This window comes from Acomys minous, assembly GCF_964271855.1.
Source record: "Acomys minous genome assembly, chromosome: 15".
Taxonomy (NCBI): domain Eukaryota; kingdom Metazoa; phylum Chordata; class Mammalia; order Rodentia; family Muridae; genus Acomys; species Acomys minous.
Genome location: NC_140497.1, coordinates 81,692,632 through 81,748,370, shown reverse-complemented (window position 1 = coordinate 81,748,370; position 55,739 = coordinate 81,692,632). Strand labels below are relative to the sequence as shown.

The 55,739-nt window shown below is 46.5% G+C and overlaps 2 protein-coding genes across 5 annotated transcripts; both read left to right on the top strand.

The window, feature by feature from the left end:
- The first annotated feature begins 227 nt into the window (after positions 1-227).
- On the top strand, positions 228-35,962 carry AKAP8L (A-kinase anchoring protein 8 like). Of its 3 annotated transcripts, XM_084759393.1 has the most exons (15): positions 228-368; positions 11,184-11,258; positions 16,256-16,288; positions 16,536-16,593; positions 16,696-16,779; positions 18,172-18,625; positions 18,707-18,803; positions 18,882-18,952; positions 19,292-19,355; positions 20,221-20,329; positions 21,745-21,886; positions 21,975-22,080; positions 22,268-22,398; positions 35,400-35,495; positions 35,595-35,962. In XM_084759393.1, exons 1-15 carry the CDS (start codon positions 356-358, stop codon positions 35,886-35,888), a joined length of 1,827 nt encoding a protein of 608 aa, XP_084615519.1. In that variant the 5' UTR covers positions 228-355; the 3' UTR covers positions 35,889-35,962. The 3 variants fall into 3 exon arrangements, with proteins under 3 accessions (XP_084615519.1, XP_084615520.1, XP_084615518.1); XM_084759394.1 differs by lacking the exon at positions 16,696-16,779; XM_084759392.1 differs by having other exon boundaries at positions 16,536-16,779.
- Positions 35,963-36,120: 158 nt separating this feature from the next.
- Positions 36,121-55,190, top strand: AKAP8 (A-kinase anchoring protein 8). Of its 2 annotated transcripts, none has more exons than XM_084759384.1 (14): positions 36,121-36,333; positions 38,275-38,313; positions 39,453-39,485; positions 40,282-40,561; positions 40,988-41,489; positions 41,860-41,989; positions 42,192-42,238; positions 43,441-43,474; positions 45,249-45,372; positions 46,950-47,091; positions 47,556-47,649; positions 48,927-49,057; positions 52,126-52,221; positions 53,265-55,190. In XM_084759384.1, the coding sequence occupies exons 1-14, from the start codon at positions 36,315-36,317 to the stop codon at positions 53,709-53,711; spliced, it is 2,118 nt and encodes a 705-aa protein (XP_084615510.1). In that variant the 5' UTR covers positions 36,121-36,314; the 3' UTR covers positions 53,712-55,190. The 2 variants fall into 2 exon arrangements, with proteins under 2 accessions (XP_084615510.1, XP_084615511.1); XM_084759385.1 differs by having other exon boundaries at positions 36,125-36,333; positions 45,285-45,372.
- Positions 55,191-55,739: the final 549 nt, after the last annotated feature.

The window sequence follows — 55,739 nt, the reverse complement described above, 5'->3', positions numbered from 1 at the left end:
CAAACAGACAGCTGGCGTGTGTCACGCGTGGGCTCGGACCTCAGGGTTGCACGCAACTCCTCCCCTTCCAGCGCTACCTCACCATGTCTCGGCGGCCCATAGGCGCAGGCCTTTGTTAACAGGAGGCGGGAGTAAGGCGGGGCCATCAGGTTGGCAGTATCTCCAACCACTGTTGCGAAGCGTTGTAGAAATAGACAGGTAGATAAACCAATGGGCATGAAGGCCGGGACTGGCACGAACCAATGAGGTAAGGAGGCGGGGCCGGGGCGTGTGTGGAAGGGGCTCCAGGGATTGTTGTGGCGTCAGACGCGTAGAGTAGCGGTCTGTGTCCACGGCTCGGGTATTCGCTGCCGCCATGAGCTACACAGGTAGGCCCATCAGGGTAAGGGCGCCTCCGGGCCTGGGTGGGACAAGGACGGGCTGAATCACGCCTGGTTCGCCCACGCCTCCCGTGGTGGCGTGGTCACTGCCCTCTGTGGTCACAAAATGGCGCCTCAGGCTCTTTGCTTCGGGGTCGCATCCCTCAAGCCTCGGCTCCCAGTGAGTGACCTCAGCCGGGCATCGCGGACTCTTGGCTGCTCGAAGCCTTGCTTGAGTCTTCTGTGACCGTGGGCTCCGGGTGTCGACGTTAGGGCCCAGCCTCCACCACCTCCGCCCCTGGCTGGTCCCCCCCACGGACCTCCACGTCCTAAGACATCGCTTTTTTCAGGCCTGAGCTTTTGAGATCAGTCCGTTGTGTCGACTGCTGTCGCCATTGCTTTCCCTGCGCCGTTTCGGTGCAAAACGTCTCAGATCCTTCCTCACGCCACTCCCCTCTTCATCTGGTCCGAAGCTGGGAGAAGCGCCAGCCGCTCCCCCAACCCCCATGGGAGGACGGTATATAAATAGTGAATATATGAAGGCTCTGAGCTGTGCGGGAGCTTTAAGGGCCGAGCTTGAACCTTGGCGAAGAATAACTACTTTCCACATTAATTGACTCAACTCACCGAATCAGGTACTGAATAGCCAGTATGAATTGAGAAAAAAATTTCGTAAGCAGCTTGTAGGCGAGGGCAGACGTTAGTGGGCCAGTAAATTAATGCACATTGTATTCCTGGGCCCTAGGTACCCTGAAGAGATTCAGCCCCTTACATTATAGCTTCGAAGCCTCTAGGAAGAGCTGAGGTTTAAGAGATCTAAGCCGAATAGGAGAAAAGTAAAGATAGCAGTAAGTGCTGCTTTAAAGCATCCAGGGCTGGAACCACCTACCTTCTTAGATCAGTGGTATTTAAGCAAAGAGGGAGGTGGGTGATGAGCGTGGTGATGGGGTGTGGAATATGCTTAAGTGACTAAATCATTCCTGGGTGAGTTGCCAAGGCTTCCTGGGTTTGCCTTGGCATTGACCAATGAAACTTACCAGTCAGCGCCATAGACAGTGCCTCCCACTCCACCGGAGGTATTTCAGGCTTGAACTTAAGTGGTTGCTGGGTAACCCACGTTCTACTTGGAATGCTCAAAGCTTTGAATGGAACCTGAGCCAATACCAGTCGTCCTAAGCCCCTGGGTCAAAAGCTTGCCAAGAACCTTGGCTTTTCTTTTTATTTCTTTCTTTTTCTTTCTTTCTTTTTTTTTTTTCAAGACAGGGTTTCTCTGTATGTAGTTAGTCTTGGCTGTTCTGGAACTCATTCTGTAGACGAGGCTGGCCTCAAACTCCTGCCTCTGCCTCCCAAGTGCTAGGACTAAAGGCCTATGGGTGACATGCCCAGCTGAACCTGGTGGGTTTTCTAACAACCATCCCCTAGGCTACTGTTTCTCGATTAAGGTGATTTTGCCCGCCTCACCTCCCAGGGGTACATTTGGCAATATCTGGAGTCCTGTTGTGTTTTAGAGTGTGGAGGGGTCTGGTATGCAGTGCTACTGACATCTAGTGGATAAAAGGTAGAGACGCTGCTCTGCAGCCTGAAGTGCATAGTATGGCTTCCACCACAAAGAACTTTTCGTTGCCAAACATCTGAGGTTGGGAGGTTTTGCAGCAATATTACTTGGGAAAGAAAGTCATTAAGCTGGGCAGTAGTGGCGTATACCTTTAATTCCAACACCCGGGAGGCAGAAGCAGGCAAATATTTGTGAGTTTGAGGCCAGCGTGGTCTACAAAGTGAGTTACAGGACCAGCTAAGGCTACACAGAGAAACCCTGTCTCAAAAAACAAAAACAAAAAAGAAAATCACTTAAGTATGTCTCTAGAATGACGATGTAATTCTCCTTACCAGGTCTGACCAAGAATTGAATTCTTCTGCATTTAGGAACAGGGCTACTAAAGAATAAGAGGGCAAATGCTTGGATGTTACGGGATAGCTTGATAATGGAGCATTTATTTTTACAGATGAGGAAAGTGAATTAGTTCACTAATAGCCAAGCTTGAATTTCAGCTTCAGGTCTTATAGGCTGTAATTCTGAGTTTTGTGGGCACTGAAGTAGCCAAACTAATGAGATAATGATTAGTTTTCCTTTCATCTTCTTAAAGTAAAAAGCCAGCAGTAACTTTATAATATGGTTCTATCCCTTTAAAGAAGCTGATTAGTGGTGGTGCACGCCTTTAATCCCCATTACTTGGGACACAGAGGCAGGGATTTCTATGAGTTCAAGGCCAGCCTGGTCTACACAGTGAGTTCCAGAACAGCCAGGATACAGAGAAACCTCATTTCAGGGGGGAAAAAAGCCGACTAGAAATCTGGGACTTGTGGTACATTCTTATACTTCAAAACTCACCTGGCATACTTAGACTCTGTCTCAAAAAACAAAACCCATAGAAGATTATTAAATTCAAAGATATTTTAAGATACTTTATTTGTTAAGAATCCCATAGTATAACTCGCGCTGACCTCCCATCTTTTTCTTTCTTTCCTTCTTTCTTTTTTCAAGACAGAGTTTCTCTGTGTAGCCTTGGCCTCAAACTCACAGAGATCCTCCTGCCTCAGCCTCCTTGAGTACAGGGATTAAAGCCGTGCATCACCACATCCAGCTCTGGCCTCCCATCTTAAATGTAGCCCAGGCTGGCCTTGAACTCATGGCAATCCTCCTGCTTCATTTTCTTTGTATTGGATTAAGTCACTTTACACTAACTTAGCAGTTAAGTCTTAGAATCTTTGAAGTATGTGCCACTGTTATGTGTGTATGTGTGTGTCTATATGTGGGTCTGCGCACCTTGTGTGGATGACATAGAAGCCAGAAGAGGATGTTGCATCCTCTAGAGTTTGAGATACAGGTGGTAGTGAGCCAAAATGTTGATGCTGGGAACCAAACTCAGCTTTCTGCAAGAGCAACACATTCAGCTTTGGAGCCTGTCTATAGTATGGAGTTGGGAGGATGGGAACAGGAGAAAAACAGCAGGAAAAAAAAAATCTGGGAAAAGGCCTTCAACCACAGGAATTTTTATAAAACACTTATCTCACACCTTCATTGTATTCTGAAAATCACAAGTGCTGTAGCTGGTGGTGCTAGCCTAGCTTACATTTAAAGTGACAGTTGTCATCTGAAAACATGCCTGGCACTGAAGGCCCTGCCTTCAGCATGACTCAGACACCTGTATCTGGCAAATTGATTCTAGCTGTGGTTGTTTGCCACATGGGTTTCTCTGTGGGGCCACTGGAAGAACCCTAACATCATGGCAGCTGTTTTCCTCCAGACAAGAAAAATCCAAGATAGAACAGTACAGAAGGCTCAAGTCAGTCATTTCTCCATGACTTAGTGGTCACACTGGAAACTTCTGTACTGTGGGGTGGGGCTAGGGGAGCTGTATCATCTCAAGGCAGAATCGTTGCAGGTCAGCTAGAGGTTGGTGTCAGTGTCCTTCTCCAGCTGTCTGTATTTATAACACTGGTTTCTTCTGGATGACAGGCAAACGCTCAATCACTGAGCTACACTCTTCCCCCCCTCTCTCTTCTCTCTTCTCTCATCTCCTCTCTTCTGTCTTTCTCTGTCTGTCTGTCTGTCTGTCTGTCTGTCTCTCTCTCTCTCTCTCTCTTCTCTGTCTGTCTCTCTCTCTGTCTCTCTCTCTCTTCTCTGTCTGTCTCTGTCTGTCTGTCTGTCTGTCTGTCTGTCTCTCTCTCTCTCTCTCTTCTCTGTCTGTCTCTGTCTGTCTGTCTGTCTGTCTCTCTCTCTCTCTCTCTCTCTCTCTCTCTTCTCTGTCTGTCTCTGTCTCTCTCTCTCTGTGTCTGTCTGTCTGTCTGGTAGTAGGGATACAGGTTTGGCCCACCTGTCAATCCCTATCTTTAGTTTTTTCTTCAGGGAGAAACCAAGATCCTCTCATGAGGAAACATAAACCATTTGCTCTTTAGTTTTCTTACTGAACTCAGTCTGTATGTCTGTAAAGATGTAGCATTTCACTACAGTTGCAGCATACTCAGCCTTCTACATCTCTAAGTTCTATGTTTGTGGGTTCAGCTAATAGAGGTTTGGAAATATTTGGGATAAAAGGTGTGACTCTACTAACTTCTTGCCGTTATGCTCTAAATACTTATATATAATTTGCATCGTGTTAAGTCTTACAAGTAATTAAAGATGACTTAAAATATACAATGGGATGAACTTATGCAAATACAGGGCATTTTATAAAAGTGACCTCAGCATCTGTGAATTTCCTTATATTTAAGTGGGAAGGCCTGTTCTGGAATAAGTCCCCAGCAGAAACTGACAAATATACTTAAATTGCACAGTATGTGCCAGACCTGGTAGCACAAGATTGTAATTCCAACATCAAGGAGGCCAAGATAAAAGGGTCACACACTCACAGACTGCTAGGGTTACAGGCTTGAGGCCTGTCTGGGCAGTTAAGTGAGTATATCTCAAAATGCAGAACAAATAAAAAGATATAGCATAAGATGGAGTGCTTGCCTAATGTGTGCTGGGTTCAGTCCCCTGAATATATAAACACACTACGCACCACACCATAGTGCACCCCTATAATCCCAGCATTGGAGAGATAGAGGCAGGAGGAGCAAGAGAGTTTGAGTTATGTAACTAGACCTTACTGAACAAACCAAGTCAGGGCTGGAGCTATGGCTCAGTGGGGCGCTTGGTTAGATCCTCACCATTGCAAAACAGAAAAAACTGAAAAGAAACCACATTATATATCTGGCCATGGTAATCCACACCTGTAGTTCCAGCTACTGCAGCTTAAGCAATGCAGTAAGACCTCAAAATGACCATATTACGGAAAGCCTGGAGCATTTTGGTGGCAGTCCTGTTACAAGTTTACCAAAAAAAAAAAAAAAAATCAGTGGAGGAGTTGGGGCTGGATACGTTATTGTGATTATTCTCTATAGGAGACTCCTCAGTGAATATTTTCCATGCTTAGTATGTGTATGCACGCATAAGTGTACAGGTGTGTGTATGTGTAAACCACAGGTCAACTTTGGTGTCATTTTCCTAGTGCCACGTACCTTGTTTTCTTTTTAAGCAGGGTATCATTAGCCTGGAACTTCCCAGTTACACTAAGCTGACTGGTCGACAAACCCAAGGATTTGGCTGTCTCTTCCATAGCTCTGGGAACTATAGCCCCATCCCTTTACATGGGTCGGGGTCATACTCAGGTCTTCATGCTTCAAGCACTTTACTGGCTGAGCTGTTTCCCCAGCCTTGCTTTCAGTGGGTTTATTGTTTTATAAAATTTTATTTTGAGGCCAAGTGTGGTGGCACATACCTTTAATCTGAGCTCTTGGGAGGCAGAGGCAGGTGGGTCTCTTGAGCTCAAGGCCAGCCTGGTCTACAGAATGAGTTCCAGGACAGCAAAGCTACACAAAGAAACCCTGTCTGGAAAAGCATAAAATAAATAAATAAAATTTTACTTTATTTATATGTATCTCTGTACATCTATGTGTGTGTGTTTGTGTGAGTATATCAGACATGTCTGAAGGGAGCCCTGGAGGCCAGAAAAGGAGGACATCAGAGAGACCCCTGGTGCTGGAGTTAACAGGTGGTTGTGAGCTGCCTGATACAGGTTTGGGATCTGATTCTAGTCCCCATGATTGAGCAGCAGGTTCTCTTTAACTCCTGAGCTATCTGTCTAGCTCCTTGGTGTTTTAATTTTTTAAAAATACATTAGTTTATTTAATTTTGTTTATCTGAATGCTTTGCTTGAATGTGTATCTGTACCACCACATGAGTGGTCATAAAAGTATGTCTGATCCATAAAACTGAAGCTACAGGTAATTGTGAGCCACCCCGTGAGTTCTGGGGTTTAATCTTGGTCCTCTGGAAGAGCAGTACTTTTAACCACTGTTGTGCCCCCCACCTCAGTGTTTCTCATTGACAGTTATTAAATCATCAGTACTTGAAATTTAGGCATCTTGGGAAGGTCCTGGACCCCTGGCGGGGAATCTAATTGAGCACAACAACCTTTTTCAGGAATTTAGCAGAGAGTTAGTCTCTATCTCTCTTTTCTCCTTCCTCAAGGCCTAGGCTCTATTGGGAAGTAAAGCTGAAGCTGAATTAAAGCTGAAGTAAAGACATATTTACTTACTATTATGTGTACAGTGCTCTGTCTGCATATACACTCACAGGCCAGAAGAGGGCATCAGATCACATTATAGGTGGTCAGGAGCCACAATGTGGTTGCTGGGAATTGAACTCAGGACCTCTGGAAGAGCAGTCAGTGCTCTTAACAACTGAGCCATCTCTCCAATCCCCACTTTTGGGGCTCTTGCAGCTGGGTGTATTTGGAATTCTAGCTTGATTTTTGTTGTTGTTGTTGTTGTTTGTGTGTGTGTGTATGTGTGTGTATGTGTGTGTATGTGTATGTGTTTTGTTTTTGAGACAGGGTTTCTCTGTGTAGCCTTGGCTGTCCTGGACTCATTCTGTAGACCAGGCTGGCCTCGAACTCACAGTTATCCACCTGCCTCTGCCTCCCGAGTGCTGGGATTAAAGGCGTGCACCACCATTGCCCGGCTGGAATTCTAGCTTGAAGAAGCTAGTCTCTTCACCTGGGATCAGGTGGTACCTTGTAAATAAATATACTAGGGACTAGAATACAGCTTAGTGAAGTAGTGTTGGCTTAGCTTCCAGGGGCCCTGAGATCATCCCAAGGACCACAGAGCAAAAGCCATATTAATTTTGCATCATATTCATAAATAATATTCATTCCTCCAGGTCCCTTTGGCCCCAGTGTACATTGTCCACATTTGCAGAGGGCACTTGCTCTATTCATGAAGTCTATGGATGGGAGCCTTGACTTATCCAACCTCATCCCCAGTTCTGAAAGGCCTTGATTTGCAGAATTTTCTGGACTTAAAAAGTATTTATTTTTTTCCAGGCAATAATGGCACAGGCCTTTAATCCCAGCATTCAGGAGGCAGAGGCAGGTGAATCTCTGAGTTCTAGGCCAGCCTGGTCTACAGAATGAGTTACAGGACATCCAAGGCTACACAGAGAAACCCTGTCTCAGAAAGAAAAGAAAAAAAAAAGCACTTATTTTTTACCTTTGGACAGAGAACAGGATCTTGCCATCCTGGCCTTGATGAGGATGAGTTGAGATATGTATCTAAAGCATCGAGCAAGGAAGCACTTATCCAGTGTTCATTGTTGACTATTGTTGCTATGGCTTCAGTGCCTTGAACCCATGTCTTTCTGGCTCAGCCTCATGAGTGGTGGTATTTAGGCTGTAAGCATTCCACTGAATTTGTACCCACATGGATGGTATTTGATGTATGTTTGTTTTTGTTGTAAATGTTTTAATTGGAAATGTTGCCATTAATTTTTGAGTCATGAGCTTAGAGGTTCTTAACCATTATTTTAGCACTAAGTGTGAAAAGATGTACAAGATCATATATTAGACAAGGCCTCTCTATGAAACTAGGCATATCTACAACTCACAAGCCTCCTGCTTCTGCCCTTGCAAAGTATAGGATTACAGGTGTACTGTGTTTGGATTCATAGTGACTACTTCAGAGTGGGTGACTGTCCCTTATCTAAATGCTTGGGACTGAAAGTACTTTGAGATATTTTTGGATTTTGCAATATCATTAATGGTGGCTTGGGACCCAAGAATAAGCAGTAAGTCGTTTACATTTCACATGTACCCTGTACATATAACCTGAAGTTTTTTTGTTTTAGTTAGTTTTGTTTTAAAACAGGATCTTACTATGTAGCCCTGGCTGGCCTATAACTCCTTTGTAAACCAAGCTGGCCTTGAACTCACCAAGATCCCCTACCTCTGTCTCCTGAGTGCTGGCATTACATGTGTGTATCACCACACCCAGCTGGTTGAAGGTAATTTATATAAAATATTTTTTGTCTACTCGCATTTGAATTGCAGCCTGTCACATAGGTCAGGTGAGGTGTTGAGTATCCTCCTGTGGCCTCACGTTGGCAGTTAGGAAGGCTTAGATTTGATCCAGCCATGGTTGTTCTCCTGTACTCCCACCATCTGGAGACTAAAGACAGAGTGATGAATTCAGGATCAGCTCAGAGTATGTACAGCAATCTTGTTTTAAAAAACAAAACAGAACTAGGAGGCTAGAAATGGCTTCAGTGGTTAAGAGCTCTGGTTACTCTTGCAGAGAACCTGGGTTTAATTCTTAGCACCCATATGGCTCTTCAATTGTCTGTAGCTCTGGTGCCAAGGGATCCAATGCCTTCAGCCTCCACAGGTACCAGCTTGCTTGTGGTATGCAGGCCAAACAACATACATACATACATACATACATACATACATACAATAAGCTTCAAAAACCAAAAGTTGCCGATCATGGTGGTGCACGCCTTTAATCCCAGTACTCAGGGAGGCAGAGGCAGGTGGCCAGAGGCCAGCCTGGTCTACAAAAGCAAGTACAGGACAGCCAGGGTTACACAGAGAAAACTCCCCCCCCCCAAAAAAAAAATGAAACAAAACAATTTTTGGTTTTTAGGTTTTTCAAGACAAGGTTTCTCTGTGTTAACAACAGCCAAGTCTGTCTTAGACTTCACAGAGATCCACCTGCCTCTGCCTCCCCAGTGCTGGGATTAAAGGCATGTGCCACCACGCTCAGCAAAAGCTTTGTTTTTTAAGGCTTTAAGAATTTAGGTTAGGGGGCTGGAGAGATGGCTCAGTGGTTAGGCGCACTGTCTGCTTTTCTAGAGGTCCTGAGTTCAATTTCCAGCTACCACATGGTGGCTCACAACCATCTATAATGTGATCTGATGCCTTCTTCTGGACTGCAGGCGTATGTGCAGGCAGAGCACTGTATACATAATATTGTTAAAAAGAGGTTAGGTTAGGGGCCTAGAGAGATAGCTCAGGGGTTTAAGAATACCGACTGCCCTTCCAAAGGTCCTGAGTTCAATTCCCAGCAATCACATGGTGGCTCACAACCATCTATAATGAGTTCTGGTGCCCTCTTCTGGCATGCAGGCAGAATTTTTTTTTCTGTGTGTGTGTGTGTGTGTGTGTGTGTGTGTGTGTGTGTGTGTGTGTGTGTGTGTGTGTGTATAAAATTTAGGTTAAGCGGTGGTCCTAGGACTTGCGATCTTGGGATGCAGAGGCGGGTGGATCTCTGAGTTCAAGGCTAGCCTGGCCTACAATTGAGTTCTAAGTCAGCAAGTGCTCACAGAGAAACCTGGTCTCTGAAAATAAAAATAAAAGAAAAAAAGAAAAAAAATTTAGGTTAGAGCTAGGTGTGGTAGTGCATGACTTTTTTGGTTTTTCTAGACACAGTTTCTCTATGTAGCCTTGGCTGTCCTGGACTCACTTTGTAGACCAGGCTGGCCTTGTTCAAATTCACAGAGATCTGCCTCCCTGAGTGATGGGATTAAAGGCATGTGCCACCACACCCAGCCATGGCATATACCTTTAATCTCATCACTTAGAGTGCAGAGTCAGGTAGATCTCTGAGTTCAAGGCCAGCTTGGTCTACATTGCAAGTACCAAGACAACCTGGTATACAGAGCTACACAGAGAAATCTTGTCTTGAAAAACAACAATAAATGATTTTAGGTTAGAGCTAGGTGTAGTGGTACACTCCTTTAATACAAGCACTCATGTGGCAGTGGCAAGTTCCAGGACAGCCAGAGAAGAGAAATTCTTTCTCAAAAAACAAAGCAACAAACACACAAAACAACTGAAAAAACTAAAAACCACATTTTAGGTTAGAGATTCTCACCCAGTGTATAGATACTTATTTCCATATAAACATGCCAAGCATAGGTAACTGTGTTTTAGCAAAGAGGTCTAGGGATAAAACTTGAAGATAGAATGATTGCCCAGCATGCGTGATGTCCTGGGTTTCATCTTGAACAACATCTGAGGCTGATAAACACTTGGTGTTTTAGTGTATGTGCTGCTGAAGTGAGCACCACACTTTGGTTTTTTTGTTCTGTTTTTACACTTTGGTTTTTAAGGCAGAGTCTCATGTAGCTAACCCTGCTCTTGCACTTGATGATCGAAGTTCAACCCTCTTAAGTGCTAGGGTAACAAATGTATGCCACAGGCAATACATACTTCTTCATATGGCGAAACTAAAATTATAGGCCAGGTGGCTTATGCTTATAATATATAACACCAAAACAGAAGTAATATTGTGAATTTGAGACCAGCGTGGGCACAAAATGACCCTTTCTCAAAAAACAGCCAGGCAGGCTGGGCAGTGGTGGCACACGCCTTTAATCCCAGTACTTGGGAGACAGAGACAGATGGATCTCTGTGAGTTCAAGGCCAGCCTGGTCTACAGAGCGAGTTCCAGGACAGCCAGAACTGTTAAACAGAGAAACCCTATTTCAAAAAAACCAAAAGAAAAAAAAACCTCACCAGGCAAGGAGGTTAGAATATTGGCATTAGCATAATTTTAAAACTAACTCTACCTTCCTTTGAAATAGAAGTAGCTTTTTTCTTTTCTTTTTAAGACAGGGTTTCTGTGTAGCCCTGGATGGATTGTGAGCCACCATGTCGTGGCTGGAAATTGAACTCAGGATCTTTGGAAGAGCAGCTAGTGCTCTTAACCACTGAGCCATCTCTCTAGCCCATGTTTACACGTTTTTATGTAGTCCTCACAATAAGTTAAACATGACCTATCTTTCCACTGGTTAATGTGTTCAGAGGTTTAATAAAGTATAGAATCTAGGTCATAGAGGTTTCTCAATTGAAGGGAACCACCTGCTAATCTGTATTGAAATGCCATTTTAGTCACTTTCCAGTGGCTCATTTGGAAATATTAACCATTTGTGCATATGTTTAGGTTTTGTCCAAGGATCTGAAACCACTTTGCAGTCCACATACTCTGACACCAGTGCCCAGCCCACCTGTGATTATGGTAAGTGTGACCCCTGGTGGGAACCAGACTGTTCTGCCTTCTGCCTGGTTGCTTTTAGCTTTGTTGTCACCCTGTCTTGCTTAATTAAACTCAGACCGATAAAAGGTTCTATGGCGCATTTGAATAGCTTACACTTCTTTGAAGCAATCTTTAAAGGATAGCATGTATTACTGAACAAGCTGGGCTGTGAATCATTTACTCCTTTGACTTTTTCACATTTTTTGGAAGTAATATGCTTCTTGACCAAGATACAGCTTCAGTAAAGCTCCCTTGACATCTAGGAAAAGCCAGTGAGATTGTAGCAGCGATGTCCAACCTTTTGACATTGGAATATGTGACTTTGTTGTCTACAAAGTGTTCTCCAAAGAAAACCTGCCTCTGCCTCCCAAGTGCTGGAAGTAAACGTGTGCACTGCCATACCTGGCTTTTTGACTCTTGTTTAAAATTGTCTTTCAGCTGGGTGGTGGTGGCACACTGCCTTTAGTTCCAGCACTCAGGAAGCACAGGCGGGCAGGCAGGCAGATCTCTGTTAGTTCGAGGCCAGCTTGGTCTATACAGTGAGTTCCAGGACAGCCAAGGCTACACAAAGAAATCCTGTCTTGAAAAACAAAACAAAACAAACAAAAAAAAGTTGTCTTGCTTATAATTTGCTTGCTTTTGCACATAAAAATTTAAAATCAGTGTACCATTTTTCATCAAAATAAATCCGGAAGAGATTTTTGTTTTGTTTTGAGACAAGATCTCACTATATAACCCTATCTGGCTTGGAACTTACTATGTAGACCAGTTTGGTCTGTTTGTTTGTTTGTTTGAGACAGGGTTTCTCTGTGTAGCCTTGACTCGCTCTGTAGACCAGGCTGGCCTCTAACTCAACAGCGATCACCTGCCTCTGCCTCCCGAGTGCTGGGATTAAAGGCCTGCGCCACCACACCCGGCCCGACCAGGTTGGCCTTAAACTCACAGATTTGCTGGCTTCTGCCTGATAAGATTAAAGGCACCTTGGGGCACCATGTTTATCCATACATTGACTTTTATAAATAATTTCTTTCATTTTTTAATTTATATGAATGTTTTGCCTGTGCATTGTGTATGTGCCTGGTACCCTCGGAAACTAGGAGAGGGCATTAATTCTTCTAGTATTGGGGTCACATTATTGTTGATATCTACTTGTGTATTAATCGGGGTTCTCTAAAGGAGCTTGACTGACTGTGTGTATATGGTGGGGTGCACACGAATGCACATACATGTTAAAAGCAGGTTTATTAGTGTTGCTTATAGGTTGTGGTCCAGGTAGTCCAGTGACTGTCTCCTGACAGAAAGGCCAAGAATCTGTCCTCTATGCTGGGTGCTTCAGCAGTCCTAATCTGGTGCAGGAGTCCTGGCAGGTTCCTAGAGACTGCTTCAGTCTGTCTTCAGTCTGCATTGGAATCCGACAGAAGAAGGTTCTCATACCAGCGAAGGAGTGCCTCAGCAACAAGATAGATGAACTTGCCAGCAAGAGTGAGGGCAAGCAGACAAAAAGCAAACGCTTCCTTCTTCCATGACCTTTTATGTGGGGTGCCACCACAAGGTGTGGCCCAGATTTAGGATGGGCTCTGACCTCAAATGATCCAGTCAAGAAAATCCCTCCCAGGCTGCCCAGCTGCTTGGATTTTAGTTGATTCCAGCTGTCAAGTCCAGGTGACAACTAACATTAGCCACCACAACCTAGTATCTCATTGAGCATGTGGATTATAATTCTTCATGTTGAACCATTAGAGCGTGTTCACGTGGTCTGTTGGTGTTGCTCACTGTGGTTATCTTTTTTTGAGACAGAATTCTGCAAAGTATCCTTTGAACGTTGCCTTGAACGTTTGCCCTCCAGGGATACTTTGCCTTGAAAGTCCTCTTGACTTTCCTTCCTCAGTGCTGAGATTTTAGATGTAGAGTCCACACTCAACTTTTCTTTCTTTTAAAATTTCCTCTGTTAGCCAGATGTAGTGCCACAAGCCTTAATTCTGGAAGCAGAGCCAGGCAGATCTCTGAGGTTTGAGGTCAGCCTGGTCTACATAACAGACCTGTCAGAGCCACATACTAAGACCCTCTCAAGATAAATAAAATAAAATAAAATTTCCTTTGTCAACCATGAACTCATTCCCTCTGTGGACAGAGTCAGTAGAGGTGCCTTTTCTGAAGAGGCAGGTCTCATGAACACACATTCTAGATTGTAGCTTCCTTCTGAAGTCCCCCAACCCCCACCCCCTGAGAGTCCGACAGAGCGTCTAAGTAATTCCAGGTATTAATGATGAATGTGTGCCCAGAGGGACTCTGTGGCTCAGGAAGGCATTGAACTTGTGATCCTTGCAAGTAAATGGGATTACAGACCTTTGCTTGATAGCTGGTGGCAGTCTAGTCACAGGAGGCCATTTGCCTATCCTTGAAATGTAAAGTTATCCACTAGCTCACTCCCACTGCCTTCCCTTGTTTTTCCTTACTTGATTCTGGTGGCTTCTTGGTACCCAAGCCTGGATGACTCTTAGCGCCTGCCCCACAAGAGAGTCCTAGTGTGCTTGTTCTTGGTTCCCTGTCCAGCCTTCATGAGAGCTGGTGTCCACTGTTTCTGATGCTGGCAACCAGCCTTGTGGACAGGCTCTTGATTCTCCTTGCGGCTCTGCTGACCTTCTTTCTTGCCTGTGGAAATGGCTCCTATATCACTCTTATAAGGCCCTCTGTTTCATATGTTCTGTAAACAGCAAGCAGCATTCCAGCATTGACAGCATCTAGTAGTTCATTTTATCTGAGTTACTGGTTGTATAGACACATGGTTTGGCTTTCCCATCCTGACAAGGGTGGGAAAAAGCTTTGCAAGCTTTTATGCCACAGTTTATTATATATAGCAGTCTTGTCTAATTTCTTACCTGGTTTTCATCATTCTCCCATTTTGTTGTGCACAGCCCAAATGCAGATGGTCTCTGTTTAGTTTGTTTAGTTTCCCTTTCATTCACTGTGCTGTCTTCTCACTGTGGTTTGCTTTCCTGCCCAAGGATGAGTATGGTTTGTCTGTCATGGGAGCAGAGATAGCATGCACTAGGAGGTTTTCACCAGAAGTGCTAGCAAAGTGGGCATCTGTTCTACCGTGTTCCCTCTGGGGGATCCCATTGACCCTCAATTCTCATGTGGTTTTTGCACCTTTGGACTTAGTTCTCCTAAAGGAATGAATTTTTACTACATGTGATAAGACTCAGAGTGTATTTAGTTTATGATCCAGATTGTTCTTTCAAAGACTTTTTTTTCAAGCTAAGAGTTGTGCTGACAAGCATGCTCCCACATACCAAGTGTTTTGTTTTGTTTTTGAGAGTCTGAAAAATCTGAAACAGAGTCTCATAGGCTGGAACTTCCTGCGTAGATCATAATGGCCTTGAATCCTCCTGCTTCTGACCCCTGGGCTGCTACTTTTCTTTTCTTTTTTTTTTTTAATATTTTATTTAATTTTAACTTATGTGCATTGGTGTGAGGGTGTCAGATCTTGGTGTTACAAACAGTTGTGAGCTGCCATGTGGGTGCTGGGAATTGAACCCGGGTCCTTTGGAAGAGCAGGCAGTGCTCTTAACCACTGAGCCATCTCTCCAGCCCTACTTTTCTTTTTTGGTTTTTTGAGATAGGATTTCTCTGTGTGGTCTCCTCATCCTTCCCTTCCCCCTCCCCCTCCTCCTTTCTCCCTTTTCTTTTCTTCTTCTGACAGGGTTTCTCTGTGTTATCTTAGCTGTCCAAGACTCAATTTGTAGACCAAGCTGGCCTTGAACTCACAGCAATCCACCTGCCTCTGCCTCCCAAGCGTTGTGATTATATAGGCGTGCAGTCCAGCTGCCCCAGGCCTTTTTAAAGTAGGGGACTTACTACGTAGCCTAAACTTGCCTTGACCTTGCCCAGACCCTCTGTTTCCAGCTTGGTTCTTGGGGCTGCTTATTGTCCTTCCCTGATGCTCCTACATGGTGCCTCATTCAAGCACTTGTTGGCCCTCCCGGTCAAAGCAGGGTTCTGACAGTCTGTTTCCCTGCTCCACTTGGGTGATAGGGTATGTTGCATAGCTTTTCCTGTGGCACTAGGAACAGATGTGTGGACCCTAGGTGTGGCACCAATAGCTGACTAAAGGAAAAAATTGTAGTCCAGTCTACCATGGTGAAGCTAAATTTACTTGGAGTTACTTACAGGAGCATGGGTAAAGGGTTACTTCTAGAAGCACATGCAACTTACAGGCATCTACATCACAGAAAGAGAATCTTCCTCAAATAATTCCTTAAACTATTCACTGTTCAAATGTCCTTGGGTAGGGAAGGAGCCTTGTGTGCCATTCAGCCCTTTCATATGGGAATTCAGGTAGGCTTGCTCTTGTCAGGGAGGGTATCAGGAGGATCTAATTTTAAGACAGCAGTGGCCATGCAGAGGACAGAGTTCCACAGCAGAAGGATGATTTCAGGGTGAATATGTACTTTATATATAGCAGTGTGTGTATTCAGTCCTTAGGTAAGTCAGTCATCAGTGAGTCAGCATTTCTTATTTTGTAGTGCAAGATAAAACTCTTATCTCTGAGTTTGTTCCCTAGACCTCATTGCTAAACATAATTACCCACATTTGGTATGTTTGTGTACAAGGCAGACACTGTAGCCTGCCTTCTCTGAGACATTCTGAGCTCTTTTCTTCCTCCAATTTTTAGTGCTTAGCCAGGAGTGGGAAAGTCATCTTCTAATATCTGTAGTGAAGGAGTGTAGGAGCCAAGTTTATTACCTGGGAGTGTTAGAAACAGGAGGCTCCTTAAATGCCACGTACTCAGAGCCTCAGAGAGCTGCATACAGGGCAGGGAGTGGGCAGTGTGTTTGTGTGCTGCTGTTCAGTATACAGCCTGCAAAACTGAATCAGGTGCTGAGAGAAACTGTATTTTTAATTAAATTGTAGAAAGCCTAGGTTCATGTTATACTAGAAGCTACTGTAGAAATAACTGCTCTTTTTGCTCTCTGTAGGATATGGCACTTGGAACCCTGGGACAAACAGAGGCAAGTATCTGGCCATGTTCATCTGCTTAGGACTGTTCCTCTTAACTGCCCATGTGGCCAGCAGGGTTTACCTGGGTGTCTCTGGGCCTGGCATAGGACGTCCTCCTTAGAATGAGAAGGGCCTACCTCAAGTGGCTACGAGTTCCCCCAGCTTTAGCAAAACACCTTTTTTATGTTTGTCTCTGTCTGCCGTCTCCTCCTTTCCCCCTGCTCCCTCCATTCTGTCCTTCTGTCTCTTTAACCGCAGGCTACGAGAACTACAGTTACGGCTACGGCTATGGCCAGGATAACACCACCGACTATGGGTACGGTATGGCCGCTTCACGCTCTTGGGACATGGCTAGCTCTGACACAAATGCAAACCCCAGTGCCGCGGGTAGCGCCAGTGCTGGTTCCGTTTTATCCAGAATTAACCAGCGCTTAGATATGATGCCACACTTGGAGACAGACATGATACAAGGAGGTGTGTACGGCTCAGGTGGTGGAGAAAGGTGAGTTGGGGTGCTGCCTAGAGGGTAAGGCTCTTCAGTGTTGACACTCCTGCCTGCTGGAATCTTTCCTGAATGCTCTTTGGTGTCTGCTTCCTCTCTCCTTGCTCTGTGCTTCCCAAATGCTGTGTTCCTAGTGAGGTCCATTGTGCTTCCCTTTTCTGACCTGTCATCCTCCCTCTAAACCCCATGACCAACTCCTCTGTGTACAAGGGGAAGAGCAGGCCCCAGTTGTCCTATCTTGACTACTCACAGAATGGCTCCTCAGAAGTAGAGTGTCTAATGTCTCCTCCCTTCATGACAGATAGATAGTCTGTCTAGATTTTGTATTTTGCATCCTGCCAGGACAGGGCAAAATGGGTTTGGTGAAAAGAGGGAGATAATCCTTTGGAACTAACCAATGGGAACCAAGTCATCTCATCTAAGAGGTTAGGCAGGTAAGAGTACATGGGGCCAGCAAGATGGCTCAGCAGTTAAAAGCACTGACTGCTCTTCCAGAGGACCTAGGTTCAAATCCTAGCACCCACATAGTGGCTCACAACTGTCTGCACTGCAAGATTGGGCACCTTCACACAGGCATATATGCAGGCAAAATACAGTGCACTTACAACATACACAGACACACACACACACACACACACACACACACACACACACACACACACACACAGAGCCACTTGCTGGTACCTTATAAATATGTACTTGTTGAAAGCATCCCTGTGGGGAATTTCTGTCCTGGTTTTGTAGATAGGGCTACTGAAGTACAAGCAGGTCACACCCTTGCCTGAATGTAAGTGTAGTAGGGCTGAGCCTCACCCTCAGTTCTGTCCTACTGCAGAGGATTCCCCATATGTGTTGTCATTGGCTGAACTGGTTTTGGTTTGGTTCAGGAGTTCTTGTGCCATAGTAAGAAGGGTACGGATAGTTCTAGCATAAGATAAGGGGGAGCTGGATAGTTTCAACTGACAGATGAGGAAGACAGTGCGGAGGGAGGGGCTGGGCTGGTCACTAGGAGAATCAAGAAAAGCCCTGGGACTCCTGGAGAAGAGCAAGAAACTTGGCTTACATGGCTCACACTGCTGCAAGGCAGCTTGCTATAGCATGGAGCCTTGGAAGCAGTGCCTGGGATGAGTGGCAGGTGCCACTTCTTTTGCATCTGTTGATACTTCCCTGTGAGGCTTGGAGACCTGTGAGGTGTGTGGAAGTGAGCCTAAGCATGGGCTGTAGCTGTGGGTAAACCATCTCTGTCCTAGGCAGGTGGTCTTGCTTCCTTCCTAGGTGCTGTGTTGAGTTTTTTGTAAGACTGGGAGTGACAGAGCAGCGCAGGGCAAGAGCAGTCGGCTAGACCAGCTGAAGCCGAGGGCCTCCATGGGGCTCTGCCATGTGTCTCCACAGATATGACTCCTATGAGGCCTGTGACTCAAGGGCCATCCTGAGTGAACGCGACCTCTATCGGTCGAGCTATGACTATGGCGAGCTTGACCCTGAAATGGAAATGGCCTATGAGGGCCAATATGATGCCTACCGTGACCAGTTTCGAATGCGCGGAGGAGATGCATTTGGTCCAAGGGCTCAGGGCTGGGCCCGGGATGCCCGGAGTGGACGGCCAGTGGCCTCGGGCTATGGGCGCATGTGGGAAGACCCCATGGGGGCCCGGGGCCAGTGCATGCCTGGTGCCTCCCGGCTGCCCTCCCTCTTCTCCCAGAACATCATCCCCGAGTATGGCATGTTCCAGGGCATGCGTGGTGGGGGTGCCTTCTCTGGTGGCTCCCGCTTTGGCTTCGGATTTGGCAATGGCATGAAGCAGATGAGGCGGACCTGGAAGACCTGGACCACAGCCGATTTCCGGGTGAGTAAGCTGGCCTATCCGTCCTGACCCCTGCTAGGGTATAACTACCATCTCTGACTTGGCTCCTTCTTTGTGGCCCAGACCAAAAAGAAGAAGAGAAAGCAGGGTGGCAGTCCTGACGAGCCAGACAGCAAAGCTACCAGAACAGACTGCTCAGACAACAGTGACTCAGACAATGGTAAATTAGGCACTGTGGGGTCTTGCTCCTTGCCCCCTCAGGGCTCCTGGACTGAGCACGACTGTTTTCCCCTTGCAGATGAAGGCACTGAGGGGGAAGCTGCAGAGGGTACTGAAAGTGCTGAGACTATGGAGAAAGGCTCCCGAGCAGTAAGTAACCCTAGACCCCAGGCTCTTGTCCTCTGCAGGTGGGGCCTAGAAAGACAACTGGCTTGAAGAAGCACAGATTTTGCTACATGGGTCACAGGCAATGTGCTGTCACCTATATGTGTGGGTGGTGAGTGGCCAGCCCAAGGAGGCTGCGTATCTGGGGGAAAGTACAGACCACTTCACTAGCAGTGTGTTTCCTTGTGAGAAATGGGGGGATGCAGGCATCCGTGTCCCAGGTGGTGGGAAGGTCTAACGCTCCCAGTTCTGGCCCTTAACCCTTTAGAGCCAGTATAAGTCACTGTGCCCTTTTTAAAGTTGAGTTTTAAAATTGTATGTTAGGAAGGAGAGGACGAGGAGGGAAAAGAGGATGGGAGAGAAGAAGGCAAAGACGATTCAGAGAAAGGTGAGTCTTTCAGGGGTGCCTAGGTACTGGGGAGACTCTTCCAGGTGCCTGTAGTGGGAGGGCTTCAGCTGAGGGCAGGGTTGTAGCAGAAAATGGCCGGCTGGGGACCTTCCTTATGGGACTGGGTATGTGCAAGCAGGGCTTCTTCCTCTGAGCCCTCCCAGCCTGCCTCTGTTTTTCCTAGGCGGAGGTTGTGGATGGTGTGGCCCCCAGTGTAGCACTTTGGTTTTGCCTTCAGGTGGGGGCAGCAAGCAAAAGTGTGGGGAGCCCCTGGCACACACACCCCTTGGCCCCTCAGTAACACACAGTTCCAAGTGCTCAGTGGCTGGTGTCCGAGCTGGGACCCTTGGTGCAGTTTTTACGGCTCTGGTTTGCGTGTCCTCTCCCTTAGCGCCTCTCCAGCCCTTGTTGGGAGTCCGTGTCCCCCCACCTGAGTGATGAGCGCCAGCAGGTACCTAACAGTACATCCAGCCTCAGCCCACTGTTGCCGCGGTGCCCGGTGGGGGGTGGGCAGGGCCATGTGAACGGCCTCCCTACATCCCGCCGCCCAGTCCCTCCGAACACACTTGTGTTCCCACCAAGACAGCCTGTCTTAGCCTTCCAGCTTCTCTGCATCCACTCTGCAGAGAGTGAGGGTGTTCCAGAAAATAGAGGGGTCAGCACGTGTTCCCCCTCTCCTGGTGCCTAAGCCAAATCTACTTCCTGCTCAGCCCAGGGCACCCAGCCCTGCTCGTGGCCTGAGGCTTTATGTATACAGCTGCTCTCAGATGGACCCTCTGGAGTGGACAGCGGGCGATTCAGCCACAGGCCACAGGGTCTATTCTCTTAGGGTCCTGCTAGTAACCCTGCCTTTCTGTTACCACAGGGGCCCTAACCACCCAGGATGAGAGCAGCCAGGCCAAGCGCAAGTTGCAGGCAAGCAAGAAGAGCCAAGACAAGCAGAAAAAGCGGCAGCGAGACCGTATGGTGGAAAGGTAACTGTCTTCCCTCCATCCCTGTGCCTCGCTCTGGGGCTGCCACCAGGAAAGCAGGGCCATCTCGCCGCCCACTGACCTTCCTTGGGAATCACCACCTGCTCTGCTGTGCATGGACCCTGCTTCCTGCCAGGCCCAGCTCCCAAGTCCTGACTCGTCCCCCCGTCCCTCTGTGGCCACCTGGTGACTGCTGCCATCTGTGGCCTGAGACCTGGCACTGCTCAGCACCATTGCCCAGAAGTTCCAGCACTAGGTCACTCAGCACACAAGCCCTGAGGTGCGCAGGGGGCCTGATGCCCCTGAGGGAGGGGGCCAGCTCATCAGAGACTCAAGGTCCAAGGCGCCTGTGCCACCCCAGCTAGCTGCCAAGAGGCCACCGCGGTGCCCAGGAGAGATGACAGCACCTGTGGGCTATGGCAGCCTCTGGGTCTGCTGTTGGCCCTGCCCACCGGCCCTCTCAGGCCGGGCCTGTCTGTGGCTGAGCCCTTCACGCCCCTTGGTCGGGTCTGTCTGCCCTCAGGGCTCCCGCACTGGCGCTTGCCTCCTCCGCCTCAGACTCTTGCTCTTGCTGGACCTTCCACTCAGCCTCGCCGGCGCCCGGCCCCTGGGCTCTTCAGACAAAGCTGACCCCGTGGCCCAGATAAGGACGTCCGGCAGAGGTAGGGACCCGCCCCGAGGCCTCGGTGGCGGCTGGCCTCCGCCCCTTGCCACGGTGGCCTGTTCCAGCCCAGGCCCTAGACCCCAGGCTTCTGCTGTGGACACGAGGCCTAGACAGAGCACCTCGCCCAGTGATTCCAGGCTGCCCTCTGGCAGGCCAGGCAGGCGCCCTCCTTCCAGCTCAGACTGGTCTCTTCTTGGAAGAGGAAGATGAGGCAGCAGGTGCCCAGGCCTGCTGCCTCCCATCCCTCCTGGCACCACCCCCAGGCATTCTGAGCAGAGGATGGGCAGGGCCTTTGAGTCCCGCAGACCCCAGAAGGAAGATGCAGCACCTTTTCAGGCACTGCCTCGGGACTGCGTACTCTATTCTACACCTCAGGCCCTCCTGGCTCTCGCCAGGGCATCTTTCCTTCTGGTCCCCAGCTGGGCCAAATGCACAAGCTCCTGCCCAGCCTTGGTAGAGAGGCCCTCCGACAACCTTCCAGCGACTCTTTGCGTGTTGTAGCAGCAGCTGCCTTGGGTTTCAGCCTCCTGCCTGTGGGAAGGAAGAGTTCTTCCCCTGTCCCCTACGTTGCTGTAACTGCAGCCGACAGACTGTCCCCTTCTGCTCCTGGCCCTAACAGTCCCAGCCTACCCCTCTGCTGGGACTGTACTGAGAGTGAGGCCTGTTTCAAGGCCTGTACCTGGGTTGGGTGAAGTAGCGGTAACATTTCCTAGGACCCTTGCAGCCTCAGCCTCTTGTTTCCCTCCTGTGGCAGGATCCAGTTTGTGTGTTCTCTCTGTAAATACCGGACTTTCTATGAGGACGAGATGGGTAGCCACCTTGACAGCAAGTTCCACAAGGAGCACTTCAAATATGTAGGCACCAAGCTTCCCAAGCAGACTGCTGACTTCCTGCAGGTAAGTTCCTAAGCAGCACATCTGCTACTAATTTCTCTAGTCTCTGGGACCAGTGGGCAGCTGACACAAACATCTGTGCCTCTGATAGGAATATGTCACCAACAAGACCAAGAAGACAGAAGAGCTCCGAAAAACTGTGGAGGACCTTGATGGTCTGATTCAACAAATCTACAGAGACCAAGATCTGACCCAAGGTGAGGAGGGTCCGTCCCACTAGGATGGCTGCCACCAGGTAGGCCTCTAGTGTGGCCTGCCCTTCTCTGCTTCTCAGTGCTCGCCCAGTCTCAGGCTCATGTAGACGTGGCGGGAAAGTTAAGTTAGCCTGATGTCTTTGGCACCTGAGACCAGTGATTACTGCTTTCTTTCTTCTGCCCCCAACAGAAATTGCTATGGAGCATTTTGTGAAGAAAGTAGAGGCAGCCCACTGTGCAGCCTGTGACCTCTTCATCCCCATGCAGTTTGGAATCATCCAAAAGCATCTCAAGACTGTGGATCACAACCGGAACCGCAGGGTGAGCTAGGGCCCAGTTGTCCTCTTTTGGATTATAGCCTCTGCTCGCCCATGAGGGACTGTGAGGGAGGGAGGGAGAGGCGAGAAGGAAGGCCAGAGAGATACATGCAGACTGTTTGATAGAGGTGACATTGAGCTGGACTTTCAGTGAGTGCCTTGGGATATGGGACCTTCATATACACAAGGATCAACAGCTAAATTGGTTTCAGAAGTCAGAGACCAACAAACCGTACTGGTGTGGCTGGAAGAGAGAAAGGAATTACACTTCAGAGGTTTGCTTCTGTCATCGGCAGTGTTCAAGGAGTCAGATAAAAGTATTAGAGATGCCGGGCGTGGTGGTGCGCGCCTTTAATCTCAGCACTTGGGAGGCAGAGGGAGGTGGATCTCTGTGCATTCAAGACCACTCTGGTCTACAAATAAAGCCAGGATAGCCAGCGCTACACACAGAAACCCTGACTTGAAAAACCATATTAAGAAAAAAAAAGTATTAGAGCTAATGATGAACCAGAGCTAGCTGCCGTGAAGAATGCAGGGAGCTGGTCTCAGGCCGTGTGGGTAAGAATGACCTTGGGAGTGAAGAAGAAGAATACTGGTGAAATGTAGGAACAGGACATTGGCCTGTGGAGGAAGCAGGAGCCTTGGGTGATTCCAGTTCCTGGGAACTGAGTAGACAGTGGTACTGTTAGGATTGTGGATAGACGGTGTGTGTGATATTTGACGCAGGGAAAGAAGCACATTTGGTAAGAACATAAGTACATTGTTCCTTGTCTTCCAGGCCTTTTGTTTTTTGTTTTTAATATACATTGGTGTTTGTTATTGCATGTATGTCTGTGTGGGGATGTCAGATCCCCAGGAACAGGAGTTACAGTTGTGAGCTGCCATGTGGATGCTGGGAATTGAACTCTGGTCATCTGAAGAGCAGCCAGTGCTCTTAACTGCTGAGCCATCCCTGCAGTCCCAGTATGTGTTGGGTTTTTGTTTGTTTGTTTGTATTTTTTGAGCTTATAATTATATAATTTCCCCTTTGCTTTTCTCCCTACAAATCCTCCATGTGCCTCCCTGCCTTGCTCTTTTTCAAATTCATGGCTTCTTTTTCTTTAGTAGTTGTTATAGATGAGAACATATATGTGTATGTTTGTGTATTCCTAAACAGAGAAATGCAATCTGCTCAGTCTGTGTAATGATACTTCACGCTTATGTTTTCAGAGCTGATCTTAAAATGGAATACTCTTCCCTGGGGAAGACTGTTTCTCCCAGTCTCAGCACTCTGAGGTTGCTCTCTGGGTTGCAGCCTCTTGAGTCTCCCCCTTTGCCTTAGCACATCTATTGGTTTCATCCTGTCCTTGTTCAAGTAGTGTTTAGGCAACCATGTTATAAGACTTCATGGGTGTTTCTAGAAGATACAGTCTCGCAGCAAACTCCCTGTTCCTCCGGCTCTTAAATTTTTTTTCAGTCTTTTTTCCTCAATAATTCCTGAGTCTTAGAATCAAGAGTTGTGTTATATCAGTATGTATGCATCTGTTGGAACTGGGCTCCACAACTGCATTTTGATTGGTTGTGCTTGTCTGTAATGGTCTCTGACTTTTATAAAAGTTACCTTGATGAGGAGTGAGGACTGTACTTATTGGTGGGGATTAGGACAAATATTTGGAATGTAGCTTGGGGTGATGCTGTTTTAGTAAAGTGGTTGTTGTAGGTTCTGTTTCAAGATTCATGACTTCCCTGGCCCTGGGTAGTTGGCTAGGTTTCTAGTACCAGGCATAAATTCCTTCTTGTTAAGCGAGCTCTGAGTCTGGTTCATGAGAAAAGATTGCAGACAATGGCAAGTACGTGATATTAATAGTATAGGAAAAATTAACAATAGCTAAAAAAAATATGAAGTGAGAATTGACATAGAGATTTTGCCTTTGATAAAATTGCAGGTAAGGCAATTTTAATGCAGTTTAAATACTACAGTTGAAAGTTCCAGACTAGTCAGACATGATGGTGACTTGCACCTATAATCCCAGCACTTGGGGGACTGAGACAGAAGGCTGTTAGCTGCAAGTCCACCTGAGCTACAGAGTAAAGCTCTATTTAAAAAAAGAAAAAAGTATGCTTCAGACAAGAGGAGGACTTGAATGCTTCCATATACTAATATTTTGGTACCTGATCACTAAATTTTAATTGTCATACATCAGTAGTGATAACAACAGCACTGTCATAATGTATCTGTTTTACAATGTACACTTTAGCCAATCTGGTGGCACATGCCTTAAATCTCAACACTTGGGAAGCAGAGGCAGGTGGATCTCTGTGAGTTCCAGGCCTTTGAGGGCTGCATAGTGAGTGAGACCCTGTCATAACAGCAGTAACAAAGGTACTGTTTATCGAGTTGGTGGTATATGCCTGTAGTCCTAGTGCTGGAGAGACTGAGAAGGATTACAGGCTCAAGTACAGCCTGAACTACATTAGACAATGTCAGAAGGGGTGAGGGAGTGGTAATTAGAGTAGAAACTTCTCTCATTGCTGTGACAACTTACCTGACCACTTAAAACAACTTAAAGAAGGTAGGGTTTATTTGGAGTCACAGTTCAAAGGTGCAGTCTATCATGGTGGAGAATCCATGGTAGTAAAAGTTTGAGACAGCTAGTCTCATTTGTATAACACTATGAAAACAGCCTGTCTTGGCTTCTTACACATATAATATCTCAGGTCTCAGGGACACAAAGACAGGTAGATTCCTAAAGTTCTCTGATCAGCCATTCTAGATAAATTGATGAGCTTCAGGTTCAGTGAGAGATCCTGAATCAAAAAAGAAGAAAAAAAGGTGGAGAGTAATGAAGACAGATGCCCAAAGTCTTTAGCTTCTGCATATATGTGCATATGCAGGAACAAGTATACACATGTACGTACACTGTATACATTCACAGCAGACACATTTTATTATTTTTTATTTTTTAATAATTATTTTATTTGCATTGGTGTTTTACCTACATGTATGCCTGGGACAGGGTGTCTGATCCTCTAGAACTGGAGTTATAGACAGTTGTGGGCTGCCATGTGGTTGCTGGGAATTGAACTCAGCACCTCTGGAAGAGCAGCCAGTGCTCTTAACCACTGAGTAATCTCTCCAGCCCCCTTTATTTTATTTTTTTGAGGCAGGGTTTCTCTGTGTAGCCTTGGCTGTCCTGGACTCAGTTTGTAGACCAGGCTAGCCTCAAACTCACAGAGATCCACCTGCCCCTGCTTCTTCAAGTGCTAGGGTAACAGGAGTGCACCACTGCAACTGGCCAGACACACTTTTTTTTTTTAATTAGGATTCAGTGGTTTTGAGTTGATCCCTTAGACCACAGAGTTCTGTAACCATACCATAGTCAACTATAGAAAATGTTAGCTGTTACCCACCCCTAACTTCTCATAAAATGCTGGTCCAAGGGAGCTTCCAGTTTACTGTGTATTTGCCTATATCTGCCACTGCTTATAAATAGTCACATAGCACATGGTTTATGATTGCTCTTTCACTGTGAGCAAGATAGTATGTATCAACTTCATCCTTTGTATGAATTAATATAGTGTTTAAATATACTATTTTTTATTTGTTTTAAATCTACTCACCCTCTTAGACAGTAGTCCTCAACCTTCCTAATGCTGCAAATCTTTAATACAGTTCCTCATGCTGTGGTTACCCCTAACCATAAAATTATTTTTGTTGCTACTTCATGATTGTATTTTTGCTATTTTTATGAATCATATTATGATATGCTGGACATTTGATATGTGGCCCCTGTCAAAGGGTCATTTGACACACACCCCTAGGAGTTACCACCCACAGGTTGACAATGTAGCTGCTCTTAGGCCTTTAGGTTGGTTCCTTCTTTTGGCTATAATGAATAATTGTCTTGGGAACATTTATTTACAAGTTAATGTGTGGGCATATTTTTATTTCTCTTGGCCATATACCTAGAAATAGAATGTCTGCATTATAGTGTAACTTTTTTCTTTTGTTTTGTTTTTGTTTTTCAAAACATGTTTCTCTGTGTAACCCTGGCTGTCCTGGACTCGCTTTGTAGACCAGGCTGGCCTCAAACTCACAGCAATCCACCTGCCTCTGCCTCCCTAGTGATGGGATTAAAGGCCACCAGTGCCTGGCTTTAAACGTTATTGGGGGGGGGGCAGGGGACGAGATACACGAGAGCAAGCATGTGAATGCAGGTGTTTGTGGAAGACAGAGGGCATCAGATCCCCCTGGAGCTAGAGCTACAAGTGGTTGTGAACCACCTGATGTAAATACTAGGAACACACTCAGGTCCTATGAAAAAGCAATGTGTGCCCTTAACCCCTGAGCCATCTCTCCAGCCTCTTAAAAAAATTTTTTTTGTTTGCTTTCTTACTTGTCTGTTTTACAGTGCTAGAGTTGAGACAAACCTACAACCTTGTACATAAAGGCAAGCATTTTACCACTGAGAACATCCTCAGCTGGTTTGTTTGTTTGTTTTTTTGAGATATGATCTCATAGTGTAGGTCAGCCTAGTCTGGAGCTTGCTTGGCTGCCCCTAAGTGGCCTGGAACTAAAGATCTTCCTGCCTCAGCCACCTGAGTATTTGGATTACAGGCATGCACTCTCACAGCCAAGCCAATAGTTTAATTTTGATAAAAATCCACTCTATTTTAACCTCTTTTTTTTTCTATTTTACCTTTTATTGTTATGGTTAGGGTGTTATTATAAAAAAATGTATTAAACTAAGGTCTCCCTCCCCCTTTTTGAGATGGGGTTCTCACTTCTGTTGTGTCTCTGGCTGACCTAGAACTTGCTGTGTAGAGAGACTAGCTTTGAACTTGTGTTAGTCTTCTTGCCTCTGCCTCCTGAGTGCGATATTCCAGGTGTGAGCCACTGTGCTTATCCCTAGAGTTTTCTGGTTTCAAATTTTACAATTAGGCCTTAATCCATTTAATTATTTTATCATATGAGGTCAGGATCTAATTTCATTCTTTTACATGTGGATACCCAGTTATCCTAGTACCACTTGAAAGACAGTTCTTTCCCCTGGTAAATGACCTTTGTCCCATGTAGAAAGTCAGTTGACTATAACTGTCTGGGTTTATTTCTGGACTCTTGAGTTCCATCCCATTGTTGTTGGTTCTTTTGGGGGGAAGATTGGACAAGGGACTTGGTTATTTGCTGTCGTGAGTTCTCCCTCTGCAGTTTGTGCTAACTTCAAACTAGAAATAATCTATGTGTTTCTGCCTATGTGCTGCAACTTGTTCTGTCTATCTTATCTGGTAACTGAAGCCTTATGATTAAATTTAAATTCGGAAGGTGTGGTGTCTAACGTTGTTTTCAAGACTGATTCTGTTACTACATGTTCTTTGGTTTTGGGATTATCATTTTCTCTGAAAAGCCAAGCTGGTATTCTGATAGAATTATGTTGCGTTTTTAGATGAGTTGGGGAAGTCTTATTACCTCAAAACATTGTTTTCTGTCACCTCTTGCTGCAGTGGGCAGAGTGTTAGTCTTTAGTATTTTCTAATTGATGGTTACGAGTCTTTTTCTGTTATTTTGGGTTTTTTGGTTCTTGTTGTTTTCATCTTTCTTAACTTTCAGTGGTGTTTTTCAAAGTATGACTGGTATGATAGCACAGTCCCTTAATCCAAGCACTTAGGAGGCACAGACAGGAACTCCCTGAGTTCAAGGCCGGCTTGGTCTGTATTGTCAGTTCCAGACCAGCCAGGGCCAAGGTGACAGTTGGTTTCTTAAAGCATTTCTGTTGTGTTCGCACTGTCTTCAGGCTTCACCTGTCTGATGAGACATCAGTTTATAATTGGAGATCTATTTTTCTCTTGTTGCTTTCAAGCTTTTTTCTTATATTGGGCTTTTAGTGGTGTGAGTTATGGTGCATCCTTTCTGGGTCTCTATATTTGTTCTACTTGGGCTTCTTGTGTAAATTAAAGCTTTCCTCGGTCTTGGGACGCTTTCAGCCTTTTTTTCTGTTCCTTTTTCTTATTCTTGTTTTGTTTTTCTTTTTTTGGTTTTTTGTTTGTTTTGTTTTGTTTTGTTTTGTTTTTCAAGACAGGGTTTCTCTGTGTAGCCTTAGCTGTTCTGGCCTCGAATTCAGAGATCCACCTGCCTCTGCCTCCCGAGTGCTGGGGTTAAAGGCGTGTGCTACCACTGCCCAGCTCCTTTTTCTTATTCTTATTCTGTCATTATACATTATATGGAATAACTTTGCTGTCCGAGACTATTCATTTTTCTTGACTGTTCTTCTCTCTCTCTCTCTCTCTCTCTCTCTCTCTCTCTCTCTCTCTCTCTCTCTCTCTCGTTCTTTAGATGGTATAATTGTTGCCTGAGTTAGAACAAAAGTCCCAGGCACACAGAATTTCAATAGTTGAGGCTCAGCCAGTTGTCCTGGGAAGCCAATCAAAGAGACAAACAGTGGTAAAGGCAGAAATGAAGTTTTATTAACAGTCTGAGTACCCTGCTGTGGACAAACATGCTTACAGCAGTCTTGGTTTCAAACAGGAAAGATGAACAAAAGCAAGCATTAGGAACTTCCATAGTCAATATCCTCCTGGTCTGACCATGACAGGCCATTACCTCAGGATCTGCCATGTTGGTGCCAAGAAGGTATCTTGTTTAGGGTCAGTTTTGGGTCCTCATCTTATCTGAGATACACTAACTGTTGAGAGAAAGACTCCAGGCTACTTCAGAAGGAAGGAAGTATAACCAGAGGGGAAAACAGAGTGAGTGTTCCTAGGTCAGTATCTGCCCTCTCCTTAAATCCTCACTGTTGGGCCAACAAGATTGCTCAGCAGATAAAGGCTCTTGCTGAATTTGATTCCTGGGACTCACGTGTTGGGAGAACTCACTCCTGGAATTTGCCCTCCGATCTCCACATGTGCCCACCATCAAACAAACAAACAAGAGTAAGTCAAATCCCCACTGTCAAGCCTCTGGTCCCTTTCAGTAGAAGGAGGGATAAGAGTAGGACCCTGTTTTATGATACTTTTGACCTACAGGCTTACTGATTGTTCAGTTTACATCTGCTGTTGAACCCTTCTGGTGAATGTTTTGTTTCTGTTAACACTTCTCAACTTTAAGATTTAGTTGTACTTTTATAAAAAGATATTACTACATCTTTGTTGATACTTTTTTTTTTTTTCATTTTTTTGTTTATTTGGCTCATTTTGGCTTTTGAAGACATTGTCTCACTCTGTACCTTTGGCTGGCCTGGAATTTGCTGTGTAAACTAAGCTGCCCCAAACTCACATATCTGCCTGCCTCTACTTCCAAGCCCATTTTAAATGTGGTTTGGTTTGGTTTGGTTGGTTGTTGGCTGTGTTTTTTTAAACAATTAGACTTTATTATACAATCTAACAATCTTACACAAGAAGGAAAAAGGGTTAAAGGGAAACAAGAGTAAACCTTTTGGTATGTGTTCCACTGGACGGACCCCCAGGTGTCTTTGGCCTACACGTTGGTCTGGCTTGTAAGCTGGTCTCTCCCTAAATCCACGTGTGATCCTGCTCCAAAAGATGTAGTCTTCTCTCTGCTCCGCCTGTGTTTTTCTTGGGTGTGCAATGGCCAGTCTGGGTCAGGATCCCTGCCCCCATCGATGTTTGATTAGAAACACAATAACCCGGCTAGAGTCCCCCAGTCCACTTCCTGAATTTCAGACCCAGGATGGCTCAGGTCAGTCTATCCGTGGTGTTTCCAAGGGACAAAGCCCGCCAAGACGGCTTTCACCTGGGACAAAGCTTACAATCTTTACCAAGCAGAGTTTCTCTGTGTAGCCTTGGCTGTCCTGGACTCACTTTGTAGACCAGGCTGGCCTCGAACTCACATCAATCCGCCTGTCTCTGCCTTCTGAGTGCTGGGACTAAAGGCATGGACCACCACACCTGGCCTTTAAATGTTGGTTGGTTGGTTATTATGTATACAATGTTTTGCCTGCATGTACAACTGCATGCCAGAAGAGGGCCCTAGATTACATTATAGATGGTTGTGAGCCACCATGTGGTTGCTGGGAATTGAACTCAGGACCTTTGGAAGAATATGCAGTGCTCTTAACCTCTGAGCCATCTCTCTAGCCAGGCAGTGGTGGCACCCATTTTGGTGAATGAGTACTCAACGTATTGTTTAGTTACATAAGAAAACACTGTCAGATAACTGTAAGAAAAACTATTTAGGATAATGGTCCTGCATGCCTGTAACCCCAGCACTTGGGAGACAGAGGCAGGTGGGTCCCTGAGTTCAAGGACAGCCTGGTCTACAGAGAACAGACTGTCACCCAGTCACCGTCAAGCATTGCTTCCTGTCTGCTGTTTTTAGTTTAGTTTTGTAATTTTGAATATGGATCAGTTTCCTTTGAATAACTCATAATCTAGACGTCTTAGAAACACATCATGACTGACCCCTCTGAGCACATATGCAGCAACTTATTAATGTGTGTTTAATGACTAGCCAATTTTTTTCCTCCTCCTTTGTATGGGTGTTGGAGTTAGTCTCCAGGCCTTGTACATTCTAGACAAGCACTCTCCCGCTAAGCTACATTCCCAGGATAAGCCAAATTCTTCAGTGAGGTATCTGCTAGCGATCCCTAGCAAATGTTGTCCTCTGAGGCAGGAAACCATCAGCATGTTACTGCTACTTTGAGATACTGAGAATCACCTAGAGTGGTTTTAAGTCACCTATCTCTTTCTTAGCCATGCCAACTAATGAACTAATTTCTGGTTGATTTTTTTTTTGTTTGTTTGTTTGTTTTTGTTGTTGTTCCTAGCTTGTTTTTTTGTTCCTAGCAGTGCCCTAGAACTTAACTTTCACTTTAATGTGGTCTGGTTAAATCCTGGCTCTTGGCCTGAGCTGTGGCTTTAGTGGGTAGAATGTTTCTCAAGCATGCATTGACAACCCAACTTCATCCCAGCACTCATTTACCCTGTTTGGGACTTCTACTAGGCATAGTTTCTGAGATTACTGGTTTGAGATTTAGTCTCAGTCCAGAGAGGCTATTATCTCTTGTTCTGTTCTGTTTGTTTGTTTGTTTGTTTGTTTGTTTGTTTGTTTTTGTGGCAACATAGCCAGCTTTTAGTTGAGTTTATATTACTTTCCAAACTTCCAGCCTCCTTTCTTCACATTGTCCGTTGGTTTGAGAGAGCCCTCCTTCATCTTAACCTTCATTCTTGGGGATAAATCCATTCCTTTGGGGAAATACAGAGAGTTCACCCAAGGCAGAATTTGAGCCGAGGCTAGAAGAATGAAGACAAAGAGGCACTTCTTTGTGCCACCCTCAGCTTTTAGAAAGAGATGAGGGCATGTAAACTGGCATAGCCCCCCCCCCCCATATCCTGGGCACTTCCCTTTATGAACAGGCCAAGAATATGTCAGCCCCTATATTCTTAGCATGTTGTGCCCTAAGGCAAGCCTTGGCTTTTGTGTCTAAGCTATTATCTGTGCATCTAGAACTGGGCCTCAGCAATAGGTAGCAAGGGCAGGAAGAAATATGCAATTGTTGCTGTCACTGGTCAAAGTATCTGTTGTTATTGTTGGTTATTTTCGAGACAGGGTCTCTCTCTGTTGCTTTGGCTGTCCTGGACTCACTTTGTAGACCAGGCTGGCCTCGAACTCATATCAATCCACCACACTCTGCCTCCCGAGTACTGGGATTAAAGGCGTGCGCCACCACGCCCAGCAAAGTATCTTTTCTTTATTGAGCATTTCTCCATCTACTGTTTGTCCTTTGGGACATTTCCAAAGACTTCAAATGATAGGTTTTGTTTTTAAGTTTTATTAGTTTCATTAGCGAGTGGATCCCCAGACCCCCACAGTCAGCCATGCTAAAAGTCTGTCCACTGTTACTAAAATTTTAGGCTTCCGGTTTGTTTTGTGGTGAGTGTCTGTGTGTTAGTGTTGGGGGAGGGTGAATGTATGAATATGCTTGCACAGATATACAGTGTGCTCTGGAGACTCGATGACAACCCTAGGACGTCATTCTTCAGTTCCTATGAGCCTCTCCCTCCCTTTCTTCTTTCTTTGACCTTTGCTTAAGTGGCTTGGAGCCCACCAAGTAGTCTAAGTTAGATGTCTACCAAGTCCCAGGGACCAGCCTGTCTCCCCTTTCCTGTGCTGGGATTATAAACACACGCCACCACTTCCACTTCTTTTTGGTTTTTCTTTTTCCAAGACAGGGTTTTTCTATGTAGCTTTGGTTGTCTTGGACTTAGACCAGGCTGGCCTTGAACTCACAGAGATCTGTCTGCCTCTGTCTCCCTGAGTGCTGGGATTATGTAGCCTGCGCTGGCCTTTAAGCCTCAGTGCCTCTGCCTCTACTTTCCAAGTGCTAGAATTACAGGCATCTGCCTACTACACCAGCCCATGAAGCATTTATTTATTTATTTATTTATTTATTTATTTATATTTTTATTTTTTGGTTTTTCAAGATAGGGTTTCTCTGTGTAGATCAGGCTGCCCTTGAACTCACAGAGATCCGCCTGCCTCTGTCTCCTTGAGTGCTGGGATTATGTAACCTGGGCTGGCCTTTAAGTTTCCATGCCTCTGCCTCTAGATAGGGTTTCTCTGTTTAGACCAGGCTGGCCTGAGTGCTGGGATCACAGGCATGCATGCCACTGTGCCTGGCCTTATGAAGCCTTTTAAATCCCCCCCATGCCACCCCCACCCCCACAGACAGGGTTTTTCTGTATAGCCTTGGTTAGTCTGGACTGTGTAGACCATGCTGGCCTCAAACTCACAGAAATCCACCTACTTGCCTCTCAAGTGCTGGGATTAAAGGCGTGTACCACCTCGCCCAGTGTCTTTTAAATTTTAATTCCAAAAATCAGATAAAGATAATACCAATATAAAATTATAGATTAGTTTACTATTGAAGATGAAAAGGTTTGCCAAGCATGGTGGTGTACACCTATAAGCTGAACGATTATAGCAAAATGATTTCAAAGTTAGTGGAATGGGTATGGGATTTAAGATTAAAAAAAAAAAAAAAAGCATGTCTAACAGGGGCCAAAAATACACAAAGGGCAGTTGTGAGCTCAGCAACTTAGCAGATATTAAAACTTAACTGCAAAGCCAATACAACTTAATACAAAAGAGCTGATGCTAGCCAGTGATAAAACAGAGCACCTAGAGTCTAGCAAGATCCCAGTATGTCTCAGAACTCAGCATTTGCTTAATTTGGTGTTAGTGCAGGTAGGGCCAGGAGGTGCTGGTGAATCTCTTTGGGTTTCAGAAAGCAATCTGGTATTATACTAACCTCCATCGGGACCTGGGAAAGAACCTTATAGTTGAATAATGAGTAATTCATCAAGGATAAATAAAGGTGGATTAAAAACCTAATGTTGGCTTACGTTTAGCCATCAAATTACTGAGAGGAAAATTTGTTCTCAGAGCCCTTATGGAGGGGTGTGTGTGTGTGTGTGTACACTAAGATCAAGTCCAGGGTTTTGCACATGCTATGCCATTGTTCTACCAAGTTATATCCTTAGTCCTGGATTTAAATTTTATTTTAAAGAAAAAAAAAAAAAGGATTGACAAGCAGTGATGACGCACGATTTTAATCCCAGCACTTGGGAGGCAAGGGAAAGTGGATCTCTGTGAGTTCGAGGCTAACTTGGTCTGCAAAATGAGTCTAGGACAGCCAGAGCTACACAGAGAAACCCTGTCTTGAAAAACAAAAATATATAAATAGTAAAACCAAACCAAATAACAAAAGACTAGGATTAGAGACCTATATTTGAGTTTACTAGGAAAATACTGGTGCATTTTATAAATTTGTGGAAAAGAAAGTTGTGTGCCTGCTTCATATTGTGTATTAAATTCTAAAAAGTTTAAATTCGAAAAACAAATGATGAGACCTGGGAAATACTTAGATCATTTGTTTACTGTAACTGTTCAAAGAAATCTTCCTGAGCAGGCCAGGCAATTTAGAGACCAAGGGGGCTTGGCTTATCAGTGTGCACATTAGAGTACTCAGGGTTGCTGTTGGACAGGGCAAGGGCACTAGAGAAGCAAACATTCTTTTTATCTGACAGCAAAAAATAACACCCAATGTATGAAGAGGTAGGTAAGAGAAATCTATTTTGCCTATCCTGTCCTTGAACCTTTGGGCTCACCTGATCTTTCTGCCTCTGCTTCTGCTGCAGCTGACACTACCAATGTTCTCATTGACCAGGTCGGGCTCTTTATTTTCCTCCTCAGTGCTTGCAGGAGTTGGCGCTCTCCTTTCCTGTGTGGGACCTGAAAATTGGGTTCAATTTGTCAAGCTTGCTAACAAATGCCTTTTCCACTGGACCATCCTGCTAGACCCTTTACAGTTTTTACATTTTACTTTTAATAGGTGTGTGTGTGTGTGTGTGTGTGTGTGTGTGTGTGTGTGTGTGTTTTGAAACTGGGGGCTTCAAGAATACTAAGCAGTCTATCACTGAACTGTTATCTCCAGCTGCCCGCCCCCCCATGTTTTATTTATTTTTTATTTTCTGTGTGTTTTGCTTGCATGTTTGTATGCTCACCATTCGAGTGCTTGATGCCTGGCAGCCATAAGAGGGCATCAGATCCCCAGGAACTGTATTAGAGATTGTTGTCAGCCACTTCGTGGATGCTGGAACTTGAACCTGAGTCTGAAAAACTAGCAAGTGTTTTTACCACTGAGCCTTCTCTCCAGCCTCCCAGACATCTTTGACTTTCTGAGACATAGTCTAAGTTGCCCGGGTTGCCTTTGAACTCTGTAGTCCGGATATGCCTTGGTTTGCCTGTGCTATGAGGCCCAGCACTTACTATAGTTTCTATGTAAGCAAATCAGATTTCAACATTCAGTAAATATGGTGTGGATGAATAGGCCATTGCAGCAAGATCAGATCACATCCTTATTCCTTGCATGTTATCCAGAGTGACAGGACAGTTATGTCCAAGGTGCACTTACAGACGTTAGGTACGTCGGTTACTGGTGAACCTGAGTCTTAGATGTGTTTGCTGGGCTGTTAGAGCAGCCTCACTAGCCCTGTTTGCCCTGCCCATAGCTCATGATGGAGCAGTCCAAGAAGTCCTCTCTTATGGTGGCCCGCAGTATTCTCAACAACAAGCTCATTAGCAAGAAGCTGGAGCGCTATCTGAAGGTGAGGCAAAAGGCACTGCCCTCGTCCTGACCTCTGGGTGAGCCTGGTCCCCACACTGTGTTCTTGTGACTCCTTTAAGGTCTCTATCAATCTCTACAGGGCGAGAATCCTTTCACCGACAGCCCAGAGGAGGAGAAGGAACAAGACGAGGTGGAGGGTGGCGCTCTCGATGAGGGGGCATCAGAGGCGACAGGACACGCAGAGGGCGTGCCGGCACAGCCCCCGGTGCCCCTGGAGCCAGCCCCAGAGACTGCAACACCGCCACCTCCGCCACCACCGGAGGAGGAGGAGGGTGCAGTACCCTTGCTGGGCGGGGCGCTGCAGTGCCAGATCCGTGGGATCCCGGGCCTTGATGTGGAAGACGAGGAGGAGGGCGGTGGGGGTGCCCCATAACTCGTACCAACAGCGGGCAGGGCTCGCATGCTCAAGGCTGGAAGCGCAGCTTAATAAAGTACTTTCCCACCCCAGGTCATAGTTTGTGTTGTGAGTGGTGAGGGAGGGCCCCTGGAAGTGTCCAGAGACAAACTGCGCCTGCGCACGGGTAAACGCACGGGAGCAGCTCACGCGTGCGCGAACCTGGCCGCTCTTGCGCACTAGCTTACCCTTGAGGCCCAATTCCCGAGATGCTGTGGACGCCGAGCCTAGCAACCCGGAAGGCTAGGCGGGATGGTGGGGGCGGGCCCAGTTGGAGGCCAACCAATAATAGCGCCCAAAAGGAGCGACGTACGCCCTTCGTCTTCCAGTAGCAGATGGCACGTTGAACGCATGCGTTCTAAGGAAAGCTAAGAAAAGGGTCTGCTGGCGGGTCGCGTCGAAGACATGGAGCAAGGCTATGGAGGTTAGTATGGGCTATTCCGCACCACGGGACGCTCTGCTGCACGGGGGTATTCGGGCGCAGCCGGCGGCCGGAACGCACTTGCCGCAGACCGATCCTCGTAGGGTCGGCCAGGACGCGCGCGCGCCCCTTATTGGGCCCCGGCGCAGTCGTTACCTAGGTGCCGCATGTGGATTGGCCAGTAGGATTCGAGGGGGGGTGGATGTGGCGCGGAGGCCGACACTGTAGCGGGTTTCTGGGTGCGCCCTGAGCCGTTTTCACCGTGCAAGCCGAGTGGATCTCATCGCGGCCGGGACCCGGCCTTCTCAGTCCCGCCTTCTCTTCAGAAGACGCCACAAAATGGCGGCCCCAGGGGCGGGGCTAAAACGTGCGGGAGAGGGGCGTGCGGCAGCTGCGGGCCATCCTTGAGCGCACGTGCGCCGGGGCTCGCTTTCTCCGAAGCTTTTCGGGCTGCGCGTGGTGAGCCCAGCCGTTCCGCGCTGCAAGACCTGGTGCATCCCCTAGGGATAACCTGACTGGGTCTCTCCAGTGTACGCGGCGTGTGCTACCTCCAAGGGCCGGACAGGTGCTACGTATTTTTGTGTAAAAATTTCCGAAAGACCACGGATAAGTCGTCCTCCAGGTCTCAGTTTACTGTGGGACTAGAAGTCTTGCCTATAACATTACAGCGTCCTGGAGGGACCAAGGGAACTGTGGAAGCGGGACTGTTCCTTTTTCTAACTTAAATTGCAGCATCTTTGCCGGGCGTGGTGGCACACACCTTTAATCCCAACACCCGGGAGGCAGAGACTAGCTGATCTCTGGGTTCGAGGTTTTTAATCTTTAGAATGAGAACCTCCTGGGAGGCCTTTATTCTCTGCGAAACCTATCTACAGGAGACAGTTGGAACACGTGAAAATGGGGTTCGAAGTAGGCTCAGGGAGTGGTTAGCAGCTTCTGGCCTCTGGGGGGAGGAAGGGGTTTTGAGAGGCAGCAGAGTAACACGATCCCGGGAACTGGACATGGCAGAGAGACCTGAGGAGGCATGAGCACTTGTGCTCCGGTATCTTCAAGGACAGCCTGGCACTCTTTACCTTTCGGATCCTAGCTAAGGTCTTCCATTCTTAGCCTTTTCCACCAGATAGCTGCCACAGCCCAGCTTTATGCCCCTTGAATTAGAGAGCTTCATGATGACCCCCCACTTTGTACCTGCCAGTAACATGACAGACGCAGTTATAAAGTACTTACAGCTTCCCTGGCTTCTTCCTCTCAAGGATTATTTGAGGGCAGTTAGACTAGAGTCTTGCAGGGACGCGGTGTGTTTCCAGAGGTGATTCACTTACTGTTAAAGGGCTGCTTGGTTAACAGGGTGGGGATAGGGCCTGGAAGCCACAGCCTGCAGAACAGTTGATAAGAAGCTCTCTCTCTTTAATTTAGGACTGTCAGCTCCCTTTGCTCTAAGTAGCAATTAGGTATGGCAGTACTTGCCGAGCGCCTGTTCTGCCAACACACTGAGGAAACTGTGTTAGTGGTAGGTTTGGAATATTCTGGAAAGGGAGGTAATCACTTTGTCACCGTGAAGTCATTTGACAGCTAGGGGCTGTGCCACTGGGTCAAGCTGTGCGTGAGGCTCCAGGAGCACAAATGAAGAGAGTGTAGTTCCCCTCTTGTCTCCTGTCCGAAAGGGTGATGTCGGTGACTTGGTAGGTTTATGTGGTGGCTGAACCAGGAGGGTGAGCACTGTGGTCTAATGTTGTGCCCTGTGTCCTCAGCGCAGCTAGGTAAAATGTAATGTTTTTCCTTGGTGGGCGGGGGGTGTAGGGTGTGGGGATGTGCTAGGTTACAGTCCCTCATTTTAATTGGCACTTCTGCAGGGGAAATCGTGTTAGACGATTCTTGCAGGTTATCAGAACTCATATTTTCTTGATGATAAGATAGAATCTTAATACATGATCTTTTTTGCAGGCTATGGGGCATGGAGTACTGGGCCTGCCAACACTCAGGGTGAGTAGGTTTTGCTTAATGGGTTGAACTGTAGGTTTCCCCCACTGCACGCTGCTTTGTAGTAGAGCCCAACATTGGCCTTCACCAGGGTATAATTGCCTTTTCTTTCTTTCTTTAAATAGGAAAGGAAAAATAGTTTATTGAGCACTGCAAGGGAGCAGAGCTGGTTTGTAAACTGCCTCTATCGCTCCACTACTCGAACACCACCCAGTTTCTTTTAAATCTGAAAAGAACTCAGTAGATTGTATATTCAACATGCAAGTGGCCCCAGGAGAAGCCATCAATCTGTACACACCCTACTAGTCTGTATGTGCAAACTGTGCATTCCTATTATATTTGGTATATCTTTATTTTGAGGTACTTTTCCTGTGTCCGTTTAGAGAAATAATCTCCTCCCCCCCCCCCCCCCCCCCCGCAAGACAGGGTTTCTCTGTGTAGCCTTGCTTGTCCTGGACTCACTTTGTAGACCAGGCTGACCTCGAACTCACAGTGCTGGGGTTAAAGGTGTGCACCACCATGTCCGGCGATAAAACCTATTTTTAACTCAAGAACTGCACAGAAATAGATGGCTGGTGTGGCCTAGGCTTTTGCACGCCCTTGTTTTCTGAGTCTAGAACCTGTCCCACACTCAGCCCCATTCCAAGGAACAAAGGCTTCCCTTGTTCTCCAATCCTGGGACATATCCCTAGCACAAATGGAGGCAAGCCACTCTTCTGTGTATCACCATGTGTCACAGGAGGAGGTCTCAAGAAACCTTTGCCACATACTATGCTCTTGTTCAGTTGAGAATGTGATTTTCCACTGGTGCCCTGTTGGTGTGATTGGCAGTAACTAGGTTTTGGCTCTTGGTGAGAACTGAGCCTGTGTAGGGGGATCTCTCTGAAGGACCAGGCCAAACTGGCCTCTCAGATTGCATTGTAGTATGGCTCACCACCCTGGGAGCTACTGTGTACTTTCTTTTCCTGGCTTTCATGGAAGAAGTCAGGCTTGTCTGGGAGAGAAATGTTCTATAAAACATGAGCATGCTAAGGATCACTGCCACTGCCATCACACCCCGGCTTCTGGCACGTTGAGGTGGCAGCTATCCTTAGAGAAGTTGAAGTCTGGCATTGAAGTGCTTGTGTATTGTTTTCCCTAAGGTGCATATGGAAGCAGTATGGCCAGCTGGCAAGGTAAGACCTTCTGAAAGGGATCTTGAGGTGGGCAAGTAAGGCTTTTAAAAAGGTTGCTGGACATTGAACGCTGAGGAGTGCATGAGGTAGGCTGGCCTGAAGGGGAGTTTGAACTTGTTATAGAGATAGAGAGATTATAGATATAGTGCAGGAACAACAGCTTTTAAATACCTTTGTCGGGATTGTGAATTGCTATTCTGAGGCTCTTATCCGCCTCTGGTTAGGAAACAAGCCCTGCTGTCTTTGGTTTTTCGAGACAGGATTTCTCTGTGTAGTCTTGGCTGCCTTGGAGCTCCTTCTATAGACCAGGCTGGCCTTGAGCTCACAGTAATCTGCCTGCCTCTGCCTCCCAAGTGCTAGCTAGGATTAAAGGCGTGTGCCACCGATGAAACTAGATAGATGGGTAAATAGGTAGATGGATAGGTAGATATGGGTAGATATAATGAATGTTCTGCCTGCGTGTACACCTGTACGCCAGAAGAAGGCATCAGAGCCCATTAGAAATTGTTTCAAGCCTTTATGTGTTGCTGGGAATTGAACTCAGGACATCTAGAAGAGAAGCCAGTACTCTTAACCACTGAGCCATCTCTCCAGCCCCAGCCTACTGTCTCTTAAAGACAGCCTGCTATGAGAACCTTTGGCCACCTGTCTTGTTAATATGTGTTGTGGTATGGTGCTAGCGGTGCTTGGTTTCCTAACTTTTTCCTTCCTGGTGGGCGGGGTGCCCCTGCTCACAAGGATCTCATGCACAGCCTCATGTGCTGAGGTCTAACATCATTCCTCTTTCTTCTGACAGGTTATGAAAACTACAACTACTACAACGCCCAGAACACCAGTGTCTCCGCAGGAGCACCCTATAGTTATGGCCCAGCCTCATGGGAGGCCACCAAAACCAGCGATGGTGGCCTGGCAGTTGGGAGTTCTGCCATGCATATGGCCTCTTTTGCCCCAGAGCCATGTACTGACAACTCCGATTCGCTCATTGCCAAGATCAATCAACGTTTGGACATGTTGTCCAAGGAAGGAGGCAGAGGTGGGACCAGCAGCAGTGGGGAGGGCGTACAAGACCGCGACAGGTGATTACGGCCTTAAACCTTTCCTGGTGGAGTCCCTTTCTTGAATCCTGGCGATGGGATGGGCACCAACTCTTTTGGAAAGTCCTCTTCCCTGCTTCTGTGTATTAGACAGGAGGTGGACCCTGGAGGGAAGGGGCTGCAATACAGCTTAATTGGAGGTTTTCTAAACTGTTGGCTATTTGAGTTAATCCAAGATTCCTTCTTTATCTGGCAAAGGTGTCATGCTCTGTCTTTGTTAGAAATGTTTGAATGAGGGTCTTAAGCCAGTTTGCTTCCTGGGCATTTAAGTAGATATTGAGTGGTTTGGCTTCTTGTTCTGAATGTGAGAGGATCAGCTTAGTGTAAAGTTAGCCACACTCGGCAAATTATTGGGTGCCTTAGCCAGTCTCCTGGCTGTTCCTAACAAGTTATATACTTCCTTTGCAGCTCCTTCCGCTTCCAGCCGTACGAGTCCTACGACTCCAGGCCCTGTTTGCCGGAGCACAATTCCTACCGTCCCAGCTACAGTTATGATTATGACTTTGACATGGGGGCTGACCGTAATGGTAGCTTTGGTGGGACATTCAATGACTGTCGGGACCCAACCCCAGAACGGGGCTCCCTTGATGGTTTCTTGAGGGGCCGGGGCCAGGGCCAGGGCCAGGGCCAGGGCCGCTTCCAGGACCGGAACAACTCCAGCACCTTCATGCGTAGTGACCCCTTCATGCCACCCTCGGCCTCTGCGGAGCCCCTCTCTACCACCTGGAATGAGCTGAACTACATGGGTGGGCGTGGTCTGGGTGGGCCCTCCACCAACAGGCCACCGCCTCCCCTCTTCTCCCAGGCCATGGCCCCTGACTACGGCATTATGGGGATGCAGGGGGTGGGAGGTTTTGGTAGCACCATGCCTTATGGATGTGGCCGGTCCCAGACTCGGATTCGGGATTGGGTAAGTTTACCAAGTCTGTCAGGCCTTGCTGCCCTTTCTTCCTAGCAGCTTTATTGAGGTAAAAGTTGTGTGTCTTTGTATATTGTAAGGTGCCCTTATTTTCCAGTTTACAGTTCCACTTTTAATAAGTTTTAGATGTCTCCATCAACTCGTTGGCCATCCCTGAGTTAGCCAGTTGTGGATATTTCGTAGTAATAGAATCACACGAGTGGCTTTGTATCTGCAGGCTTTGGATTCCAACTGTAGTATCTCTTGCTTTTTTAAGGCATTTTTGTGCCTTTGTTCTCTGTTCTTACAAATGCAGATATTTATTTGTGGGATATCTTACTGTCCTGGGTTAGCAGTACATGGCATGTGTTTGTATCTATAGCCCAGAAGGAGAGGGTTTGAGCGCTTTGGACCAGACAACATGGGCAGGAAGCGGAAGCAGTTTCCACTGTTTGAAGAAACTGATGCCAAACTGGCCCGTGCTGACAGTGAAGGAGATCTGTCTGAAAACGGTATGCTCTGGGGATCACTAAGCAAGGTGGGTGTAAGATGAATCAGTTACCTGTTCAGGACTTGAGGTGGCATTGTTTGGCCGACCGCTGCCTTAGCCTTAAGCCCTATTGTCAGTCTGGTTTCTGAGCTTGGGAGCATGACAGTGCTCTGGATGGAGGCCATCCACCTAGGGGCTAATGCTTATGACCCTGTGCTTGGCAGATGATGGAGCTGGTGACTTACGGTCAGGAGATGAAGAGTTCAGGGGGGTAAGTTCACCTTCGTGGATTCTCTCTTTCTCTGGGCTTTTTTTCTTCCTCACATGGATGGAAATAGCTGTTTTGATAGAGTCAACCACATACCCTTTGTATGCACCCTGTAACAACTGTTCTCCCTTTTTTTTTTTTCTTTTTCCTTTTTGGTTGTGGTGGTTGCTGCTGCTGTTAATTCTTCCCACGTACATTGTATCCCGGCTGCAGTTCCTCCTCCCTCTGCTCTTCTTAGTTACGCTTCTCAACCTCCCATCCTCTCCCCTCGATCCAGTCTCCCATTTTCCTTCTGAAAAGAGCAGGCTTCCCAGGGATATTATCTGTTATTCTCTTTTAAAATTCCCAAACCCTTTTCCTTGCCTTACAGTGTTGAGTCTAGCCATCAGCCTTCTAATTGTGGGACTCTTCAGGCTGCTGCTGACCTGATAGCCTGTCACTGAGGAGTGACAGCAGAGTCCAGTCTTGGGCCACACCACATTTCTGAGGAGGGTACTTTGTACCTGCACCTAGTGTTAAAAAGTTTCCTCTGTGTACTTGTAATGGTCAGGTGGAGAGCAGGGTGAGGGTGGGGTAGCAGGAGATAGAATCCAGTGCTTAGACCATGTTCTCCGAGTGCTCTGTCATCCCCTACCCACTTACCAAGAACAACTTTCAAGGTGTTCTGAGAGTCTTACCTTCTCCTCGTTCATTCCACCTAGCTCTTGAGGCTGCGCATCTCTACAGGTCTCATAGACCTGCCTAAGGAATTGGCTCTACTTAAATCATCCTAGGATCTGGGTTTACCCTACTTTGTTAGAATGCTAAACACACACTTGGAAATTTGGGAAAGCCTGTTTCCAGTCAGTGCTGGACTTAGAACACCACAGACTGGAGCTGCTTCTCCTCCCAAGCTCTTATTCTGTAGTACGGAACGGCGGTATGATATGCCTTTGCCACCAAGCAGCTTCTGTCACTTTGGAGAGAACTGAGTCAGTGACTGTAGGGAAAAAAATCTTTGTAGTCTTCTAATGGCAGTGAATTGTAACAGGACATTTGAACTCTGTTCTGTAGCTCTGAGGGTTCCCCAACACTGCCTCATTTCCTAGCACCATAGCAAGACAAAGACTGGTAAGACCACATACTAGGTATTGGGGCTTGGGCTGGTTATGGAGAATTCTGGACCTTCCACCTCACTGCCTGACATTTCATATGCCCTTTTTCAGGAGGATGAATTCTGTGACTCCAGGAAGCAGAGAGGTAGGCATCACTCAGTACCTTTTCCATCCTTTGTCTCTGACTCATACTCATTACCAAGCTCCAGCCATCTTCTGAGCAAAACAGACTTTCATAGAGAGCTTCGTGGCTTGTGGCAGAGGAGCTGCAGCTGTGCAGTGGCCTGCATTGTGTGAACCACCCCCAAAGCTCGGCTCCAATGTTTGGAGCAGGGTTTGCTTGAAAGGAGTTCCCTTTTGCCTCAGTGGATACAAGTTGTAGGAGTTTGGGAGCCCATCTCTGGGTATCTGTGAAAGCCATGGTAGGAAAATGAGTTTCAGAATTGTGAGAAAAAAGAGTCCCATTTTCTTCCCATATTCTGGCCAGTCTTCTCTGTCTATACCTACCATCTAGTTGGGAGGTTCGTGGTTTTGGCTTCTTCCCCTGCCCCCTCAATTGTGAACCTCATCACTGTGTATTCTGACCTCTGCAAGAAATACTGGCAGCTTCAATACGTTTGGACAGAGAGCAAATACCTACTGTGGTTGATCTTGAGGTCATGGGACAGTGGCCTATAAGGTACACTCAGGCCCATATCTCAAGGTATTTGTCACTGAACAAGTGTTGTCAATTCGAGGGCCGGAAACCCAAGAGTCCAACAAAGGTTATACCCCAAGGATGACTTGGAGAATCAGCCTGAGCTGCAAGGCTTTAGGCTCACCCAGGAGCCACTTTTTTCCTCCCTGTTCTATGGGCCTGTACTAGTTGGTTACTCTCAAGTATCACAGGCTAGCCTTCATCATCTATAATCTGAAGCCCTTGGCTCCTTTAAGGCTCTCGGGTTAGCTAACCCTCAGATAACCCCCAACCCACACAGCTGAGAATCACCCCCTAGCGTTCAGCAGCTCATGCAGCCGGGTAAATGCTAAAGCAAAGGTGACATGTTTGTTGCGCACAGGTCCTGCTACCCAACCGAGATGACTTTGCTATTAAACAGCAGTCATAGTTTCAGGCAGTGACCTCTTGCCAAAAGTCCCACACGTCCTTTTGAGAGGCTTCTGAGCAGCGCACGCCGGTCGCCATCTTCGTGGGACAGTCTCGGGACTGGCATCAGGGGTAGGGGTTACAGTTCAGATGCTTATCCAACCTTTTTTCAGCATCCAGCCCTAGCCCTGAGCCTGGGGATCTGGCGTGGTCTTATGCTGAAGATGCTGGCCACGGGGCTCTCATGGGAGTTATGCCAGCCCCAGGGAATGGATGGGAGGACCAATTGGTCTCTTACCATTTTTGCTTCTAGGATTGCTCTCCACTCGACCTTGGTAAAGTCCAAGGTTGTTGGTTTTATGAGTAGAAGATAGAGAGATCGGGCCAGCAAGGACTGTCAGACCTGCTGAGTCCCTAGTTAGGAGAGGCTAACAGGACGGTCACCACAACCCACCTAGAGGTGGGATGGAGGATGGCAGTACAGCTTGCTTTATTTCTTGAGGCCTTCCAGCTGCTGCCTCTGTGGGGATATTTGCAGCTCTTTGAGTGACGTGGGAGAAGACCCAACAACAGAGTGGTATATTGGACAAGCAGGCTAGGACAGAACAGACTAGGTGGCCATGAGTGAGATGGGCCTCTGCCCATCAGGCCATGGGAGGAGTGAGGCAACTCTTCTGGGTTTTCATAGAAGGTCCTGGTACATCAGGAACCTCTAACAGCTCCTCAGTGCCTTGGGGTATCCTGGCCCCGCCACAAAAGAGGTGGAAGCTGGGCACAAGGTGTAGCTGCCAAGCTGCAGCATCCAGCTTGACCCTGGAGCTGGCCTCTCCTGTAGGCTCCTCAGTGTCTCGAGGGGACTCTTCCATTATAGGAGAAAAGGAGGATGAGGACGATGATGTGAAGAAGAGACGGGAGAAGCAAAGGAGGAGAGACAGGATGCGCGACCGAGCAGCTGACAGGTAAGGAGGCCAGTGAGGCAGGTTGACAGCACTAGGTAAAGATCGCCCACTGAAGGCAGTTGGATCTGGGAACCGTCTAGCTCTCCAAGCTCACCCATAATGCACAGGAGTTTGATTTGATGTAACTTCAGATGTAAGAAATCTTAACCAGGGGGCTGGAGTGATAGCTCAGAGGCTAAGAGCACTGGCTGTTCTTCCAAAGGTCCTGAGTTCAATTCCCAGCAACCACATGGTGGCCCATAACTATCTATAATGAGGTCTGGTGTTCTCTTCTGGCCTTCTGGCACACGTGCAGGCAGAATGCTATATAAATAATAAATAAATGTAAAATAAGAAAAGAAATCTTAGCAAGGTTAATGGAAGATACAACGTAGAGAAGTTTTTAAAAAAACATTTGGTCTGGGGAGATGGTTCTGTAGGTTAGACACTTGCTACATAAATAAATAAGCATTAGGACCTAAAACCAGCACCTACAACCAAAGTCCTGCATAGACAGGAACATCTGTATACTCAGTACTGTTGGTGAGACAGGATCAGTGCGCTGTGCTGGCTGTTTGATGACAGACCCTATCTCAAAGAAATAAGGTAGAGAAAGGTGGAACAGGACGTCTGACCTCCAGCCTTCTCATAAGTGTGTATGCCTGCACACAGACATACGTACCACGTGATTTCTAAATGATGAAAGGGTTTGGGTCTTTTTATGCCACTCAGAGAATGAGATTACATTTATTTTTGTGTTATTGGGGAAGGAATCCAAAGCTTCAAAGTGCCGAGTGTGTGTGTTAATGTCTATGGCTTCGTGCCTCTTTTTTTTCCTCCTCTTTTGTTTTTTAATGTTTTGTCTCTGCAGTCATGAACAAGAATTTCAAAGGCGTTTGAGATTGTTAGAGGTAGGCATGGTGTCACACACTTTAATTCTAGCGCTGAGGAAGCAGAGGCAAGCAGATCTCTTGAGCTTGAGGACATCAGGACTACACAGAGAAACTCAGTCTCAGGAAAACAAAAAAGAAACAAGACTATTAGAGCAGAGAATAAAATTGCAACTTGTCAGCTCCAACTCTTCAGTAGTTTCTCATCGGCCCTGCTCTAGGGACTGTCTCCTTTTCTTTTCTTTTTTTTTCTTTCTTCCCCCCTCACCCCCCACCCCGAGACAGGGTTTCTTTCTCTCTGTAGCCTTGGCTGTCCTGGACTCACTTTGTAGACCAGGCTGGCCTCGAATTCATACCAATCTGCCTGCCTCTGCCTCCTAAATGCTGGGATTAAAGGTTTGTGCCGCCACCACCTGATTTGAGTATCTCCTTTTCACTCACCACTTTAGAATGTTCTCTTTGGCCCAGAGCAATTGGTATACAGTTGGTGGAATGGTTTTCCTGAAGTGTTTGCAGGGCTGTCCCACCATTCAGCCAGGGGTGTCTACTACGTGGTGTTTCCTGGCTGGCCTTGGTCGCTTAGCACGTGAGACGAGAAGCTTTCCTTTACTCTTTCAAGGACAAGAGAATCCTGTTTTCTTTGACATTTCTATACTCAGAGATGAGCTAGTGATCTCTGTATTACACTTCTTTCTGTGTTCTCTCTAGGATTCAGTTTGCTTGTTCTGTATGCAAGTTTCGTAGCTTTGAAGATGAAGAAATTCAAAAGCATCTGCAAAGCAAATTTCACAAAGAGACATTGAGGTTTATAAGTACCAAACTGCCTGACAAGACAGTGGAGTTCCTCCAGGTAAAGGATGCTTCAGTGTTTGTAGACAGCCTTGCAACTGTGAGGACCCTTCAGAGGGTCAAGAGGAATGAGAGGCCTAAACATGGTGCAGTTTCTTTTCCCAAACTGAAGCTATTACATGTCCCTGTGTCACAGTGATAATATCTCTGACCACAACAGATTTTGCTTATAGAGCTGCCAAAGTAGCACCTTTTCAAGCTCCATGCAGTATAGAAGTACCCAGAATGGGGGCTGGAGAGTTAGCTCAGTGGTTAAGAGATTTGTCTGCTCTTCCAAAGGACCCAGGTTCAATTCCCAGCATCCACATGGCAGCTCACACCTGTCTGTAATTCCAGCTCCAAGGGATCTAATGGCCTCAACCAATGCAAATAAAGCAAAAATAAATAAAAATTTAAAAAAAGAAAAAGAAGTGACCAGAGTAAAGTGTTCTCATTTCATGTTGTGGCATCTCTCAATCCTTCTAGGAGTACATCATAAACAGGAATAAGAAAATTGAGAAGCGTCGTCAGGAATTGTTGGAGAAGGAAAGCCCTAAACCCAAACCAGATCCATTCAAAGGTAAATTGTGATCCCAGTGTCCAAGTTATTCCAGGTGCTCTTAAAGGTGCAGAACATGACTCAGTGCAGGCTGGCTATTCTTCCAGAGGACTCAGGTTTGATTCTTTTTTCCTTTTTGTTTGTTTTTTGTTTTTCAAGACAGGGTTTCTCTGTGTAGCCTTGGCTGTCCTGGACTGTAGACCAGGCTGGCCTGAAATCCACCTGCCTCTGAGTGCTAGGATTGAAGGCGCTCTCCACCACACCCAGCTTCAGGTGTGATTATTACTACCACATGGCAGCTCACAGCCTCTGTGTCTCCGATCTCAGGAGATCTAATTCCCTCTTTTGGCTTCTGTGCACGTGAACATGAATACAGATAAAATACCCATACACATAAAATAAATACATTGAAGGGGGAAAAAGGACTAGAGGGTAGAGGCTTGTATAGCTCTATATGTTACAGCGCTTAGCTAGCATGTATGCAGTCTGAGCATATTTAATCCCCATACCATAAAAAATAGTTCAGGAGCAGGGTGTGGTGGCACACACGCCTTTAATCCCAGCACTGGGAGGCAGAAGCAGGTGGATCTCTATGATCGCTGTGAGTTGGAGGCCAGCCTGGTCTACAAAGTGAGTCTGGGACAGTCAAGGCTACACAGAAAAACCTTGTCTTGAAAAAACAACAGACCAGGCATGGTGGCACATACCTTTAATCCCAGCACTCGGGAGGCAGAGGCAGGAGGATCGATGTGAGTTTCGAGGACAGCCTGCTCTACAAAGCAAGTTCAGGACAGCCAAGGCTACAGAGGGAAACCTTGTCAAAAAAAAAAAAAAGAAAAGAAAAAGAAATAACAAAACAAAAAAAAACAAAGCCAGGTGATGGTGGCACACATCTTTAATCCTTGGGAGGCAGAGGCAGGTTGGACTCTTGAGTTAATAGCCAGCCAGGTCTGCAGAAGACTGCCAAAAATGTGAAGCCAAGTTCTGTAAGAAAAGTACTAAGTGGGAAGAAGCCCTGGGTGCAGTGAGATGAGAGCACAGCTGCAGCCCAGCCTGTCAGAAGCATGTGAAGCAGCCTGATGGGTCTCTCCTCAGTGGGGACACAACTGGAAGGATGATGTGTGAGCCAGCACTCCTCACAGTGGGCCAGGTCTCCTGGGGGAACATACAGGAGACTGATCTCCACTGGCTCATCTTCTAACCTAGTGGTATCCTTAGAGGCTGGTACAACAAGGACACAATGTGAACCTTGATGGGTAGGAGGAGGAAGAAAACTGCTTGTCTGGGTTCCATTCCAGGGATTGGCCAGGAACATTTCTTCAAGAAGATTGAGGCCGCACACTGCTTGGCCTGTGACATGCTGATTCCTGCGCAGCACCAGCTCCTTCAGCGGCATCTGCACTCTGTGGACCATAACCATAACCGAAGGGTAAGTCCTTTGATGCAGGCTGCTTTCTGGGGTGACCATTCACTTTGCTGCCTGTTGAATGCTCACATCGCTGTCAGGTTTTGTGGCTGTAACCTCCCCTCCAGGTTCTGTTAAAATGCAGGTTGGACTTGGTGAAATGTACCTGTTATTCCCACCTATTTGGAGGCTGGGTTCAGAGGCAGGCTTTCATTCTTCCTTTGTTTCAGACAGGTTCTCACTATGTAGCCCTGACTGGCCTAGAACTCCAAGATCCGCCTGCCTGCCTCCCGAGGATAAAGGTGTATGCCTCCACACCCAGCCTAGCCCTATCTCTTAAAAAGAAGGGGAGAAAACACAGACAGAAATTTGGTGCATGGGTTGGCTATAGATATAGTAGCAGAAATTCTGAATTGAAACTGTTTACTACAGTTTTCTACAGGTCACACCAAAGTTTCCCAGTTGCTGGGAAACTGAGTTTCTGTAAGGCGAGGCCAAAGGCCATTCAGAACTCAGTGGCCTGAGGGACTAACCCAGGTTTTGGTACTGCTTTGCTTTTCCCTTGATGCTGAGGCTAACGGTTTAAAGATTTAACCCAGGGATTAGTAAGGGTTTTTGTTGTTGCTGGTTTTGTTTGTTTCCATAAAAAGTCTGATCAATACAGTGGCCTTGCCCTGTGCATCTTCCAATAACAGATTGAACCAACTGGGCATTAAAAACATTTGGTAAAGCCTGGCACTTGGGAGGCGGATCGCTGTGAGTTCCAGGCCAGCCTGGTCTACAGAGTGAGTCTAGGACAGCCAAGGCTACACAGAGAAACTCTGTCTCGGAAAAAACAAAAAGAAAAAAGAAAGAAAACATTTGGTAGAGGAATTGCAACTGTACTGAACACACTGCAATTCTTTTTTTAATGTTCCCCAACCAATACCTTATCATAGCATTAGTTATATATTAGGCTTATAAGTCATCTAACATACAGGGAGGATATGCGTTAGGTCCTATGCAAACACTGGGCCATCTGACTGGAAATTTGAATGTCCTTGGACTTTGTTATCTGAAGGAAGCATGAAGTCAGTTCCCTCCCTGCCTTTAGGAGGCTCTGTGGGCCCAGAGTATCTGATGTGCATTGTGTGGCACAACTGCTGTGGCTGCGCTGCTGGCCACTGGGTTAGCATCTCAGTGAAAACAGTTCCAATGGCACACCACCTCACCTCTACCCAGTGCTTCACCTCACAGATCACCTGCCTCTGCCTCCTGAGTACAGGGGTCAAAGGAATGAATTCACCTCCTCTGGGATCCATTTCATCTCTTACTGCTTGCTGTTTTTTCCTTTAGATTTATTTGTATTTTGTGTGTATGATAGTTTTCCTATTAGGTATTGTTATACCTGTGCACCATGTGAATGTCTGGTGCCGTGTGGTGAGAGAAGCTCCAGATCCCCTGTAACTGTATTTAGAGACTCCGTGTGCTGCCGTGTGGCTGCTAGGAACCAACCCAAGATCCTCTACAAGAGCAAAAAGTGTTGTTAGCCAGAGAGCATCCCTCCAAGTTGAGTGGTGGCACACACTTGTAATCCCAGCGCTCCCGAGGCAGAAGCAGGAGGATCTCTGTGATTTCAAGGCAGCCTCATCTATAAAGTGAGTCCAGGACAGCCAAGGCTACACAGGGAAAACCTGTCTCAAAAACACAAACAAAAAAGAACCACCACCAAAAAAAGAGCATCTCTCCAGTTCCTTCTAGGGCTTTCTGAGATCAGCAGAAGAGCAGTCTACAAGCAAGGGATTGGTGTATGAAAAGATAAGCCACAAAGCAGTCATAGTCTGTGAACTGCTCCCACCACCACCACCACCACCACCACCAAGACAGGCTTTCTCTATGTAGCCTCGGCTATCCTGGATTCCCTTTGTAGACCAGGCTGGCCTTGAACTTAACAGAGATCCACCTGCCTCTGCCTCCCTGAGTGCTGGGATTACAAGTGTGTGCCACCATGCCCGGTTGTGAACTGTTTTTTAAGCAAGATGCCACTCTATAGAAGCTGGTCTCAGAGCCACACACCAGCATGCTTGACATAGTCTGTAAGGTTTTGGCTGATGCTGCTGGGAGTTACCATGAGGGTAATATAACTCCAAAACTCCCTCTTTAGTCCACACAACTTAACCTTTTTATGTTTGTGTTTGGTTTGGTTTGTATGTGTGGGAGGGGATATGTCCCTGTGTAGCCTTGGCTATCCTGACTCACTGTAGATGAGGCTGGCCTCGAACTCACAGCAATCTGCCTGCCTCTGCCTCAAGTGCTGGGATGAAAGGTGTGCACCACCACACCTGGCCTGGGTTTTGCTTTTTGTGTTTTTGTTGTTGTTTTGAGATAGGGTCTCACTAAATACAGACGGTACATGGTCTTACAGGTGTCATCCTGTTTTTGTTTTATAACCTTTCCACTTAATTGCGCTACTTTTATTTCAAGGGCTCTCTGGTACTTTTCTTTCGTAATTGCCATGTTGAGATTTTCCTCGAAAATAAAGACAGAAGTTGCATGTCTTGAAAGTTTGACATAGTATCCTAATTTCATTTCCTACTGTAATAAAATACCCTGAGCGAGGACAACTTAGTGGAGAAAGAGTTTAACTAACAATTCAGGTTATACTACATCATTTCAAGGAAGTCAAGGCGGAAACCTGGAGCAACTGTTACATCCATAGTCAAGAGCAGAGAGGGAATGCATGCCTGTATGTGCCTGATGACCAGCCAGCCTGATCCAGGCAGTACATCATTGAGACTTCTGCCCGGTTAGTTGGGTTGTGTCAAGTTGGCAGTTGAACTAGGCATCACCCCAGCTAGTTCTATGGTTTCTTTCTCTTGGCTACTTTAAAAAGCATGTTTCTGGGGCTGAAGAGTTGGCTCAGATGTTAAGAGTACTGTTTGGTCTTTCAAAGGTCCTGGGTCAATTCCCAGCAACCACATGGTGGCTCACAACCGTCTATAATGAGATCTGGTGCCTTCTGGTTACATGCAGGCAAAACACTGCATACTTAATAAATAGATCTCTCTCTTTTTTTTTTCTTTTTTTAAGCATATTTCTGGTTGCCTTTGCAGTTGGCTGCTGAACAGTTCAAGAAAACAAGTCTTCATGTGGCTAAGAGTGTTTTGAACAACAAACATATAGTGAAGATGCTGGAAAAATACCTCAAGGTTTGTGTTTGGGAATCTAGTGGGCCGGAAAAGCTTTGGGGAATGGAAGATGATGTGTATGGAATGTAGCTAGAGTGCAGTGTTAATCATTTCTGAGTTTTGGAGAAATTGAAGGACATCAAAACACTTAGGTGTTAGATCTGTGGCACTGAGGGTTTCTAGAGACTTGGTACTTTACCCGAGACCGTGGGTTGTGATGCTGTTTAGTGGATCACTGCATATGCTACTCACACACAACATGAAAAAGACTGACTGTCTTGTTGTGAAGTACTGAGCAGATGCTCGTGATCTACTCTTAGAAAGTATCCCAGCTGGGTGGAGTGACAGGTGACTGTGGTCCCAGCTACTCTGGAGCCATGGGAGGGAGATTCAAGTTTCAGCCTAGGAAATTCAGATCAGCATGGCAACATAGCAAGGCCTGGTCTCATAGCAGAACAATTAAAACAAATTACAAATGATATAAAAAGGATTAAAGAATAGAGAAGGTTGTGTGGTGGCACGCAGTTGATATCTAGACACAAGAGGATTACTGAATTTGAGGCCAGCCATAATAGTAACAATAGGCTGAACACAGTGCAAATAGAGCCTATGGGCTTACTAGTGATAGAGCACTTGTTTATAGCATGTGTGATGACTTGGATTTAATCCCCAACAACCCAGAAAAAATGTGTGACATTTAACAGATAATAGGTTGTGATTTTGAGGACAGAGAGTACCCATATGTGAAATTCTCCATAAAGATAAACTAGCCAAGCCGGATGTGGTGCGCACCTTTAATACCAGCACAGGAGGCAGAGACAGGCAGATCTCTGTGAATTCCAGGCCAACCTGGTCTACAAAACGAGTCTAGGACAGTCGAGGCTACACAGAGAAACCCTGTCTCAAAAAAAAAAAAAAAAAAACTAAGCAAACTGAATCTCCTCTGTAAACTTTGAAGACTGCAGTTTTTTGCTACAGTCTGCAGACTGTTGTTAAAACAAGAGCTCCTTATAAACTGGCCCGCTGTTAGGCTGTGTCCCTGAGTTGTGTCCCTCTTTGTACAGGGTGAAGATCCTTTTGTCAATGAAACTGCTGATCTTGAGACAGAAGGAGATGAAAATGTAGGAGAGGAGAAGGAGCCGACGCCAGAGGAGGTAGCTGCAGAAGTCTTAGCAGAGGTGATTACAGCAGCAGTGAGGGCTGTGGAGGGAGAAGGAGACCCAGCCACAGACCATAATGAAGTCCCAGCTGAAGTGAAAGGCCCTGCGGATACAGCAGAGGCCAGTAGTGACCCCCACACTGAAAAGCTGCTGGAAGAGCAAACCTGTGGAACAGCCCCTGAAAATGGGAACACTGAAGACAAGGACAGAAGTGATGCTGCTGAGGCCAGAAATGAAGCCGTGGTGCCAGCAGCAGAGGCAGAAAGCACTGCACCCATTGCTATCCCAGGAATCATGGAAGATGAAGTAGGACAGAGTGATGCAGAGTCCAAAGATACTCCCCTAGAATGACCTTTTCTTCCCTGTTTGAAGGGATGTGTTATATCGTGTGCTCTCTTTGGTTTATAAGCAGTGCTAGGGGTGGGGGTTGTTACTTGATGGAAAGACTTCGCCATTTCCTTCCCAATGTACCTCAAGGATTAATGCTGTACAGCGGATGGCTTCCCACCTTTGTTAGAATACAAAAGAGATAAACCATTTTCCCAAGTGGCCTTTGATGGCTGGCTACCTGTGCACTGCAGTTAGAATAATAAAAGTAGATCTTCCTGATATATGTTAAGTGCTGAAACTGACAGAATGTGAGGGTATGTTTTTATTTGTTTGTTACTTGGGAAGCAGCTTGATAGGAATACGACTTGCTTGAGAAATTTTTGTTGTTTAGGGGAATTCCCTTTATTCACCTGCATGGCACATTCTGTCAGACATACAGTTCAACCCTCCGTGTGGGTGAGAGCTGAGATTGTGCCCCCTCACCAACAGTCCTGCCTAAGATCAGACAGATTTTATTAAGGCCTTTATTTTAGCTTTGGCATTGAGATAGCATCTTGTTTGACCGAACCTATCCTCAGAACTCAGTCCTCCTTGTCAGCCTTCAGAGTCCTGGGCCTGAGTGTGTACAGCCATGTTCCACTGGGCCTTGGTTTTGTACTACATGGTGTTCCATGTTCCTTACCAGCTGTGGCAGCATCCTGTTAACATTAGACATCTGTCATGTCTTGGCAGTGACCTTGGCCTGTGCATGAGGTCTGAGAAAGCCCCTCCGTAGAGACTCTTCCAAAGGAGGCACACTCAATCTGAGCCTATAGCATGAGGGCACTGGCACTGGTTCTCACCGTTCAATGCTTTTTAATTAATCAGCTTTTTAATCATTTTTACCTCTTTATCTTCCACCACTCCATTAGTGCTGGATGTTGGTGGCTTTTTGTTTGTTTTAATTTTGTTATTCCCACCTAAAAGTATCTAGGAAGAGCTGGGCGTGGTGGTGCACGCCTGTAATCCCAGCACTCGGGAGGCAGAGGCAGGCGGATCGCTGTGAGTTCGAGGCCAGCCTGGTCTACAAAGGGAGTCCAGGACAGCCAAGGCTAACACAGAGAGACCTTGTCTTGAAAATAGAAGTCTCCACAGATAAAATCTAGTTGTAAAAGCTCATATGGCTAAGTGAAGATGTTTCATTTAGGCAAATAGTATTTCTTTGGCAGTTCTGAACCTGAGAAGAGGTGGCTTAGCATGTCTTTGATGTAGTATATGCCAAGTTCTACAGCATCAGAATGATGATAGTTGCCCCTTTGAAATTAATTGCTTTGTCCATCATTGACTGAACACAGCTCACATCTTGAAAGCATCAGCCAATGGAGAATTACTACAAAAGGCAATAAAATATTGCAGCAATTCCATCAGCATTTCTGCCAAGGAGCATTACTAGGGTATATGAGATGAACCTTGGGAATATCAATGTCAAAACTTAAGCAATAAAAAGTGATGCCACTGAAACATTTGTTTGGTTTGGTTTTGAGACAGGCCCCTAGACGACATTGCTGTAGATGTGGTCTGGAGAGAGAGAGTGAGAGTGTGTGTGTGTGTCTCTCTGTTTGTTCATTCCTGTCCTGGTGATGGACCTAGGGCCTCATAGCAAGCAGATCTTGTACATTTACTTAGTGTGCATAAACATGCCATGGTGTGCATACAGAAGCCAGAGAACAGCTTGTAGGTTCCAGGGATCCAGCGCCCTTACCTGATGAGATCACTCCGCTTTGTTTTGTTTCAAGACAGGGTCTCTCTGTAGCCTTGGCTGTCTGGATTTAACTTTTTAGACCAGGCTGGCCTCAAACTCATAGAGATCCACCTACCTCTGCCTCCTGAGTGGTGGGATGAAAGGTGTGCACCACCAAGCTGGGCCCTGTTTAAAAAAAAATAAGGAACCTGGGTTTTTTATTTTCTGTAACTCCATCTAACTCGGCTCTAAAAACATTTTAAAGCCTGATTTTAGTCCCAGCTACTACAGAGGTTGAGGCCTGCCTTGTCAACTTAGCAAAACCTTAT

What these genes read in the sequence shown, in the direction of transcription:
- AKAP8 (XM_084759384.1), top strand. An exon ending in AGACAGTGGAGTTCCTCCAG is followed by an intron (nt 47,092 to 47,555) that starts GTAAAGGATGCT and finishes CAATCCTTCTAG; the next exon opens with GAGTACATCATAAACAGGAA. An exon ending in CAAACCAGATCCATTCAAAG is followed by an intron (nt 47,650 to 48,926) that starts GTAAATTGTGAT and finishes GTTCCATTCCAG; the next exon opens with GGATTGGCCAGGAACATTTC.
- AKAP8L (XM_084759392.1), top strand. An exon ending in AGACTGCTGACTTCCTGCAG is followed by an intron (nt 21,887 to 21,974) that starts GTAAGTTCCTAA and finishes TGCCTCTGATAG; the next exon opens with GAATATGTCACCAACAAGAC. An exon ending in ATCACAACCGGAACCGCAGG is followed by an intron (nt 22,399 to 35,399) that starts GTGAGCTAGGGC and finishes CCCTGCCCATAG; the next exon opens with CTCATGATGGAGCAGTCCAA.